The 72,089-nt window shown below is 41.7% G+C and overlaps 1 protein-coding gene across 16 annotated transcripts; it reads right to left on the bottom strand.

Annotated features, from left to right (window-relative positions):
* Positions 1-14,775: 14,775 nt before the first annotated feature.
* On the bottom strand, positions 14,776-62,843 carry Lpin (phosphatidate phosphatase LPIN). Of its 16 annotated transcripts, XM_076178302.1 has the most exons (20): positions 60,227-60,244; positions 59,682-59,812; positions 51,280-51,583; positions 49,816-49,922; positions 41,358-41,922; positions 40,716-40,912; positions 37,659-37,718; positions 37,369-37,541; positions 29,993-30,237; positions 28,508-28,699; positions 27,751-27,892; positions 27,097-27,331; positions 26,758-26,922; positions 25,198-25,443; positions 24,542-24,818; positions 23,770-23,996; positions 22,863-22,966; positions 20,073-20,252; positions 18,051-18,211; positions 14,776-17,902 (listed from the first exon to the last, which is right to left on the bottom strand). In XM_076178302.1, exons 2-19 carry the CDS (start codon positions 59,682-59,684, stop codon positions 18,055-18,057), a joined length of 3,579 nt encoding a protein of 1,192 aa, XP_076034417.1. In that variant the 5' UTR covers positions 59,685-59,812; positions 60,227-60,244; the 3' UTR covers positions 14,776-17,902; positions 18,051-18,054. The 16 variants fall into 16 exon arrangements, with proteins under 16 accessions (XP_076034417.1, XP_076034410.1, XP_076034416.1 ...); XM_076178295.1 differs by lacking the exons at positions 59,682-59,812; positions 60,227-60,244 and adding an exon at positions 62,781-62,843; XM_076178301.1 differs by lacking the exons at positions 59,682-59,812; positions 60,227-60,244 and adding an exon at positions 62,781-62,843 and having other exon boundaries at positions 37,369-37,499.
* Between the last annotated feature and the right edge of the window lie 9,246 nt (positions 62,844-72,089).

Below are 72,089 nucleotides of genomic sequence, written 5' to 3'. Positions count from 1 at the left end.
CAAAAAAGGAAATGAATATTCAGAGAAATTGCACAGGACAGTAACAAGGGGTTGGGAGATGCATAACGGAGGGACAGTCGTAGTATAAAAGTGTCATAATTTCTCTATGAACAGAGTTTTCCTCTATCACAGACAAAATGATGTGTGGCTCTGGTCCGTAGGGGCACCCCATATAGACCCTAAATTATCAACTGCATGCTATTTTGCCACAATAACATGCAGCCAATTTTTCTGGATATATGGGACATGAAAGAAGACTCTTTAGTAGAATTTTAGAATTAGACATATGAGAAATATGAACGATACATGGAGAAGAGAAACAAACGATATATGGGAAACAAATTATTTATGGAAAACAAATAATAACTTCAATAATGAAATGGGTGTCCTAAGGAAATTGAATAGTGAAATGAAGGGAGAAATTAGGGTACTAAAACAGGAACTGGCAGAACTGAAAGGTGAAAAAAGTACGAGACCATAAAGAGGTAGATGAAAAGATTAAAAAGTTGACTATGTAAGCAGGAAAAAGCATAGGAGAAAATTAATTACAACAGCATAGAAATGATTGGAAAAAAGATAAGGAAGAAGTAATTTCCAAAGAAATAGTTCAACAGATGCAGTTATTAAGGTAATCAAATAAAAAGAAAAATTAGTAAGAGACACAGTAGACAAGAAAAAATGTATAGTAATTTATGGTTTAAGGAAAAACATAACCGAAATTGGTTCCAGAGAGAAAAAGCGTACAAAGAATTGGCAAAAAGTGTTCTAAAAATACATGACAGTGACCAAGAAATAAACAAGGAAATAGAAGTGCACAGATTGAGTAAATATGTAGAAGGAAAAACTCGACCAATAAAAATTAAAATAAGGTCACAAGTGGCAGTAGAAGAAATTTTAATGAGAACAGGAAAACTGGCAAGAAGTGAACACTATGAAAATATATGGATAAAAAGAAACGGGAATGACAGAGGAAAAAGTATAGGACATTAGGAAACAAAGCTAAGGAAAAAAATGAGAAGAGAACAGAGATCGAGAAGACACAGTTCTATTGGAGTGTTAGATATGAGAATCCAAAAGTGGTATACTCAAAAAAAGAATACAACATGGAGGGTGTAAAAAGTTCAAGCTGGTGCATACAAATATAAATGGTTTAATTTCAGTTATATATAATATTATATATATATATATATATATATATATATATACAGTGTATATTTCAGTTATATATATATATATATATATATATATATGTATATATATATATATATATATATATATATATATAGATATATATACATATGTATATACATATATATATACATATACATATATATATGTATATGTATATATACATATATATATACATACATACATATACCAAGGCTTTTTTCCCCCTTACCAGGGGGGCAGCCAAAAAGGACAAGGCACAAAAACACTCCCAACCATTTCATCCCCGAAAACACTCCACACCCCTCCACCCTCCCTCCCATCTTAGCACCTCCTAGATGACGGGACATCCCTGCACCCTGTCCACTGCCCTGGGTCAGAAGCAGTGTCGCAGGACACAGCACATCCACAGCAAGGCCGCTTCATTAAATCGGCGACCCCCCCCCCTCCCCTTCCCCCCATATAAAGGAGAGGATGGGGAGAAATCCCTTCGGGCTGCATCAAAATTTTTGCTCACACACACTACCTCACCCCCATTCCCCCATCCAATCCACCTCATGCATCACAACATTTTCCATATACAACCATTCTCCATTCACCCCTGTCTTCTGTCCTCTCCCGTCCTTCCTCAACCAACATTCCCCTCTTCCCCAAAGCCCCCTTCACCCCATCCATCCATCTCATCCTAGGACGTCCCCTCATGTTCACTCCCTCCACATCTTCCTTCCACACCTCCTTTACTAGTCTTTCTTCACTCATTCTTTCCATGTGTCCAAACCATCCTAATACTCTTTCATCCACCCTATCTCCCAGCTCCCTTTCCACCCCTGTTCTCCTCCTCACTTCCTCACTTCTCACTCTATCTAGCCTAGTAACCCCCATCATACTTCTCAGACCCTTCATCTCAAACACATTCAAGTTCCTTCTCTCTTCCTCTCTCATGTTCCATGTTTCTGCTCCATACAGTGCTGTTGGCACAATCACTCCTTCATACAGTCTCCTCTTAGCATCCATTCCCAGATTCCTATTCCTCATTACACTTTTTAAACCACCAAGGCATTTACTTGCTTCTCTCAATCTACATTCTACCTCCACCTTCACTCCACCCTTTCCTGCCACATTTGCACCCAAATATCTAAAACTATCCACTTCCTCCAGTTGCTCTCCCTTAATGCTCACTTCCAGATTACTGCCACTTTCACCCCTTGTACATCTCATCACCTTACTTTTACCCACATTTATCTTCAGCTTTCTTCTATCACACACTCTCCCAAACTCTGTCACCAACTTCCTCAATCTCTCCTCCGATCCTGCCACAAGCGCAGTGTCGTCCGCAAACAACAGCTGGCTCACCATCTCACTTTTCTCCATTTTCCTTAACCATCTCCAATCCCTGACCCACCACCCTTGCATTCACCTCTCGCACCACCCCATCCATGTATAATTTGAACAGCCAGGGTGACATAACGCATCCCTGATGAAGTCCCACCTTTACCTCAAACCACTCACTCTCTCCATTTCTAATCCTGACACAAGCTCTACTACTCTCATAAAAACTCTTGACAGCTCCCAGAAGCTTTCCTCCTATTCCGTATATCCGCATAACCTCCCACAGTGCCTTTCTGTCTACCCTGTCGTAAGCTTTTTCCAGATCCATAAAGGCCTAGAAAACATCCTTCCCCTTACCTATAGCTTTCTCACATATCTGTCTTACCCCAAAAAAAAAAAAAAAAAAAAAAAAAAAAAAAAAAAAAAATATATATATATATATATATATATATATATATATATATATATATACATGTATACATGTACATGTATCTCCAACTGTAACATAGATCTGTTTGTTTCTTCTTCCTATGTACATGACTTCAGTTTTATTCCTATTTATTTTCATGCTTCTATCGTTCAAGATGTTATTCAATCTCATAGCATCCTGTAGTTGTTCCTTGGTACCGGTGACTACTGCTACGTCATCCGAATAAGCTAGTGTGATTTCATTGTCTCCATATTCTACACATATATCTTTCATGCATCTGTCCATGTAAATGATGAACAGCAATGGAGATATAACTCCACCCTGCCTCACACCAGCCCTCACCTCAAACCAATCACTATCTACTTCTTTACATTTCACCTTGTTTTTCATCCTCTCATGGATACTTTTGACAGCTCTAATCAATTTTGGTGGTATGTTATATTCTTCATGTTGCAATGCATTCATGTGTCCGACACGACGTCACGGTGCAAAGGAATCGAAATAGTTTTATTCTGGCTAAAGATAGACGATTTTATTCACCTATTTATCATATTCTTTCGATAAATGAAATATTAAAAAAGGCATTTATTCAAAGCTTAATGTGTGACGTCATGTCGCGGTGCTTTCTGAGCTCCTGACAGAACCTCACGAAAATAAGTAGATAAATAAATAGATAAATAAATAGATAAATAAACAGTATTCAAACGTCTATACAAGTTTAATTATAAATTACATGAAGATAATCAAACGTCTATAAATGTTTATTGTGACAAAAAGAAAGAGATTAGATATTTTGTGTTGATTTTCATTCCTCCTGTCGTTGTTCTGAACTAAAACTGCTACAAAGTGGTAACCCCGGTGAAGGACAACCAGGATTATGGAAAACACACAAGTGAAACTTCCCAGTTTCTCCCGTGACTTGGAGAGCTGGCTAGTTCACACAGAGGCCTATTTAGCCACTCAAGGTAACGTGCCGGACCTCCAAGCCTTCGGCGCGTACATCGCCGCTCTACCAACGGACGTCATCGCCCTTGTCCGTAACGTCGTCTCCTCCGCAAGAGGGCAAGTGTTCCGCCCTCAAGACTGCCTTACGGAAGCTTTACAGCAAGCCCGACGACCAGCTCTACCGAGATATCCAGCATAGTGAACTCGGCGACATCACCCCGTCACAATTATACACCCATATGGCCGCCCTCAACACCCGGGCAAAGGTGTCATTGCCCAAGGAACTCCTCCGCTCCATTCACCTCTCCAAGATGCCGGACGCCCTCCACTTACACCTGGAAGCTCTAGCCGGCGATAAGGACGACGAACAATACTGCGAAATAGCAGATAGATTGTTCCAACGTCATATCTCGGTACAAGTCCGGTCAGCCAGCAGCTTCCACCCCAGTGACAAACCAGTGCAAAGTGTTCAGTGTAGTGACGACCCAGGTGTTAGTGACAATAGTGCTGTAAGTGAAAACATTCCCGTGTCATATAGTGCCAGTGACCAAAGTGTGCAGCAGCTACGACAGGAAGTGGCCGACATGAAAACTTTGCTCAACCAGTTTTTAGCCGAGAAGGGAAGCCATCAACCACCACGTAGCCCAGCTCCACAACAGGATACTACCTCCTGCTGGTACCATACCCGCTTCGGAGCCAAGGCGCTCAGATGCACACAACCATGCAGCTGGTCGCAGGGAAACGCCAAACGCGGGGGTCGGTAACCACCCCTACCCCCGCTAACCATACCCACACCCTCCTCTCAGTGCATGATCGCCATTCTGGCCTATCCTTCCTGGTAGACACAGGTTCAGCCGTCAGCATCATACCCCCGACGGAAGAACCCAACCACGGTACACGTTGGCCATCCTACGACCTGCTTGCAGCCAACGGTACGCCCATCGCAACGTACGGCAGCCACCACAGCGTCCTGGAACTCCACGATGTCATTCGTCATAGCAGCGGTACAGCAACCCATTCTTGGCTACGACTTTCTCCAGCACTACAATATGGTAGTTAGCGCCAAGGATAACTGCTTGTACCACGGCACAACAAGCATACCAGGAACCACCACTAACGCAACTTCCCACCAGATATCGTCACTCCACCCTGATGGCGATTATGCACGCATCCTGCAGGAGTTTCCCCAGCTAACATCGCCAGACAAAACCAACACCACCACCACCCCTCACAACATCATGCACCACATCCAGACATCTGGACCGCCAGTATACAGCAAGCCTCCACGACTTTCCCCAGAAAAGTTGGCCGCTGCCAAACAGGAGTTCCAAGAACTCATAGACCAGGACATCATCCAACCATCGGAGAGTGCTTGGGCATCACCACTCCACATGGTTCCCAAGCCACCCCCACCGCCCAACCAATGGCGGGCTTGCGGTGACTACCGTCAGCTTAACAGCATCACGAAGCCCGACCGCTACCCAATCCCTCACGCTCAGGACTTCCACTTCAAGCTTCACGGGAAACAGGTCTTCTCTAAGATCGACCTGGTCAGGGCGTTTCATCAAATCCCTGTAGCGACGGAAGACGTCCAGAAGACAGCCATAGCCACTCCGTTCGGCCTCTTCGAATGGAAGATGATGGCCTTTGGTCTCCGGAATGCCGCCCAGACGTTCCAGAGGTTCATAGACCATGCCCTGAGAGACTTCGACTTCATCACCGTTTACATCGACGATATCCTCGTAGCCTCCGATACTCACGAACAGCACCGCCAACACCTCCGCCTCCTCTTCCGCCGCCTCCAAGATTATGGCCTCCGGGTACACCCGTCCAAGTGTCTCCTCGGAGTTTCATCTCTCGACTTCCTCGGACACCGTATCTCAACGGCAGGCCTGTATCCTCCCTCAAAAAATCGACACCATAAAAGACTTCCCACAGCCAACATCCATCAAAATGCTCCGACGATTCCTAGGAATCGTCAATTATTACCATAGATTCGTTCCCGACGCAGCTGCAAAACTCGCTCCCTTGAACGACCTCACCAAGAACCATTCCAAGCGGTCGGTCAAACCTGTGAAGTGGTCTTCCGAAGCGACCCAAGCATTCGGACAAGTCAAGGCGGCAATCGCTGAGGCCGCCCGCTTGTCCTACCCGGTAGCTCACGCCCCCACATTCCTTACCACCGATGCCTCCTCCTCAGCAATTGGCGCCGTCCTCCAACAGAAGATCAACGGCCAGCTCCAGCCTATCGCCTTTTTCTCCAAACGTCTCGACCCTCCTCATATTCGCTACAGCGCCTTTGACAGGGAACTGCTAGCCATAGTCTCGGCCGTCAAGCACTTCCTTTACTTCCTTGAAGGCCGGCCTTTCGTCATCCTTACAGACCACAAGCCACTCGCCCATGCCCTAGACAGGGTCTCCGACCATCACTCCCCAAGAGTCTCCCGGCAGCTGTCATTCCTCTCCCAATTTGATACTCGAATTGAGTATAGCAAGGGAGAGGATAACCAGGTGGCCGACGCCTTATCTAGAATCACCTCCAGCATCCTCCCTGACCACAACATAGACTACTCACGCATCGCCGCATCTCAGAATAACGACAGTGAACTCCGCCTCCTACATATGCACGACACCTCATCCTTACAGCTAAGACAGCTTCCTAACAACCCCGTACCATTGTGGTGTGACGTCTCCACAGGCAAACCCCGCCTGCCACCGTAAGGACGTCTTCTCCTCCTTCCATGACCACAGTCATCTGGGCATCCGCGCGACACAACGCCTCATCACGGATCGAGTCGTCTGGCCAGGCATCAACAAGGATGTCAGACAATGGACCCGGACCTGCCTCCCCTGCCAGACGGCCAAGGTTACGCGCCACGTCCACGCACCACTCCAGCGTTTTCCTACACCCACGGCACGTTTCCAGTCAGTCCATGTGGACATTGTGGGCCCCCTTCCGCCTTCTCGTGGCATGCGTTACCTCCTTACGTGTATCGACAGGTACACCAGGTGGCCAGAAGCGATCCCCCTTCCGGATATATCCGCCGAGACGACCGCCCGTGCTTTCCTTTCCGGTTGGGTATCCAGATTCGGCGCACCTCACATCATTGTCACCGATAGGGGCCCTCAGTTCGAATCTGACCTATGGTCCAGCCTCCTCAGGTTCCTTGGCACCAAACGCAACCGGACTACCGCTTACCACCCCCAAGCCAATGGACTCGTGGAACGGTTCCACCGCCAACTGAAGGAGTCGCTTAAGACACAACCCTCATACGACTGGGTCGACGCCCTTCCCCTGGTGCTTCTCACGATCCGCGTCACACCAAAGGTCGACAACGACATTTCCCCATCTCAGCTACTTTACGCTGAGAACCTTCGCCTCCCTGGGGAAATTGCCACGCCTGCCGTCGGCGATCCTGACCGTCACGCCCTCCTCCAACTTATCAAGGAGACATTCGCCAACACCCGTCCAACCCCCCCTCGCCCACCACAACCTCAACCGGAGCACTTTCCCCCGGCCCTGTCTACAAGTGACTACGTCTTCCTCAGGCGAGACTCCAAACGAACTCCTCTTCAACGCCCATACGATGGCCCCTTCCGAGTCCTCACCAGATCAACAAAACACTTCATGATCAACCGAGATGGCAAACCGGATCGCGTCTCCATCGACAGGCTCAAGCCAGCCCACCTCCCCACCACTCCCCCTACCAAACCTCCAGGGCCACTACAATACCTCTTACAACATGGTTCTAACCCCATCCTCACCACCGAACCAAGTCATTCCCCACCCCCCGAAAAACTCTCCCCTCCAAACCAATACTCCCCTCCTGCCCCTAACTCCCCACCACCACAGCACCTGCAGCAGCCCCCCCAAACTCACACAGATCACGCGTACGCGACGGCGAACCCTTATCCTTCTCCTATCCCACAACCACACCCTTCTACAACTGTTCCCGGCACCCCCCAAGATCCTCCCCACCCCACGCCCCCGCTCGACCATGCATTGCAACAATTCTCACCCAGCCTTATGTCTCCACAGCTCCATACTCAACCGACCTCCCATCACCAGGCCTCCGACCTCGACAACACCACCCTGCACTCGAGCCCCCCTCCATCAAGGCCCTCCTCGCCAGACATGCCCCCTGACGGCATGATCACTCGTTCGGGGCGATTGATCCGAAGGCCAGACCGGTTCAAGTACGTCGCGCGCGTCGCTCCCTATCCTCCTGAGTGGTGTAGTGACGTGATGTATCCTACGACCCGTCACACACTGATCTAAGAAATCTTCAAGTTCCTGTAGTTGGCAAGCGTAGTTCGCAAGGGTGTCCCTGCCAGCCAGCGGTCAGCCAATCAGGAACTTGGAAAGCTCCTCACATTCCCGCCAGCCTCCCTTAAAATGGCGTTTCGCCGAGATGGGCAGAACAGTATCGACCAGCGCACACAACAACATCTCGTCTAATCTTCTAGCCGTCCCATCGAGCCTCGCTGAAAATAAATAGGAATAAAACTGAAGTCATGTACATAGGAAGAAGAAACAAACAGATCTATGTCACAGTTGGAGATACAGAATTAAAACAGGGAAATAATTTTAGTTATCTCGGAGTGAAATTTGACAAGGAAAACTTGCAAGATACAGAGTTGAATAATACATACATATACCAAAGGCCCCTTTCCCCTTTATAAGGGAGGTAGCCAAAAAACAAAGGCATAAAAACCACTCCCACTCATTCCAACCCCCACCACACTCCACTCCCCTCCATCAGCAGGAGAGAAAATTGGTGAGCTTACATGGAAAATAGAAAATTTACAAGAAAATAAAAGTGTTGTATATAAAATTCCTTGTGCAGATTGTGAGAAAGCCTACATCAGTGAGACAGGATACATCTTGGACAAAAGACTTGAAGAACACAAGAGGGATGCGAGATACCACAGAACATCAAATGCACCAGTGGTTCACATTGATAAAGATCATCTGCTGAATTGGAAAGCGCACATATTGCATAGGAAACTGGGAAAAAAGAGAAGGAAAGCTTTTGAGGCGGCATATTTTGCCACCAAACACACTACTAATTCTCCTAGGCTCAAACACCCGCACAGGCGAGTGTGAGAAAAAGAGACCGGGGTGAGGTTTCGCAGGGTTGTCACATCACAATGAAAGCTGTTGACAAATTTTGATTCTTCTCCTGTTTTCAGTCTAAGAGGTTGAAACATCTGGTTCTGTGTAGAACTCCATACTCTAGCCTTAACTTTTCATTTTGCCACCTCACCTCCATATATACATGTGCATGTATATATATATATATATATATACATATATATATATATAACTGAAATATACACTGTATATACATATATATATATATATATATATATAACACTGAAATTGAACCATTTATATTTGTATACACCAGCTTGAACTTTTTACACCCTCCATGTTGTAATGTTGATCTTTAATTTTTTTTTTTTTTTTTTTTTTTTTAGTATACCACTTTTGGAGTCTCATATCTAACACTCCAATAGAACTGTGTTTTCTCGATCTCTGTTCTCTTCTCATTTTTTTTTTCCTTAGCTTCATTTCATGTCCTAAATTTTTTCCTCTTTGTCATTCCTGTTTCTTTTTATCCATATATTTTCATAGTGTTTACTTCTTGCCAGTTTTCCTGTTCTCATTAGAATTTCTTTTGCCACATGTGACCTTATTTTAATTTTTATTGGTCGATTTTTTCCTTTTACATATTTACTCAATCTGTGCACTTCTATTTCCTTGTTTATTTCTTGGTCACTGTCATGTATTTTTAGAACCCTTTTTGCCAATTCTTTGTACTCTTTTTCTCTCTGGAACCAATTTCGGTTATGTTTTTCCTTAAACCATAAATTACTATTCATTTTTTCTTGTCTACTGTGTCTCTTACTAAATTTTCTTTTTATTTGATTACCTTGATAACTGCATCTGTTGACGAACTATTTCTTTGGAAATTACTTCTTTCTTATCCTTTTTCCAATCATTTCTATGCTGTTGTAATTAATTTTCTCCTATGCTTTTTCCTGCTTACATAGTCAACTTTTTAATCTTTTCATCTACCTCTTTGTGGTCTCATACTTTTTCACCTTTCAGTTCTGCCAGTTCCTGTTTTAGTACCCTAATTTCTCCCTTCATTTCACTATTCAATTTCCTTAGGACACCCATTTCATTATTGAAGTTATTATTTGTTTTCCATAAATCATTTGTTTCCCATAAATTGTGTTTCTCTTCTTCATGTATCGTTCATATTTCTCATATGTCTAAATCTAAAATTCTACTAAAGAGTCTTCTTTCATGTCCCATAAATCCAGAAAAATTGGCTGCATGTTATTGTGGCAAAGTAGCATGCAGTTGATAATTTAGGGTCTATATGGGGTGACCCTACGGACCAGAGCCACACATCATTTTGTCTGTGATAGAGGGAAACTCTGTTCATAGAGAAATGATGACACTTTTATACTACGACTGTCCCTCCGTTATGCTGTCCCCCAACCCCTTGTTACTGTCCTGTACAATTTCTCTGAATATTCATTTCCTTTTTTGCCTACCTACCCTGTGGTGGGGCAAAGAATACTGCCACCAAGTATTTCCACTTGGATCGTAAGAGGCGAGAAAAAAGGGACAGGGATTGGGACCAGGCATCCTTCTCCCTGTAGCCCCTCAGGGGACATTCCTAAAAAATGTAAAGGGATAAGAGGGTCTAGGAGTTTTCTGACCACCCTAAGGTTTGGGTCTTTTAATGTGCATGGATGTGGTACAGATGAGAGTAAAAGGGAAGAGATAGGTAGTATGTTTGTGATGAGAAAGATGGATGTGTTGGCTTTGAGTGAAACTAAGTTGAAAGGGAAGGGTGAGTGTAAGTGGGAGGTTATCAGGAGTGAAGAGAGGGCAGGGGAGGGAAGGAGTGGCTATACTAGTAAGTGAGGAGATAGGTAAACGTGTAGTGGAGTGGAAGGAGGTTTCCTCAAGGATAATGTGGATGAAGGTGAAACTGGGAAAGGAGATGTGGGTTTTTGTAAGTGCATATGGACCTGGCAGTGAGAAGAGTGTAGAAGAAAGGGAGGCTTTTTGGATAGATTTAAATGAGTGCATAGAGGGATTAGGGAGAAATGTCAATGTAGTATTATTGGGAGACCTTAATGCTAGGGTAGGAAATAATCCAATTGATGGAGTGGTTGGGAAATGTGGAGTTCCAGGAAAGAATCGTAGTGGAGAGTTGATGGTGGTGGATGTGTCTAGAAAGAGAATTGATGATAGCACAGTGTTTCGGAAGAAAGTCAAGCATAAGTACACATGGGAGAGGGTGGTGGATGGAAGGGTGGTAGATAGAGCGTTAATGGACTATGTAGTGGTAGATAGGAGTGTAATAGGAAGAGTTAAGGATGTACATGTGCTAAGGGGAGAGGGTGGGGGGAATATCAGATAATTTTCTGGTGGAAGGTAAGTTGAGAGTGGAGGATAGATGGAAAAAGAGGAAAGGGACAAAAGGTAGGGAGGTGCTTCAATTGAACTCTTTAAATGAAAAGGAAAAGGAGAAGGAGTACAAGAAGAAGCTGAGGAATGAGTGGGAGGGAGTGAAGGATAGAGTAGAGCTAGGAGTGGAGGAGGAATGGGGATGGTTCAAGGAGGGAGTCACAAAGTGTGCAAAGATGGTGTGTGGAACAAGAAGGACAGGAGGAAATAGAAGGAAGGGTAGTGAATGGTGGGATGAGGAAACAAAGAAGGTTGTAGAAGAGAAGAAGCGAGCTTTCACAGATTGGTTACAAAGAAAAGAAAAGAGAAGTAAAGCAAAAGGTAAAGGAGGCAAAGAGGAGAGCAGATGTGAAATGGGGTAAGAGTATGACAGAAAATTTTGAAAGTAATAAAAAGATGTTTTGGAAAGAAATTAAGAGAGGAAGAGGAGGCGAATCAAGTAGAGAAGAAAAGGTAAAAGGTGCAGATGGAAAGATGATAATGGAAGAGAAGGCAGTAAGGGGAAGATGGGCAGAATATTTTAGGGAGTTGCTAAATGTGAAGGAGGATAGGGAGGGAAAGATAGCTGCAGTGGGAAATGCTAAGGAAATGACCGTGATGAGTGAGGAAAATGGAGGAGAAATAAGGAAGGATGAAGTGAAGGCAGTTGTTAAGATGATGAAAGCAGGTAAGGCACCTGGTCTGGATGGATGCCATGCAGAATGTCTAAAAAACGGAGGTACAGTGATGGTGGACTGGCTGGTGAGGTTATTTAATGTTTGCTGGAGAGAGGGTAGAGTGCTGGAGGACTGGAGGAGTGCCTGTATAGTTCCACTTTACAAGGGAAAAGAGGACAAGTGTGAATGTGGTAGTTTCAGAGGGATTAGCTTGTTAAGTAGTTGGGAAGGCTTATGGGAGGATCTCGATTGAGAGGATTAGGAGAGGAACAGAGGGAGTAATTGGTGAGGAACAGTGTGGATTTAGGACAGGTAGAGGTTGTGTAGATCAAATTTTTGTGGTAAGACAGATATGTGAGAAAGCTACTGTATAGGAAAGGGGAAGGATGTTTTTTTGGCTTTTATGGATCTGGAAAAGGCTTACGATAGGGTAGACGGAAAGGCACTGCGGGAGGTTATGCAGATATATGGTATAGGAGGAAAGCTTCTGGGAGCTGTCAAGAGTTTGTATGAGAGTAGTAGAGCTTGTGTCAGGATTGGAAATGGAGAGAGTGAGTGGTTGAAGGTAAAGGTGGGACTTCGTCAAGGATGCGTTGTGTCGCCCTGGCTGTTCAATTTATACATGGATGGGGTAGGGTGAGAGGTAAATGCAAGGGTAGTGGGTCAGGGATTGGAGATGGTTAAAGAAAATGGAGAAAAGTGGGAGATGAGCCAGCTGTTGTTTGCAGATGACACTGCGCTTGTGGCAGGATCGGAGGAGGGATTGAGGAAGTTGGTGACAGAGTTTGGGAGAGTGTGTGATAGAAGAAAGCTGAAGATAAATGTGGGTAAAACTAAGGTGATGAGATGTTCAAGGGGTGAAAGTGGCAGTAGACTGGAAGTGAGTATTAAGGGAGAGCGACTGGAGGAAGTGGATAGTTTTAGATACTTGGGTGCAAATGTGGCAGGAAAAGGTGGAGTGAAGGTGGAGGTAGAATGTAGATTGAGAGAAGCGAGTAAATGCCTTGGTGGATTAAAAAGTGTAATGAGGAATAGATATTTGGGAATGGATGCTAAGAAGAGACTGTATGAAGGAGTGATTGTGCCAACAGCACTGTATGGGGCAGAAACATGGAACATAAGAGAGGAAGAGAGAAGAAGTTTGAATGTGGTTGAGATGAGGTGTCTGAGAAGTATGATGGGGGTTACTAGGCTAGATAGAGTGAGAAATGAGGTGAGGAGGAGAACAGGGGTGGAAAGGGAGTTAGGAGATAGGGTTGATGAAAGAGTATTAGGATGGTTTGGACACATGGAAAGAATGAGTGAAGAAAGACTAGTAAAAGAAGTATGGAAGGCAGATGTGGAGGGAGTGAACATGAGGGGACATCCTAGGATGAGGTGGATGGATGGGGTGAAGGGGGCTTTGGGGAAGAGGGGAATGTCTGTTGAGGAAGGACAGGAGAGGACAGAAGACGGGGTGAATGGAAAATTATTGTATATGGATGATGTTGTAATGCATGAGGTGGAATGGGCGGAGGGATGGGGGTGAGGTAGTACGTGTGAGCAAAATTTGACGCAGCCCGAAGGGATTTCTCCCCATCTTCTCCTTTTATGCAATGGGGGGACGGAGACGAGGAGTCGCCGATTTAATGGAGCGGCCTTGCTGTGGATGTGCTGTATCTTGTGACACTGCTTCTGACCCAGGGTAGTGGACAAGGTGCAGGGATAACCCATCATCCAGGAGGTGCTAAGATAAGAGGGAGGGTGGAGGGGTGTGGAGTGTATTCCTTTTTGGCTACCTCCCTTGTAAGGGGGAAAAAGCCTTGGTATATGTATGTATGTATGTATATATATATATATATATATATATATATATATATATATATGCCTATGTTATATATGTTTATATATATATTTTTAGTCAAACTCTGAATCTAGTTTTTCAATATCTATGTGAATCTATTCTGGTATATGCCAGAGATTATCCAGGTGTAACATACATAATTATCAATAAGGTATTGTTTGATAATGTGGTATTTACCAAGGCTACATTAGGTGTCTGTATGTCTGTCTATATTTAGGCTTATGTACAAGATTTCTTCTATTGTGACTGAATATTGTGTAGCTAGTTGAAGCACAAATTAATTTGTTTGTGTTCTAATGCTTTTCATTTGTGTATGTTGGTGAATCTTTTTTTTTTTGCATATTACTGGAGTTTTAATTCTGTATTGAATTTTTTCAATATCTATGTAGTGAGCTATTCTAGCATATGCCAGAGATTATATCAAGAATGTATTCAGTTTAATTTTATTTTCTAGTAAGGAAACTAACATCCAATAATAAGAAATATTTGACAATGTCATTGAAGTTTATAATTATTTTTTAAAGTTTTCACCCATTACACTCTCCAAGGTACCTAAGCACGACAACTGAGCATAAGCTCAATACATCCAATCACCTCAGGCAGGTTCCAATCCTGATGACCTTGATACAAAGTATGAATAAGACAGCTCGATTTTCAAAAACAAAAGCTTGCAGCATCTTTCCCCATTTCCAAAGTCCACTGGGGACAGGACCCCACGACAATTGTGGCCTATCAAGGGTTGGAATACAAAGACAAGTCTCCCATCTTTATACAAGAGGTTAGTTAACCTGAGATAACCCAAGCTTGATTTCCTTGCATTAGCTGTCTCATATTTGTATTATGTAGAAAGATATATATTCGACTAATACGCTAGCATCAGGGAATCACAAGGGTCAAATCAAACAAAGTATGAATGTTTAAGGTATATTTAAGGAGCTGGATATATCACATGGAGCACAATGCAACAAAAGCCTCACAATATGGTGACTGATAACTAACATGTTAACAGGTAAACAAAAATACATAAATGCTAAATGCTTTCCATGGGTAAATGCAGGACATTTTCTTAGGTAAGAATGCAAACTTGTGTATGTCAGTATTAACTACAACAATGAGGCATAAGCTATTTCCATATTCAAAGTTTCATTGAAGGTTTATACCTTTATATTTTCTTTCTTTTGTTCTCAAGAAAGTTGGCTGCAGGAGAGATCAAAGCAAACTAGTGCTGGGTAAGTGTTGGCCAAGTACATAAATTGGCCAGAGTCAGGGTCCCAGGTACTTATTAGGCCAGAATGTCCACAATGCTGACCTACATCCATATACTCATGGCAGCATAACATTATGTTGCCATGACTACATGTGGTGTGTAAATACTGAAATGATTTGGTTGGTTGTTTGATTCCCACAAACTTGGGTTTCAGACTATTGATGGTAATGGACATTCCAAAGTAACCATTAGCACACAACTTCCTCCATAGCCATGAAAGTTACTTAGACTATTGACATGCACATTTTTTTGTTTTTTTTTTGGTAGAGAAAAAAATGGTATTGATTAATGTGAGGAAACATATCCTTACTTCAATTTGAGCATTTGCCTCTGAATAAGTTAAGTGCCAATAGGAGCATAATCTAAACCAAGGCATCATGAGAATCTTGACTTGGTTTGCATCAAACAAGAACTACATTTCACATCCTGGTGTAGCAAACTAAAGTGGGAGGGCTAAGTTTCATCCCTTACAATCACACAAGTTAAAGGCAAATCCTTTTTCATCATACTACAGTATCATGTTAGAGAAGAAAAGCAATGTCTTAATTAAAATCTGATTAACAGCAGTGCTTTTCCCCCACTCCATGTGTAGATATACAACTCAGCTGCTCAACCCATTCTCATGAGCACCAATTCATAGTCAGGCTTAAGCTCCACCCAATCACAGCAGATAAGTAATAGCAATAGGACTGTTGAACCAAAGTCCGGTAAAAATTCCTGTGCTGTCTTTATATAGGCTTGGTATCTGTACACACAAACACTGGGCCATATTTGACCCTCCTTCTTATGGCAGATAGGCTGATCATGACACAGGAAGTTTCCGCACTATGTTCAATTCAAAGTGCACCAATATGAACTTTAAGAAATAGGGAAGGTGTTATCACATATTGTACCCTGGATGCCCTGTGTGCCTTATATATTTGAGTGGGGAATAGTCTTGGTGTCCTGACCAAGTTTTATGCTTTTGTGCTCATTGTGATGATTCTAAATGAGCATAAATTTAGCTAAGTATTCCAAGCTGGCAACAATGACCCTGCATGGAAATGGATGTCCAGTAGTTTCTAAATGGGTTTCACTTAAGGTGTGTCAACACTTAGGGCCTCTATAGAAACTTTTTTATCACAGGACTACATGATGTAAATAGGATATCGACTTTAGGTTCAAATGGCTGCCTCCACACATTTAATATAACAAAATCATGATCTAGTTCCTCCATCACAGGTTTCCCTGTGTATTCAGCAATTCTAATCATCCCTCCAACAATAACAAATCACTAAGTATAGGGTTTAACTTGACTATACCAACCAGCAAGTCAGCACCAAAGGTCTGTCCATCTATCCACATTTGCCTTACCCCTAAAAGGTGGTGGTAGCAGGGAGGGGGGGGGGGGTTCCATAACAGTTAAATGCAATTAAAGTTATTAATTCAGAAATTACTTTTGGGAAAAAAGCTTAGTTTCAAGTAATTATTACTCAATTTCCAAATGTTCAATTCTATGACAATACACAAAACCTTGTTGATATGGTTGCATGGCTCTAGACATAAATACCATTTTCATCTGGTTTGTTATATATTATAAATTAGGTTAAGGAAAAATGCCTGGTAACTTAAGCAGACAAACGAGGCCATGTTGAACCTAGTCATTGCTGACAAAATGTCAGACAAAGAAAAAGAACGAGGAAAAAAAAAATTACACATGGCTTCAAAGATAATTTCCAATACAATGGAAAAACAAAACATTGGCAGCTGAACTCCCTAAACAATATTTCCTTTGAACACAAGCACAAAACATTAAATAATTGTTATATATGAAAGATGTGTACCTACAAAGATGAAAAAAAAAATAAAATAAAAAAATCATAATAATAATAATGTAACGTTTTCCCTGAATGTGGATTTACAACTAAATGATATGTAAATTCAATCTAATTCCTACAATAAAAAAAATACAATAAATGATACAACTGAATTATATATACAATGCCATGGTCTGGAAGTCAACTACCACACACTTTAATATAAAGTTGTGATTAGTGCCACCTAGAATACTACAAAATATAAACATCCTCAGGGACATTTATTATGTGACTTAGGATTCATATTTTCACCAACTCACATCTTGAAATTTGTGATGGTTCATCAATGTACACATGATAAGAGGCTTATATACAGTTTACACCAAAAGCCCTACCCTCCTGAATATGTGTATATACCCCTTATAAGGGGTTGGTTTTGTCAAAAGCAAGCCATGACTTTACAGGAGAAAAATTAAGATAAGAATCCTCATTCCTCTAACTCCACTCCCATCTTTTCTTGTGAAACATATACAAGTCCTCTTCATTTTACCAATACACCATTAGTAAATTCAGAAAGGGCACTAGAATTTTGGTGGTGAATGTACCTCTTACCTCAGCATATTCATGAGCCCATTAAGTAAAAGCAAGTGGTAAAAATATTAAAAACGAAAAGTAGAATCAATAAATAATTACTGAGCCAATAGTTGCCATGAGCAACTACTCCATCACAACAAAATTCTAGACTGGGACTAACACCCTCTCATGGGCCTACCATCCACCATACTAGAATCACAATTATTCCTCTATTACACTGACCAGGACCAATGTAACAGTGCTCAATGCCTTTACATTAGCTGCAAACTAGCCAAACTGATAAATTTTCCCTAAAGTAAAGATCATGGAATGTGTTTGGGCTGGACACATTACGAAGGAGCTATATGGAGGCTAATGACCCTGTCCATACGTCACAAGTCCTGTCAAAAGAAAAGATGCATTATCCTCAATAGCCTCAAACTATTTATGCAATTATAACAAAACAATGCCACCAATGGGAAAATGCACAAAACTGATAGAAGGGGAACAAAATCTTCAGTCTTAAAGCAAACATTATAGAAATCTTACCCATTTATTTACTCCTTTCAGATGCCAATAGAGCCTCTATTTCCAAAGAGACGTCCGGCATGGGTGGTCGCCAATACTGCAGTGATGAAAATTCGCCCAAAGTTTCTTGGTAGGGCAGTGATGGGAACATATGGTGTGCAATGTCACTTAGGCTTGAGTATCTGCAATAATATTGTAGAATCAAGTATTTCAGATAGCACATAGCAATGTATAGATGTGCATGAATGTATAATATTATACTGGACAAGTATTGTGTCTATGATAACAAATTAAAATATATCACTGAATGAATTTACATCCTTGTTCAGGAGTTCACATTATATTCACAACACTTCATTCATTATACCTTAATTTTCTAAATTTTAAATGAAAAAAATATGTATATAATGGTAATAGATGTTATGAGTCATTCCTGCAAATTATTAGTAATCAATCCATTTTAATTCAAAGCAGTTATGGGAAACCTATGAAATCCTCAAGAGGCACCAAAAACTGTCATAATGAAGAGCATATCAGCAATGCAATCTGACAAATACATTAACAATGCAGCCTGCCAAACACATTAAAAATGCAACCTGCCAAACACATTAACAATGCAACAATGCAAAAATGCAACCTGCCAAACGAGTCAGCCACCTGTGCGATCATGAAGTTAACCAGTAACCTTTGGATATTGGGCCCTTCTACTGTTATGGGCAGTAACAGCAATCACACCACCTGGTTAGTAGTTAGTCATTTGGGAGTATGTAATTGGTCTTAGTACAGTTAGGAAGGAGGATCCACATAATGATATAAAGGATATACCCATTAACTAAAATCCATGCAACAAGTGGTTTCCACCATGTATATGGATGGGATTACAAGTAGGGGACTGAGGTTGGAAAAAAAAATTGGGGATGGGGAGCAAGAATAGATAATAGCCTAATACTGTATACATATGAATAACACTGTTCTGATAAGAGAGAGAGCAGGGTTTTCAAAGGTTGGTGAGGGAATTTGGCATGATTTGGAGTAAAATGAGTATAATGGTGGTCTCCATGAAAGGTGGTCACAAGGTTGATAAACAGTTTAATGAAAAAAAAAAAAAGGAGGTGTAAAATTATAGATATCTAGGAATTTAGATACAAGGACGTGGAAAACTACTGAAAGTGGTGTGGAGGAAGAAGAGGCTGTCAGTGGAAGCAATGAAAGGAATGCATAAAGCACCAACTGTGCCGATTCCTTGGCTGGCTGCCTCCCTTATAATGAGGATGAAGCCTATTGGTGTACAGATAGATAGGTAGATAGGAAGTGAAAGGTATATACAGACTAAGGCATGTTTTCTAAGAGAGGGGTGCACTGAATGAACTGGATATTGTTGGGAAAGACAAACTGCTTTCTTCACATTATTTATGCAGGAGGGGATCAAAGGGATAAGTGTGATGGGAATGAAAGGGGTAAAGATGTTGCTCCCCAGTGCCTTGCCACTTCATTTTGCAGGTTGGGGGATGTGGGTTATTTCTAATTTCTCTCAAATTGCTTAAGATCCTTTTCTTCTTCTTTATTTTCTTTATACCATTTGAAACTTAAATTTTTTGTATTCTCCTTCCTTCCTGACTACTGTTACCAGCTCCCAGGTATAAGATTGTTAAGAGACAAAAGGATGTTGAAGTGTCTTTGGGTGGGTGATATGGGCTGCTTACCCTGGCAATCTGTTAAGCCCATGGGCAGAGGGCCTCTAGCTCTCACTTCAGCTCACTTTCACTCCAAGACTGTAAGATGGTCCCTATCATGGGGATGGGGAAAGGGGAAATAGGGAAGGGGAGGTCTTGGTTTCCTTCCCATATCCCTCATGCTAATTAAGGAAGCCTTAATGGTCTGATTACAGAGGAGTCTCACCAAATTGGATCACGGGACTAGAAAGGTCTGGCCAAGTTGATATAAATTTCACTCATTATCACATGGGTTACAGTTCAACTAAAAACCAGCTTTCCCATTCTTATGGGGTCTTAAGTTTATGAGCCTAACTTTGTGAGATCATACCCTGTGGGAAAGCCATCAATGTCACTTTCAGCTGAGAAACCATCCTCACTATCAGAATCACACTCATCATCACCATCCCCTTCACTATCACTGTACATGTACAGCAAAAGATTTCGGGGCACCATCTTACAGTCTATGGGTGGGAAAGTGTCATCGACCACTTTACTTTGTCGAATGTAACTGAAAAGACATGAAAGTGACATATTTAAAGATGCCACAGAGAAACAAAAAATAAATAAATAAATAAATAAAGTAAATAAAAAAATAAAATAAAATAAGAAATAAAAAAATAAATCTTAAAAGAACATCATAAAGAAAGAGAACTACTTTTTCCTGTTCTATGTAACAATGGACCTCAAGTTAAAACTTTGTACTTGGAAATATATACAACCCTTAAGGAGGGACTCAACACCTTAACAAAAAAAATTCATATAAAAAAAGTTTCTAGTCTTTCAACTTTAAAATTTCAGGTTTTGTTTAAAATATGGGTACAAGTATATTATCAATCCGAGAACTTGCTACATCTTGACGTCATAACTTTTTTTGACATAATCGAATACGTACGTCGTATTTTTTGTACTACAGACTTCTGCTTTTTCATAGTAATATTCAAAGATCCTATAAACACTTTCACGCCTGCTTTTTTAAAAATTTGCTATACGACGTGAGATATAGGTGTCGTAAGTATGGTCACTTACATCACCCCTGTTTTCCGTGTTTTTTTTTCCCACTTAGATGGAACCCGTCGCTCTGTTTTTCAAGATATAGGAAAAAAAAACAGGCATGGAAATGAAGATATACCTATCATACACTGCCAGAAGCATTTTCAGGCTACTACAATTGATGAAAAGTTTTTGGCATATTTTTAATTGCAAATATTTGTGGTTTTGAGATATGAGCATTTAAAGTTTTCAGCATTGTATATCTCTGTTATTTATTGTGTGATTTTTATGATATTCACACGTTATTATATATTGTATATATACTATACATATTACATTAATGTATTTGTTACTCGCCAAACGGTCCTTTTCATAATTGAAGATTTTGCGCTTTTACTGATTTAAAACCTCACTGCTGGGGTGTCTTCATTTTGTCAAATCATTGCAGAGTGGTGTATTTTTATCAGCAATGCCTTTCCTCTGCTTAATGACAAAGATTACCAAAAAGGTGTTTGATCCTACACAGGCGCGATCCCAGCTCAGTATGTTTCTCCTTCGCCAGCTATTTTCTCTTCCTCCTGAATTTCCCTCACCTTCTTCTCTTCATTTGGAAGAAAGCACTTTGTCAGCTGTGTTGTCAGGTGTGGTAGTATTTGGTGGTAGTGGTGACGTGTGGGGCAGTGGCATCCATCCTCCAATCCTCTGCCTTGCCCTCCTTCTAGCACAACTTTCATTCCACTTTTGGCTAATTTTTTTCATCTTTTCCTTGGTTTTCCTCTTCATTGTGATGCAGTTGATGATTGGACATCTTGTAAGTATAGTAATGTCCAGGAAATAAGGCAAACAGCGGCACAGGAACACAATATCGCCACAGTCAGTGAGGTGTTTATGCATCAAACTCTGATGTTTGATGAGTAACTTAGGCTTGAAGTGTGCTGTGCACACCACATGGAGGAGGAAGTCATGCTGATGCCAGACATACAAAAATATAGCCATTTCATGGAATTAGACAAGCAAAAACAAGACATAGATATTTAGGGCCTATTCTTGCGTGAGCCATTTAAACTGACACGCCTCCCGGGCCTTTTAAACTCCCTCCATTACGCTGGGGAGGAAAAAGTCGTTCATATTTCGCTAATAGGATGTTTATATTGTTTAAATATGCCCATATCTAAAATTTTATTTTTGGATGAAAATTTCATGATTCAAGGTGTTCAGTCCCCCCTTAAGCTACACCACAATGCACTCTCCTCCTCCCTCAAAAAACATTCACTGAACAAACCCTGACAGATATCTTTATTAGATACCATGATGAATTATGCCCTCAAATATGCATTACAAGCAACTAAGCTGCAGTCCTTAATGCAGCCTTATATTACATATGGCCATTAAGCAGGGCCCCCAAAGTGCATATAAAGGTGTAAAAAGTACCAAATGTCAAACGAATGCAAAAGAAATTACAATTCTTTTTTAAGCAACTTCAACCTAGTACTACCTGCCTTGTGATAACCTATTGTGCCATTAATTCCCTTCAGATTTACCAATACAGCACTTAATGTAACTTTCCTTTATATCCCAACATCTACAGAACCTGAATATTCTCAAAGAATTGCGAAAACTGTCTTTCCAAAGTACCCCAAGACCTGAGCTTAGTTTGGAAGAAAGACTTCACTCAAACAACAACTTCAATAATGGTATATGTTATAAATTTTCTTCAGGCTAATGTCAGACTATTCTATTTATCAAGTAATAAACCACAGACTGGCAGCACCTTTCAACCATGGGCTATGGGCTCCTATGGGCTACCTCTTGGCTAAATAAAATTGTTGAGTAATAACCAGAATAGAATATATAAAATATACCAATGAGTTGAAGAGAATCTCAAACCTGAATTTTTTTTTTCTTTTCCAACCTCTGGATCACTAAGGCCCTTAGTTACTTCAATATTAAAGAACCAAAAGTTGTGAAACGTCGAGTCACCACATTTTGCAGAGGTTAACCCACTTGACTTAAGAAGTCCAGAAATAAAGAACTATTTCATACCAGGCTGGCTATGAAGAATGTTCTACATGTAGCGAAGAGCTTATCTACAAGAAAGTAAGTTTTTAAGAAAACTCAGCCTACTTACGAGGATTGGAATGTCTGTGTGAGCTCATGCTTAAGTTCACCACGGTGATTGATGGTGAATATTCTAGAAATGGGGATACCAACTGCTCTGTAGGCCCATACATCCTGTAAATGCACAAATTATATTACACACAAAATTATAAAAAGTTTGTTTAAATCCTTACACATATTTCAAATAAATCTTGAATCTAGTCTTTAATATTTTGACACTACCTATATTTATATACCAAGGCCTTCTTCCTCCTTACAAGGGAGGTAGCCAGTCAAAGACCACACCCATTCCACTCCCATCCACCACCCTTGTTTCCCTCTCATCTTAGCTCCTTGTCCTTGAAAGGTCACACTTGTCTCCAGCACATTGCACAGGTGGGCAATGCAAGAATAGATGGTACAGAAGGCCACTTCACTTGCATGGCAACCCTACCTCCTCAAGCAAACATTTAGAGGACAGCAAATCACTTTGGGTCGAGTATATATAGTTTTGTGTAATGAGTATTTAAAAAGGGTATATATATATACATACACATACATATGCCAAAAGGCATTTTTGCCTTACAAGGAAGGTGACCCAAATGAAGCATAACCTGACATCCATCCAAAAACCTATTCACTAACCCTTTGTCTCAGCACCTCATGAATAATCCCTGTCCTTCACCACAGTACTCAGGTCATAGGTAATGCAGCAAAATGTCCATATTTATATACATACACTAAGAGACTCTTTATCCTTATAAGGGGGTGGCCTAGTCAAGGCATGCACACATCTTTGCCCATCCCATGTCCATCTAACTCAAGACAAAATTTTTGCTTAAAACTATTACTTTTCCAAAAAGGTAAGCCTCATTCACATATTAATTTACCATTCTTTTTTTTCTTTTTATTCAAAGCTCAAGTTATGGAGCACTTACATTAATCCTATTGCCGTACCCTGCATAAAAGGGGTTTCTGTCAGAGGGGAAGAGTGCCTGGATATCCCGTAGACAAGATATCTTGAATTCCTCTGGTTTCCTCTCAATGACCTCCCGATGGAAAGCCTGAACAAGTGAGGTGGGATTGAGCAGCAAAGGTCCATCAGGCAATGACAAGTCACCCTGTTTTATGGATTTGAGGTAATCCCTAGTGATACGGGCTTGACCTGAAATGCAAATGGAACACATGTGTTATGTACATACATGCATATCAAGTCTCCTTCCCATTTATAAGGAGGTTGAGCAAGTCAAAGCATCATCTACCCTACACCCATTCCATTCCACACTCATTTATTGCCTCTCTCATCTTAGCACCTTGCTGCCCTGACCCACAGTGTGGTAAGGGGCAGGACAACCCTTTATCTGTACAGTGCTGAGATGATAAGAAAGGGTGAGTAGGTGGGTTTTTTGAAATGGGTGTATGTTCTGACTCAGTCACTCCCCTTATAAGGAGAAGAAAACCTTGGACAAAGTTTATGAAGTAATCTTCAAGAGTGAAGAGCAACTTTACTTAAATACCATGCTACAAACCACATCCATATATGCAACTGTGGTATAAATGAAATACAATATCATCTTCATGCCACTTGCCAAAAGTAAATGGGGGAGAAGTGAAATGAGTCACTTCATTTTCTGAATCATAAATAGGCACATTTTCAAAGTACTTATAAAACATTTCACACTATTAATGTATCACTTTACTTTCACTTACCAATGGCCCTGGCTGACAAGTATAAGAAGTGGTAACCATTGTTCTTGATTTTGGTAAAGAGTTGTGCCACACCACCTTGGGCCCAATCCTTCCCAATGATTGGCAGGATGTGACCTAGCACATCAGACTTGGTGATGGTGCCATCAATGTCAGAAACCACAATTTTGTCATCATAATTCCATAGGAAAATGTGGCACTTGCAACGTGTTGTACCTTGATAGGCAGTTGTCACAGAAAAGACAACCTCATTGCTTCCATCACGAAGGTTTAACTTTGCCTAAAATCATACATAAATTTCTTTAGGTTAGTATTTGAAACTTTCAAAAATATATATGCAATTTTACAAAAAGAATTTGTTTCCACTAATTTTGTTAATAACTAAATGTATTACACATACACAGACCCTGGGAAGGATTAGGGGGATGAATTCTCCCTCCCCCAAATGATTGGATTTGGGGTGGGGTGCTTGCTTTACCCATAAAATAATAACAAATTAAGTATAGGGGTGGGGTGGGGATAATTACACTGAAGATCTCCCCTAACATAACAGCTGGGAGATTCATCCCCCAAGGATATATGCCTAGGTGCATAATACAGTCAAGCTCCAGAAAGAATGGGTATATTAATATATACAAGAGTATCTGATACAAACTTACAATTTGGTCTGACGTTAAACGTAGACTCTTCTTGTATCGGTCCCCAGACCCTTGTCCCTCTTTGGTTTTTTCTTCATCTGTTCCATCTTCAGACTCAGATGAATCTATTCCCCGGTGTACTGAGTTCTCCTTAGATTGTTTCTTTGGTGTTCCAGGAGGACTTGTTTGAGTCTCAGCCACAGTCATCTCCACTAAATTGCTGTCCTCTGGTGAGCCTCCTACTCTTTCAATTTTCTCATCTTTGTTCTGCAATTAAAGATGTACAAATTAACACACTTTGACTAACTATAAATTAATTTTACTGGATGAAGAGTGGGGGTTACCATACAATGAAATATACGTTGTGGCAGTGAGTGGGGTGTTGCATAAACTAGTTCCATCTGTCAGTCCCTGTTGTTGTTGTTGTTCCCTAGATTGTCTGGCTAAGCAGTCCTATGTCAGCTCTCATAATTTTCAAAATTCCTTTTACTTTGTCTATTATTATCCCTCTTCCATTTTCCACTCCCATTACCATTATTTTCTTAGCATCTCCCACTGCCACAATCAATCAATCCCTATCCTCCTGTGCTTTGCTGTAGATGTGTCTTGCTGCATTGCTTCTGATCCAGGGCAGTTGGTGAGATACAGGGATGACCCGTCATCCAGGAGGAGCCAAGAAAAAAGAGAGGGAAGGGTGGTGAATGGGAGTGGAGTATATGGGGATGAAATGGGTGGGAGTGGATTTATACATGTAAGGGGAAAGAGCCTTTGGTATATGTATGCACTAGGTTGGATAGAGTGAGAAACAAGGAGGTGAGGAAGAGAGTGGGAGAGGAAAAGGAGATGACACATAGGGCTGATGAAAGATTATTGGCATGGTTTGGACACATGGAAAGAATGAGTGATGAAAGATTAGTAAAAGGGGTGTGGAAGCAGAGGTGGAGGGAGTGAACTTGAAGGGATGACTGAGGATGAGATGGATGAATGGGGTGAAGGGGGCATTTAGCAAGGGGGGAATGTCTGTTGAGTAAGGAAGGGAGAAGGCAGGAGATAGGGATGAGTGGTGTATAGATGATACTGTTGTGCAAGTAAGGGAGGGACAGGATACTGGGGAAGCGGGGTGCTTATGTGTGAATGATATTTTGATGCAGCACAAAGGGATTTCTCCCCATCTTCTCTTTTTCTATCTGAGGGGATGGAGGGGGGGGGGGTCACTGATTAAATGAAGTGGCCTTGCTGTGGATGTACTGTGTCTTCCTACACTGCTTCTGACCCTGGGCAGTGGGCGGGATAAAGGGATGACCAGCCATCTGTGAGGAGCTAAGATGAGAGAGGGGAAAGAGTGGGAGTAGGTACATGCCTTTGATTGGTTACCTCTCTTACAAGGGGGCAAAAGCTCTTGTATATAGATAAATAGATCTCACATTTTGCTTCCCATGTCCTACTTTGCAACCAGTCTGTAAATGCTTGCTTCTTCTCTTCTACCATCTTCCTCCTCTCACCACCCTGCCCCTGAATTATGTGGGGTTCCACATCCCAGGGAATAATATTTTAGCTAAAATGAGCACAATCTCTACTTACCTCCACTTTTGGTTCTTCTGCATCACCCTTAACTTCTTCTTTGGTTGCTTCTTCCTGTGCCTGGTTGTTCCTTCTCCAAGAGAACCATGAATAACCTTTGGATTCTGTGCGCTTGCGTATTTCTTTTTTGGGCATGTGTTCCTTGGACAGATCCTCCACCAGTTTCTGTTAACAAATTAGTTCTGATTTAGCTCAGCTTGGCTACCTCCGTTACAAGGGTATATGATAGATAGTAGAAAATTTATGATTTCTTGGTTTTCTGGGCAATCTCATCCTGTCTTTAAATCTGGTAAATTGAGAGTCAACTATGGAAAGGACCTATAAATATTTCTTAATTACCTGTGGTAAAGGACGCTGGAACAATACAAGAGACATGATGACTGGTCCTGCTGTTGCCCAGTTGTAATACTTGTTATTTAGCCTAACCACTAAATCTGGATTGTCAATCAGCTGTGGGTTTTCACAGAAGTCATCATATGTAATGAGACTCTGAAGGAAGAGGCTTTCTGGAAAATCACAGTCAAGGTGCTCGTGTAGACGACCACAAAGTGAGAAGGCAATGTCGTGGTATCCTCTGCAAAGAAAAGTTATTCTTTAGCCCTGTTAGAAGTTACAACTGTTGAAGAATGTCACTTTCTAGTCTGGAGACTATGTCAGTCCTTTAATGTGGGGTGTTGACTGGTTTTGAAGATGGGTGGCAGAGAGATTACTAACATCCATCACAGATGACCTGCACTTGTAAGTACCCATTGCACAATTGATTCTAAATTGGCTGATGTATGATCATTCTTGAAATTTCCTTGGAATTCTTTATGACATCAAGTTCAAATGTCTTAATTGAGAATTTCAAAGAAAACTTGAGAAAGGTCATACTTCAGCCAATGGAATCAATCACATAGGCTTACTATTAGACAATAAAATCTAACTCAGCAAAGAGTAAATTGTAAAAAAAAAATTCATAGCACAATAAAACCAATGAAATTAATAACCTACTTGTAGTCAAAGATGGGATGCCTTGAATCTTCATAGTCTGAGTCAGACAGTTTGGGTCCTCCAATGGCCCCCTCCACACTGTGTGGAGAGTGTGGAAGTGATGGGCCATTGCCTGATTCCACATCTTCATCTTTGGCTCCACCTGTAGAAATCAGTAAATGTGGAGTAGTTAAAAAGAAAAAGAAAAAAAAAAATTGAGAAGAAAAGAAGAAGAAAAAGAAGAAAGGGGTTTTGTGGGGTGCTGTGATAATTTAGATTCTCAGCAAATTTACAAACAAAAAGTCAGGCAATTTTTGGATGTCTCTATTTTAACACTAAAGGGTCATCTTTTGTACAGCCATTTAATGAAAATGAAGTATTCACCCAATTCTTATCAAATCTGTTCAAATATATAAAACCTTAGCATTAAATTAATAGCAACCACATCAGTACAGCAGAATTAGCATAAGCTCCCTTTAGAATGATGGTACCCTTCAAAGTTTCTGTTCCAGCTTTATATATAAAAGCTAAATTTACCAATTATATACACAATGAGAATGCATCTGTCAAAGCTTGAATAAAAACACATCTCTAGCTAATACTAAGTGCTTTTATTCAGCTGAGAGTAACTTTAAGCAATAAAAGGTTTAATATTATATGACATTCCCATAACATTCCTTACATTCTCTCAAGTTCTGGTCAAAACCAGTGACAAATTCTCCCTCTGAATATATTTATAGCATACCTGGAAACTACTAGCATAAGACCATTTTCTAACCTGGGTATGATGAATAGGAAGACTTCTCTGGGACCTTAAAATTCCTTGGGAAGTATAGGGCAGCAACCTCAGGATCAAGCTCCTCCAGATTGAGGTCATCTAGGTAGATGCCCTCTGATTCTGGGTTGTGTCGAGCTTTCTTGGTAGCCCTCATAAAGCTAAACATACCACCCAACATGGAACGCTGATCTTCTATTTGGGACAAGGACAACATAATGTATAAATACCCAACATTCATTCACATTGTTGAGAATATCTCTGAGAAAGAAATTCCCCTTTTATTCTACACTACTACATAGTACTATGAACAAAATCTACTTTAATTCTGCAGTTACACTACCTTGGATATACTAAAAGCCCCCCAGAAGTCAACTGTTGTACAAAATATGTACCCACATATAAGAAATAATCACATACAAATGAATATGAATGACACACCACCTATGAATATCAAGGCAAGTAATAGCAGCACAAATATGCATTAGAAGCATGTTGTAATGAAAACTTCTGGGGGACAACACTTTGTTAAATATTGCAATAAATAATAATGACTCCATGGGTAGAAGTGACATCTCCAGCAAGATTGGCCTTGCTGCTTACCAAAGAACACATTACTGATTTGTTAAAATATGTATGCCCCATAGGAAAAAAGTGATCAAGTAGTGGTTATTTTTCTTCTCATCTGGTCTGTAGATTTTTGAGTGGATGAAAAGGGGAGCTGCTAAAATGAAGAAGTGGGGGTAAACCAGCTTTGGCTGTCGGTCCCTGCTGTGGAGGCAATGTGTCCTGCACTACCTATGACTTTAGCAGTGTGATGGGGTCACAAACAACTTCATCCATAAGGTGCCAAGAAGGGCAGGGCATTAAATGTGATTTAATGTGTATGTAGTGAGTGTAGCTTGGACTCGGCCAGCCTTCTTATGAGGGGGGGAACATACTTCGTATGGAGAAAAATATACTGATACCAAAAGGTCCTTTCAACTGATTGGAAATCACAGCCCCACATGTTGGAAATGGTGGTTGGGCCCTTTCATCTACTCAAAGAAGAAACACTGGACTTTTGTCTGAATCAATTTAGTATGGGCCAACTTTCTATGGCACCAACTAATAGGAGGATGGGAGTGGTCAACAGTTGTCAGCTCTCCCTATGTGAAAAGGTGGAGGAAAAACAGGGATTTTGGGTCTGGTCCTGAGACCATGTAACACCCCCTTGGGGCTACAACTTCAGATCGAGGTTGAGTGTTGATGGGTTTTGAAGAACGGCAGCAAGAGGATTCTCTCTGAGGTTCATCTCACAGAACCAATTCTCTAACAATATAACTCCTTCCACACACAAACTAAATTCTTCTTGTTTAATTTAAAAACAAATACACCCAATAACCCAAACAATCTGAGCCATACATGTTTAATCTACAGCTACATATATACCACAGTGATCCATCCACTTCTTTATTTACATGACCAGCCAGAAATTATAGTACTTACCCTCATTTTTGGAACCATTATGGCTGTCTCTGATGCTGTTGGTACTCTCATTCATATCTGCAGTTTTGCTCTGAGTGGTGCGTGTTGGCGTCTTTGGTGGAGGAGTTGGAAGTTCACCCCAAGTCCAAGACCACTTGTTTTCCAAGTCAGTCTGAGAGGACACATCAGCAAACTCAGATCTCTGGCGCTCCACTTCATATTCTGTGTCGGACTTTATGGGTGTTGGGGGCCGAGAGGTTGAAGGACTGCAGGGAAAAATTAACACAAGACATACTAACTTGCATATACTCCTTGAGTACAAGCACGAGATGCATGTGTTTATCCAGTTTGTATATTTCTAAACTCCTACAATATTATATGTATTCTGTTCAAACTTGGTTGAAATATTCCACCTATGGCGAAAGGAAAAATAAAACATTTTGTATCTGTGACATTACTTTCTAAAGGAACTTACAGGGCAGTGATCCTACCCATTCAAAAACACCATCACCATTTTTACTATGTATCAATTACTTGGTGGGGTTTCTGCATGAGAAGACAGAGAGGGGGGTTGACAATTAAATGAAGCAGCATTGCTGTGGATGTGCTGTGTCTTGCTGCATTCCTTCTGACCCAGGGTGATGGGCAAGATGCAGGGATGACCTATCATCCATGAGGTGTCAAGATGAGAGGGAGGAAAGGAGGGAGGGATGGTGAATTAGAGTGGAATGGGTAGGAATGAAATGGGTGGGAATGGAATTATGCTTTTTGGCTTTGTCTACCTCCCGTGTAAGGGGAAAAAGCCCTTGGTATATATGTACCAATTACTTGAAATATTTGAAATTATGGGGATGCTAAAAATTTGGGAAGCATTACATGATTACCCAAAATGGCTCCATCAAACCTCAAACTCCCCCTAAATTAGTTTGATTTTTGTCAGAATTTGGAATAAGTATTTCTGTGGGGTCACTCTCCAAATGGAAACCTCAAATGATGCATCCCACTCTTAAACACCATCATTAAACCTTTGAAACATAGAACATAATAAAGGAAGAGTTTAAATGTGTTTGAGATGAAATTCCTGAGAAGTATGGTAGAGGCTACTAGGCTGGATAGAGTGAGAAATGAGAAGGTGAGGAGGAGAGCAGAGGTGGATGATGTGATACATGGAAGGAAGTGGGTGGGTGGGATCAGTTGAGTATGTTTGAATAATATTTTGATGCAACCCGAAGGGATTTCTCCCTGTCTTCTCTTTTTTGCATGAGTGGACAGAGAGGTCACTGATTAAATGAGACAGCCTTGCTGTGGATGTGTTGTGTCTTGCTGCATTGCTTCTGATCCAGGACAGTGGGCAAGATGCAGGGATGACCCATCATCCAGGAGGAGTCAAGAAAAGAGAGATGGAGGGGTGGTGAATGGGAGTGGAATATGTGGGGATGAAGTGGATGGGAGTGGATTTATACCTTTGACTTTGGCTCCCTCCACTGTAAGGGGGAAAAAGACCTTGGTAGTATGTATCAACTGAAACAGTGATGGAAATGGGATATGGGAACTAGGTATATGCTATGACTGTCTTGGGGGACCCATATAAGGACATAAATACAATACATACATCAGCACAGTGTGGTGATATTGTACTCAACCACTAATTCAGCAATCTGAGTTTGACTCCCACCCAAAGGTTGAAAATTTTAGCACTGATACAGTGTGACCTGGCAAGGAGTTGTGTGTGTGTGTGTGTGTATTTTACCTAGTTGTATTTACCTAGTTGTATTTTGCGGGAAGGGGAGCTATGCTCGTGATGTCCCGCCTTTGTATCTCGCAGTGTCTAGTTTGTTTTTAAACTCATGAATGGTTTTTGCGCATACTATTTCATTGTCCAGTTTGTTCCAAGTGTCCAAAACTCTATGAGGAAAACTGTTTTTCTTCAGTTCTCTTCTATAGCTATGTTTTTTGATTTTCTTTCCATGTCCCCTTGTGTTTCTTTTGTCCCAGTTAAGTAAGTTCTCTCTATCAAGTACCTCTGTGCCTCTCATGATTCTGTAGATGGTCAATAGGTCACCTCTCTCTCTTCTTTGCTCCAGTGTCGGTAACTCCAGTTTAGCCAATCTCTCCTCGTATGATAGGTTTGCAAATGCAGGTGTCATTTTTGTAGCTGCTCTTTGGATTCTTTCTATTTTCTTTATATTCTTTTTGATACTGGGGGACCACAATGTCGCCGCATACTCTAATCTAGGCCTTATCAATGTAACCAATATTTTTTTTATCATGTCTTCGTCCAAGTATGTAAACGGCACTTTTATTGATCTTAGCAAGTTGTAAGTCTCCCCGACAATTTTGTTAATCTGTATATCATAGGACAAGTCGTTCGTGATAATTACTCCCAAATCTTTTTCGGATCCTACTTTCTTTACTTCTTTGGTTCCAATTGTATATTTTCCTGATGTTCTGTTTTTGCTTTTTCCAAACTCCATTATGCTACACTTCTTAGTATTAAAGTCCACTTCCCATTTCTGACTCCAGTTCCATACCCTATTTAGGTCTTCTTGCAGTGCTTCACAGTCCTCATCAGTTTCTATTTTCCTTAGCAGTTTGGCGTCATCAGCAAAGAAGCTCATGTAGCAGTTCACGTCCTCGTCCATGTCATTCATATAGATAGCAAACATTATTGGTGCCAGCACAGATCCTTGCGGTACTCCACTGATCACCTCTTTCCAATCTGAATATTTTTCTCTGAGCATTACTCTCATCTTTCTACCAGTCAGAAAGTCCTCTATCCATTTTAGTAGGTTTCCTTGTATTCCTCCTATGTGTTCCAGTTTTTTTAGTAGTTTTCTGTGTGGTACTTTGTCAAAGGTTTTTTGCAAGTCTAGGAATGCACAATCAGCCCATCCATTTCTTTCTTGCACTATGTCTATTAGTCTTGAGTAAAAGCATATTAAGTTTGTGGAGCATGATCTTCCTTGTCTGAATCCGAATTGTCTTGGGTTTAATATGTCATTGTCTTCCAGATGTTTTACCCATCTATTCTTGATTATTTTCTCACAAATTTTGGCTATGGTGCTTGTTAGTGATACTGGCCTATAGTTGGTGGGTTCTTCCTTGTTTCCTCCTTTGTATATTGGTACAATGTTAGCGTTTTTCCAGTCCTCGGATATCTTTCCTTCTTTGAGTGAGCTGTTTATTAAGATGTGTATTTTGTCTGTTAGTTCTTCTTTGCACTCCTTTAGAATCCAATTTGCAATACCATCCGGGCCATGTGATTTTCTGACATCCAGCCTTGATAGATGTTCTGATATTTCCTTTAGTGATGCTGTAAACTCATTCATGAGGGGAGATTTCTTGTTTTTATCTATGTCACAATTTGGTATTTTCTCTCTGGTGAAAACAGATTTAAAGTGATTGTTCATGACTTCGGCCATCTCTAAATCTTCTGTGTATTCTATGTTTCCTTGGCATAGTTTCACCATTTCCTGTTTGTTTTTAAGTTTACCATTCACACACCGATAGAATATTTTGGGTTGCTCTTTGCATTTGTCTATAATATCCTTCTCATGGTTCCTTTTTTCCTCTCTTCTCACATTAACATACTCATTTCTACAGTTAACATAAATTTGCCATTTGCTTTGTTTTTTGTCTTTTCTCCACTTTTTCCAAGCTTTGTCCCTTCTGTCTTTTGCCTCACTGCATCTTTTGTTGAACCAACATTTAATGTACTCTCTCTCTCGCTTTTGTCTTGGTACATGCCTGTTTACACCTTCATTGTAGTTTTCCATCAATATATTCCATTTCTCTTCCACTGTTGTCTCTTCCCTGTAAAATTTTTCCCAGTTTGCATTCCGGAAGAATGTCTTTAGTTTTGTAAAGTCTGTTTTGTTGTACATCAGTCTTCCTTTCCTATGCTTTTTGTTCCTCTCTATGTCTATTTCTTCCTTTAGTACAGTTTCGATGAGTACATGGTCACTCTTTCCAATTGGTGTCTCGTACTGGACTTTATGCACTATTTCAGGTTCTGTTGTAAATATTAGATCTAGTTTCGATGGCTCTTCATTATTTCTGTACCTTGTGTTTTCACGGACCCATTGGGTCATTGTGTACTCCATGGTCATATCTAGCAGTACATTGCCCCACGAGTCATCTCCTTGCACTGTCATGCTGTCCCAACAAATTTCTTTGCAATTGAAGTCCCCCATAATTACCAGATTACCCTTACCCATTAGTATCTCATTTAGTGATTTTCTTGTATCATCTAGCATTTTTGTATGTTCGTTTTCTTTCCAAGCGCTTGTTTTTGGAGGCACATAAGTCACCACAAACTTTCTACTTTTCATATTCTTGCCTTCGACTTTTATCATGATCAATTCAACATTACCTTTGCCCTCTGCAATTTTTGTCACCTTCAGGTCTTTCTTGGCCAAGAACATGATTCCCCCTCCCTGTTTCTTGTCCCTGTTTTTTATCCAGTAGTTGTATAAACCTTGTCCGATAACAGTGGATGGTATTTCACCTCTTAGTTTAGTCTCTACAATTCCCATTATGTCTGGTTTTGCTTCTAACGGATAATCATTGAGTTTGTTCAGTCCCGAGATTAGTCCGTCAATGTTGGTATAGGCCACTTTTAATTTTCTTCCTTCTCCCTGGTTTCTTCTTCCCCTGGTTTTTTCGTTTTGAAGCGCCATTGTCTTAATCTCAAGTCTATTACTCTCCACTGGAATTCTTTGCATTCTGTCTCCGATCTCTTCAAGTTTTTTTCCTTTGCTTCTTCTCTTAGTGCCCTTTCTTTTTCTAATTCCTGTGTGTGTGTGTGTGTGTGTGTGTGTGTGTGTGTGTGTGTGTGTGTGTGTGTGTGTGTGTGTGTGTGTGTGTGCATGTGTGTAAGGTCACAACATTAGCCATCAATCTGGGCGCACATGAGCTATGAGCTCTTATGCAGGAGGGTAATAGCTCTTGATCACGAGTCCAATATGTGATCCACGAATGTGGTAATCACACATACTCACACAATTATATATATATATATATATATATATATATATATATATATATATATATATATATATATACAGGTAAACGTCGACTTACGATGGCATTAGGTTTCGATAGAGCCATCGTAAGACGATCTCATCGTAAGTCGATCCCCACTCTGTTCCGTGGTCACTGTACCTAGCCTACCTGTATATTCACCACCAGAGATACTGAATATAGCCTATTAAACATGTACAGTAGTTTATTTAATTATTTTTATCCTTTTTACCATATTCAAACACTATAATATGTATTTTCAGTACGGAACTTAAATCTCGCGGGCAGCAGCCAATGCCAGCCGTACGACGTGACGTAATAATACTCGCATCATAAAATATAGTCACCGCTTATATCGATCGTTCTCTCTTTCACCCGCGAATTTTGAAAACCACAGAGAATGGGATTTAGGGCACATTTGAGAGAATGTAAAAACACAGGGGCGACTACAATAAATATAATCAAGACGCCGATATGGCAGCGTCGCGAATCTACTTGCTCCTCATGACGCCTATGTGTGCGGCACCGTATGGAAGGGGTTAAATTATCATATCGTCGTCGTCGTCGTCATCGTAAAGTCGAACAATCGTAAGTCGCGGCCATCGTAAGTCGACGTTTACCTGTATATATATATATATATACAGGGGTCCCTCAAATATCGCAGATTCGAATAACACGGATTCAATCATACGCGGATTTTATTTCAAAACCATCTCAAATGTAGAGAACCGTTTTAAAATTTGCGCCGAGTCGGGAATGCATACACACACACGCGGCAACATCGCAAACAATTTTACCGCCCTAACCTGTTGAAGTGTAATGTTTCTTTCGTTTGGAACACAACTAATAAGTCTGATAATGACTGCGCTTGTCGTGTCTTAATTTCTCTTATGAGGTTCTTGTTACTGGCGGTGCTGGTTTGGGAGATCAAAAACAGACATATACACGCTTACACACGTGGCGCTGTGGTTAGAGCTCTGGCCTGCCACTACGGAGGTCCGGGTTCGACTCTCGCCCGGGGCTGAAATAATATCAGTATCGCAGCGCTGAGGGGTGTTACTCCAACTCTCGTGGGCGGGGAGTTGGGGGTGTGTGTGTGTGCAAGGTCATAGCATTACCCATAGATCGGACCTACGAGCTCTGAGCTCTCTTCCAGGAGGGAAATAGCTGTCGATCACGAGTCTAACACGTGATCCAAAGACCAAAGACCAAGTGAATACACATAGACACGTGTTAGACAACCAGTGTATGTTGTGAATGTGCATGCGTGTACACACAAATACGAACACAGACACACGCACGTACATGCTTACTTGTACATGTTAACACAGACGCATACACACACTCACACACACACACAATGTGTATACGCCACATACACACACATGTATATACGCCACATACACATATGCATATACGCCACATACACATGTATATACGCACAAACACATACATACGCCACAAATGCCACATACATACACCACATACACGCGCACACACACACACACACGTACACATACATACGGTTCTCGGTATTTAATATGGAAAGTCAGCATACGCGGATTTGGTCATACGCGGTAATTTCAGGAACCTAACCCCCGCGTTATTTGAGGGACTCCTGTATATATATATATATATATATATATATATATATATATATATATATATATATATATACACACATACATATGAAGACTATAGAGGATTCACTGTTGATTATTTTATTATGTCATGTCTACAAGAAAATAAACTACCTGCCTACAGATATATATATATATATATATATATATATATATATATATACATACATATACCAAGGGCTCTTTCTTATATATATATATATATATATACATACACATACATACATATGAAGACTATAGAGGATTCACTGTTGATTAATTTATTATGTCATGTCTACAAGAAAATAAACTACCTGCCTACAGATATATATGTTACAGTAAGAACACGTACCTAGGGATTACGCGTAATCCCTGAATGTTTATTCAGTGAATACGCGTAATCCCCGTTTCACTAACCTAACCTAACCTAACCTAACCTAACCTTAGGTTAGGTTAGGTTAGGTTAGGTTAGGTTAGGTTCGGTTAGATTCGGTTAGGTTCGGTTAGATTCGGTTAGGTTCGGTTAGGTTAGTGAAACGGGGATTACGCGTATTCACTGAATAAACATTCAGGGATTACGCGTAATCCCTAGGTACGTGTTCTTACTGTAACATATATATATATATATATATATATATATATATATATATATATATATACATACATACATATACCAAGGGCTCTTTCTTCCTTACATGAAAAGGCCCTTCCCCCCCATATGAGGTGGGTGGCCTAATCAATCTGGTAAAACCTTACCTAGGTGGTGGACTGATGTCAGTGTCACTAAAAGGATGAGAGTCCGGCCCCATAGACCTGGACATGGCACCACTCCACTCATTGATGATGTCCTCACGAGACTTCTCACGTAACAGCGGCATTGATGAGGACTGTGCCAAATGAGAATGCACAGTTGAAGCGTTGGGAAAATCCTGAGCAGCACGGGTTATAACAAGATAGAAATGAAGAGAAAATATGAAGTTAACCAATACGTGTGCATGAATCACAATTTTAAATAAAACAATAATAGAAAAAATAAACATCCTCACCATGGGTTCAGATGCTGAGTGTGGCAAATTTGAAATCATGCTGCAATCACTGGCATGCATCTGCACATAAACACAATACACATTAATTTCTAAAAAAATCTGTCTTCTGTTCCAATAACTAAAGATAAATAAAAGAAATGCATGTGTAAAAATTCCTTACATTAGCCTGAATAGACACATAAAGCAGAATAAATATTCCATTTCATCTCCTAAATAAAACCAAAGCAGCATTGCACTCACACTGAAGTGAAATTTTTGAAGTTACCATTTGATTGCTTAAGCCAAACACACACTTCTAACATTAATGTGCTACAATCCTTGAAACACTTAAGCCCATTAGGAACAAATTTCTCTCAAAATCTCCACACCGTACAAAATATAACACATTCATACCTATCAAAACTGCAAATTCCTACTTAAATTATAACCCCCCTCCACTGCAATGCTGTGTACATGTCTATCATAATAATCAGTACAAGTTGTACACATACCATGATATCTTCACCTATATGGATCTTATAGCCCTGCTTTCTATGTATGACCCCAATATTTTAGGGATTCTAGTGACATCCCTCTGTACCATGACTCTCACAGCACTCCCTCATGACTACAGATTAATTTTCCACTAAGGAAAGAATGCTGATCACAACTTTTAATGTCCCTCCTACTATCCTCCTTAAACCACTCCTTCACCATCTCATCTCTTCAGCACATTAATATCAGCCAATGACAGAAATTCTGGTTATCACAAATGAAATACTACATACTCCATATATGGCTAATGATTTTCGCATGCACTCAATGAAGTGAAATTATCACTTTTTCAAAACTTCAAGCAGAGTAAATAAAAAAGCATTGCTGATCATTCCCATGAAATATTTTTGCTGTTAAACTTGAATTTAGGCAACAAAAACACTATTCTTTAACTCTGAATAAATCATCTACACTTCAAAAATAGCTTCGGCTGTCATCAGGAAACTTTGGAAGTATGATGTATGAGTAGTCAAACATTGCTATTCACACATCATTGTTAAACATTGAATCTATTGAATGGCTGTGAATTTTTTTTAGACCATAACCTATTCAATTTTACTCTGCTTGGAGTTTTGAAAAAGCGTCTCCCATTGTGCATTCTGATCTTTAAAGTGGTCTGCTCATGTAAGCTAAGGCATCCTTCACTACCATCTATCCTTCTCATTCTTGGTTTTCCATCTGCTTTCGTTTTTGACTCTTTGCCAGTCTTCTTTCACTAGTTCTTTCCACAAGCTCATACCAGCTCAGCATACTTATCTACCCTAACTAACAGTTCTCTTCCCATCCATTCTCTGCTTCAGTTCCTTGTTTTTCATTATTCATTCTTGTAATACCTAACACATTTCTCAAGCACTTTAATTGGACTCCTTTCAGCCTCTATGTATTACAAGACTTTCATTCAGTGCCATGACTGCAATCCTTACTTCATACAACCTTGCCTTTGCAATTATTCCCACATACCTATTTCTTATTACAATTTCCATTCAACTCATAAAAAAGTGTCACCTTATTTAATTTATACTAGAGAAATGCAAGATCAACTGTTCCATGACTTTACATGGCTTAAACATAAATAACAATTATAACAAGTAGCTCAGCAAACACCTATCAGTGCATGCTCTTAGCAGAAATGTGCAATAGCAGACATAGAAAATTGCTGTACTTCCACTGTGCATTTACCTAATTGTAGTACTCTGGAAAGGAGTAACACTCAGTGGGTCCCATCTCTTTCTCTTCAATTTTATCATACCTTGCCTTAAATTCATGTCCAATTCCAACTTAATCTATATCCTTGATTTCCAATTATCACATTCAGACTTCAATTCATGCATTATGCCAGCTTGGGGTATATCATCTTCTAATCAATTTGGTATTTATGCATCTATAAGGAAATTTGTTTTTCTTCACATCCTTTAGAAATGTAATCTCCCTTAATTTATTATTATGACCTCTTAAAGCCCTCCTAGGATGATAGGTAGTAATGGACATGGAACTGCCTAGTGTGGGCCATGGGTCTCATGCAGTCTTCTTTCATATGTTCTTATCCTTAATGAAGAAATCTCTTCTGTTAATGTAATGTTTCCCCTTTAGTGATCTGAATACTGTAATCATTATCACATTTTTCTCTTCAATCTTTCAAAGTTGGCATACCCAGTGCTTTTAATCTTGTATGGTTCATCTGCCTGGCTGGGGGCTAGTCTGTTTGCTGTCCTTTATATTCTTTCCATCTTGCTTATATCCTTCACTCTGCGTGGGGCATTCCACAGATTCATATTCAAGTCTTGGGCAGATTAGTTTCAATGAGCTTTTCATCATCTCTTCATCCATACAGTGAAAAGTAAATTTAATATTCTGCAGCAGCCCATGTCTCCCCCACAATCCTACTGATTTTTTCATCAGGTGACAGGTTGTCTTTTATTGACACTTTCAAACCTTTCTCCTCTTTTGCTTTCATAACGAGTTCATTATTAACCATTTCTGGTACTTTGCATTTTTTTTCATATTGAGATTAATTTTCCATTTCTGGCTCTATACAAAAATAGTCTAGATCTTTTTACAACAGCCTACAGTCCTCCTAATTTTTACTTCTCAAAATTTTTGCATCAGTAGCAAACACGATACCATGGCATGTTGTACCTTCCATCACATCATTGACAGACAAGAAACATTATTGGTGCAAGCACTGAACATTGTGGAACTCCACTCGTTACTCCTCTCCATTTTTACATCTTATCTTTTACTAGTGTACTCATGAAAAAAGGGAAGATGTGTGTGTGTGTTTGCATGCATGTGTGGACTGTTGTCATAGCATGTGTGAAAATGAAGTTGTCCCTGTATGCCACACAAATAGCTTGTATAGTATGATTTATGAAAATAATATATGGTAATTGCATTGTATCTGAAGTTGCATATCAACACTTTATGAAAATTTTGAATCTTACCACCTAATTCATCTACCTTATTAACTCTCCACCCAATTTCCATTTAGAAAAAACAAACAAACATATGATCTCTTATGTCTACCTTTTCTGGAGTCTCCAGATCTTCCATGATAAAGATACCATCCTGAGGGTTATCCTTAGAACTGCTTAGCAACAGATGAGGGTCTGGCACCTCACTGGTTGTTGAGGTGTCACTGGACTGACTGCCCGTGCTCTTGGGACGATTCTTCTTGCCATTGCCACGCTTCTTACGCTTGCGGCGCAGGTTCTTGCTGCCTGCTGATTAAAAGATATATACATATGTAAACAATTTTTCACAAAAATCTTCATCTACTCTGTAATCCTATCAGTGTGATAGACATGGAGTTGCTTCACTTTTGTACAGCATTCCTACTCAACATTGGCCACCACACATAATGGACCAAGCTACAAATAGCTATGAAAATTGTATATAAGAATGCTATTAGAGAAGGAGATAATGAGAGTCAGAAGAGCAAAAGTGAGAGGAGAAAGTGAAAGAAAAGGCAAGAGAAAAAATAGAAATATAGGGAAATAGAAATAAAGAAAAGGAAAAAGAGAAAGAAAAAGAGAAAAAGAAAGTGAGAAAGAGAGACAGTCAAAGAAAGACAAAGCAACTTACACAAACATAGCGGCAGAGAAAGTACAATAGTGTGCCCCCCCCCACCCCATGGAGAATAAATTTTAAGTTGAAACTTATCCTTACCTTTGACATTTTCTTCACCATCTGTTTTGCTTCCCTGGCCTTCAAGAGCAGTGCCACTATTCCTTTTCAGGGTGCCTACATCACCATTAAGAGATTTAGACATGGACTGAGGATCTTCCTTCCCATTGATGGCACAAGCAGGATTTGAGAGCAAGTATTGCATATCATACTCAGGGAATTCTGTTTGAGTCTCACTATCTTTCTTCTCCTGTGGCTTCCTAATTACTTTCTGGATCAGTCTTTGATCCTCAGTTGTCTTGTTTTCATTATTTGTAACATGGACAACTATATTTTTGTTCTGTTCCAAATTGGTACTTCCAGGCCCATCCTCTCCTTTCATGGACAAGATCACAGTAGGTAGGGAGTCTTCAGCCTCGACCCCAGAGTCTTGTGATTTGTGGTCCTCCTCCTTGAGATGTGTCAAGAAGGACTCTGGGAGAGGTGAAGTCCCAATGATAGAGTTGAAATCATCACCTTCCTGAACTTCTTCAACAAAAAAGGCCTCTCCTGTTTCTCCAAGTTTCATATGAATGTCAACAGGTTCTCCATTGATTTCTATGTCAACCTGAAAACAAATATAGTATTATTAAAGAAGGAAAACCTTAAATTCATTAACTTTACTACTTTATCAACAACTTCATAATTAGACTAAGGGTTCCTCTCAGATAACGAAATACAACTGTCATGGAGACAATCAAAGGGTCAGGCTTAACCTTTCACTTAGCAGAGGATCCCTACCTTCTCTAGCTGAATAAAATCATATGGTAACCAAATTCATGTCAATCAAAAGGTTTAGATAAGTTTACAGAAAATTTTTATTATTCAACTTCATGCCTCATACTTAAATTACTGGATCTGCCTTACTACATTGATGTTCAATGTACACCTATTAAAATCTATATCAGCACTCCTTTATGATGAATTAACCAAAATCTTGTGCATGGGTTTCCTCCCTCACCAGCTATAAAAAAAAAAGTCAGCAACAGTCTTTAAAAGTCTGACAACTGTTGTCCATAACAATCACCATTATTTGAAGGTTGATTAACCTGTAGCTTGAGGTTATTTACATGAATAATATGAATAATTCAGCATCTACAAGCCCAGAGATGACCATTACTTCGACCTGTATATTTTAGTCTAACATTCTAAGGCTAGTCTTCTTGGCACAAAGTGTATACAGTAAATAGTTATGCTGTTATATTGGTCTGCAGGTATCCATTTTTTCCCCTAAAGGTTTGGAAGAAACTACCCCTCCCCTTCCAATCAAAACCTACTGCAATTATGTTCTATTCCAATATCACACGTACACATTTTTCACCTCTTTTTTCCATTAGTTTTTTTTTTTCTATGGAATGGTTAGGTTTGGAGCTATGAAACAACCCAAATCTTATGTTAAAGATCCTTACTTCTGGAATTTCACCGTATCTCCTAACATCGTCTCTTAGGGAGTGTTTTTTTTTAGTTCCCTCACCTAGATATTCAAAGCTTCTCCCCCTTACTTCGTCATGTCCAGATGTACAATCAGGTCTTAGTAAGATCAGACAGGCAAGTAAACCGGTTCCAGTGGGCGTGTTAACACGCCTTCGACCATTTGGAATTTTTTTTTATATTAGGCTTCATGAATAAGCTAAAATGGCACCCAAGCATTGTATACTCCCCCTATTGTCATTAAGATTCTACTAAAAGCGAAAAATGCGAGCGCAAATAGTCCCGAAACAAAAGGGACCGGGGTGAAAAGGCAGTGGCGAGGGTCAATGCAAAGGCGATGGAGGCTTTGTCGAGCTGAACAGTGAAGGCGGTGAGTCATGCTTGCAAGCACGCCGTTCGTTGAGAGGCTGATGACCTATAGAATGCAGGAGAATGGCGATGCTAGCACATATGCCACCAACGCGATGAAAAAAAAACAGCGAAAAAAAAGCAAGGGTGCTTTAAGATCACTCGCACATCTCTATAGATGCCACCCAGGATTTGCGACGTCTTCATGTTGTCGTCTTTAAGTAGATGCTATCCTAAGGAAACCAACAAATCTTGCAGCAACTGGTACAAATAATGACTGAGAAAATTTTCTCAAAGAATGCCGCGTAGGGCCAGCGCTGGTGGACAGCCGAGGAGTGAAGTATTGTTTGTTGGAGTGGGGGACCGAGTGGTGCCGTTGAGGTGGAGGAAGGGAGGGGAAGTGGTTACTGTAAGGGAAGATGTAGCCTCTGGTGATGGACTGACGCAGTGCGGGATAGAATGGTCGAAAAATAGTCATGAGACGTGACTGGATATATCGATGACGGAAGAAGACAGTACATTGTGGGGGGGGGGGGGGGTAACGGCAGTAGCAGTGGATGTGGTTGCAGTTCCGGCAGTGGCAAGCACAAATCTTCTAACATTTCAAGACAGCTCCCCCCCCCCCAACTACCTGCTTCGGCAGTCCATATACACGGCAAATTACTGCACACCTTCGGCTCCTACCTTTTCCTTCTCGAAATCCACGGTGGAATATTATGCCAGCCGAGTTGCGCCAAGACTTGAACGGACTAGACTACCTAACTGACCTTCGCTTCCCACAAGACCTTCCACCGGCGTGAAAGGATTCCATCGCACGCCACCTTGCAAAGACTAGTCTTTTCTCTGGCAACCTCTCGATGGTAAAGGGAACCTATTTTGAACAGCATCTTCCGTCGCAACAGGTGCTACCTATCCTCATTTCCCTCTGCCCGACGCCAAGCTAATTCCCCCACTCCCCTACGTGGCCCTACATCGGCAGCGATAGTGGTAATGTGAAAACAAACTAAAACGTTGTGCCAACAACACTTCATGCAGGGGGTGTCTACAACCAAGGAATCTTTTAAAATACTTTTTCCTCTATCGTTACCTCCACATGCGCTAATGCGAAGGCACATGACACGCAAGTAGCTATTTACACCCACTACCGCGCAGGTGTCTCCTCTCACATCACATCCAACCCCTCTCCTTCTAAAACACTTTTTTTCACACGCGAAAATTAACAGTGAACCCACACGACTGAGTACATTCACACAACTGTGACAACACTCCTAAAAATAAAACTGTCTCTGTTGCCCTAGGACAACACATATAAAGATATTAATTCTTGCATAAAAAAACACTCGTATAGAAGAATGTACACCAAAGGTATGAATTTCCTCCTTATGAGTACGTAGTATCCAATGGTGAACCACAAACCCCTCCAAGGACAATGCTGTCCAACTCCAACTCCCCCTCCCCGAACTCGTTCCGAGTGCCCTTGCCAACCAAAGCATATGCGATCTCTGCTGGCAACGGTCCCCGTGGTCAGGCCTTGTGGTTAGTCCGCTTCTCCCTCTCACCTCATGTCGTCGTCGCGCAAAATGACTAGGGACACTCTCCGTCCAAAATTTCAACCCCTGCAGAAGTCTCTTGATTAAGGCTACACGACAATGAACTTAGCAGACACACAAACTATTCCTCCAGGAGTCGACCCTCCACTCATCCTCCCAAGACTTGGAACCGCCGTCGTGTTACTGTGACCGGTACTGTCATCGAAATAGCACATGAAGAAACTACTGCCAGCTTCATCTGTGAGGTACGAGTCAAGAAACATCAAAACACTCCACGCCAAAGGCGCAATCCCTCTATCGACAATATCACATTCACTTTACCGTTACCATTTAACTATTAATGACTGAATGCATTGTCATTTCTTGCATCACCGAACTGGATGGCACTTTTCCCTTTCACTAGAGTATGTACTGCTAGGCTATCCTATTCACCTCCATTGTACCCCCACCCTCCCACGTTTGCTTACAATAAAACCTATCTTTATTCCTTTAGCACCAATTTCCACTTTCTCCCGTGCTGTACTCTACGACAGGCTCTTCGTTCCTTCAGTGACTTCGGATAGTGCTAATTGTTATGCGGTAAAAGTCACTGTGAATAAGTGATATACCTTGGGAGCAGTCAGCATTCTTTTATGATTGAAAAACCTCCACTCGCAAAAAGAATGCAGACCACTTTTCACTTCTGCTACCCGATACCCTTCTTACATATCTTCTTTCACAAATCTGACTACATTTCTTATTTAACGATATCCCACGTCAATAGACGCGCTGGTCAACAAAATAAAAACAACCTCTCTTCAGCAAAAACCAACGACGCGTTGATCTGTCAGCGTCTGTCCCTTGTTTTCCTACCTGGCGCTTTACCAGTATCATCTCGCTCAGCCCCATGTGCCGGCGATTAAAATGGGACTTCGGGTCCACAGTACTGCGCAGCATCACTAGTTCTCGAATGACGGAGATGTTCTATTAAAAGCATCACCCTAAATCTATCCAGGAGCAGGAAGTCCGCAGCAGGGGACCACCAATGACTCACACGAAGGCAGCGTGGGTGCAGTGTGACGTCATAGACCAACGGATCTCGCAAGCGCGGGAAGAACAGAACAGCCGAGGGTCGAAATTACGGTTGCGAAGTGTGCACCTTCACGCACTAAGAAACTGGCCATGAATATCTGTTCCACTTTCAATCGGATGTGCTTCCTATGCACTTCAAGAGTAAACGAAAGATATCCACACACTCAGTGTGGTTAGGGAGCGGTACAGTGGGTTGGTGACCAGGCCCCCTTCATCTTAGGTGTGCCCAGCCCGGAGCAACCGGCCTCACAATGGACATGAGGTCGACTTCATTCACTGCGGCAGCTACACCATGGAGGAGACGGCAGGTGGTGCTGCGTGACCGCCCCCCGCCCCCAGCGTCCTACAGTACTCGTGCTGCTGAGTCACGCCCCTCCCTCATTGCAGACACTCTAACCTAGCCCGAAGTGATGCATCAAATTTGCATTAACATATTTCGTTGTTATACTGATGAAAGTCCATTCGCAACATTTCCTTTCGTACTGGGAGCAATGTAGTCAGAAATGATCTGGAACTACGAGAGGCCAAGATTGTCCTTCATGGTGCAGACGCCATCATGGTCGAAAGCTTAGCCGGCAGAGTGAGTGTAGGTAGAGGTGGGGGAGGTGGTGGTGGTGGTGAGAGAGGGGGAGGCAGCGTGGAGGCGAAAATTTGGTGCTGGAGGAGGGGCAAGGTGAGGACAGAGGTGAGAGAAAGATTGGGGAGGGAGGGAAGGAGGGCGACGAGTACAGTGAAAGGAGGGGGGCCAGCAATGTGAAGAAGAAAGGAGTGAAGAGCAACTATGAGAAGCGAGTGAAGAGAGTGTACGAGGGGGATAGGTGATGGTGACTTACGAGAGAAAGTTAGAGGGAGAAAATGAGAGTAAGCCTTCCTAAAAGAAGAAGGAACGGGGTAGCGATGGGGGCGGGAACGTGAGGCCTGAGTGGTTGTGAAACTATCATCACTCATTCGAAAATGACAAATGGAAGTTGCAACGACTCTGCGCAGGTGTGCCGCCGTCACCGCAAAAGGAGAACCACACGCAGACTCAAACGTTGTCCTCCGGGCTCCAGCCAAGAGGCACCTTTCCGGTCCCCTTCGGTTCCTCCTGTTGCGACGGAGGAAGACCTTGGGGGGCGGAAGCCATTTCGTAACGAGCATCTGGGAAGGCCCGACCTCCCTCTCCAATAACAAGATAAAAATACTTCCACCCTCTGGGAAGAAGACATCCGGCCTTCCGGAATCAATGACAGATGGTACTGGCACTTCCCCTTTCCTCTCCTCCCCCCATGTAGTTAATGAAATTTGCCCTCCCTCTTTCCCCTACGCCTCTCCTCCACGACAAGCCTCAGACATGGGCCCCTGACGATCAATGCCACACACAGTTCACGGGTCACCAGGAGAGGTGGAGGAGGAGGAGGAGGAGTCCATTGGCGCACAGTGAATGGCCTTGGGGAGGCTCTCTCATCCGATGCTCTGTGTCCGGGTGAACTCAGAATGCAGCTTCCTATGCCCATCGTACTCTGGACGAGGGGGGTGGGAGGTAGGGGGCAACAACCCCAGGTCTCGACCCACTAAAGAGTGAAGATGGAAGACGTTGAGAACAGGGAGAGGGGCGGCAAGGTGTAAAGATGACATGATTAGGTAGAAGACAAATCAGAAAACTGGAAAGTAGAAAACATGAAAAGGTCAAGGGTGGATGGGTATGTGGGTGTGGTGTGGTGTAACTGTGTGGAAGAGAGAGTTAAATTTGATACAACTGTAGCACCTGCTTCCTACCCCTCCACTTCCACAGCGAATGTATATACTGGACTATTCGTCAACCGAAAGAGGACCAAGATCACCTAAATTGCATATAAATGCACTAGACTTGCATCATGGCCTTATTACTTCTCGCGAGGTGTCATTCTCCTCTACACGCCTCGTTGACACCATGATCTATATAGACCTTGGTTGACACGGGGCTAGTTTAGTAGCCGCTTAGTGCTGGCGACTTGTAAACTACCACTCAACTTGCCCAATGTCAATGGAGATTTAGTAAACTTGTCTCCAAACTATCCTAGTGTCATCACTAACTTGCCAGGAAATTAACTTGCAGCTAGCACTAGCGGTTACTAAAATAGCCCAGTGGTAACGAGGCTTAACTGGTAAGAGATCTCCAAGTTGAAATCTACCGTCTTGACGACCTTCCCAGAGGCCCAAAGGTTTATGAAAGTATCAAGATCACAAATTATCTGCCCCGGTTTTCTCAGCACGCAATCGAAAATCATGGGCTTGTTGGACGCATGATATAGCAATTCCCCTGATCCCACATATTCGACTTCCCCAATCTTTTATTTGTCTACCATATAATATTAGATTGGGTTACAAATGCAAACCATGCCGTCTAGAGACTTTAGTCTATTAAGTGCCCGGATGAAATAAAGGAAGACCCAAACAGCTAAATAAATCAAGGAAAGTAGCCTATTGACACATTTGAGGCCATTATTTCTCATCTGGTTTTTACTTACTGTGGAAAATTATAGTTCTGACGTTATCAAATCCCTTTTATATTAAAACCTTGCAGGCCTAAAGTCCCCCATTCTTGGAGGCTTTAGTTTGATTTGTTCTTCCTGATGTCTGGCATCAGTTTTGTAGATCAGAGCTGACCTCTTTGTCTCTCTTGCCTTTAAAGAGATTTTGGGACCACATGGAAACAATATGTCCCAAATATGTCTGACTTTGTGAAAAGATCCTGCTATCAGTCCCAGAGCCTTATTTACTTTCTGCTAGGAAGAGATAGCACGGTTAGATTACTGAAGGTCGTTACTGGCAATCATACCATGATCACTTTCACTTTCCAGGTCCTCTACAGTTGTTTGGTTTTTGGCTAGAACACGTTCCCTCCAAAGACAACAAACTGGAAACGAGACCAACGAAAAGAAAACTAACCAAGTTTAGAGTTATGGAGGAGGAGGAGGAACGTGGAGAAGGAACGCGAGGACGAGGAACGTGAGATGAAGGAACGCGAGGACGAGGAACGTGAGAAGGAAAATGAGGAGGAACGTGAAGAGGAGGAGGAACATGAGAGCGAATTCTCTAGTAAGGTTCTCCATGTTGTTGCCAGGCTCGAGTCTCGTGCCGTCGTGTCCCCAGAACTCGTTCGGGGAACAATACTAACCGGAAACCTGTCCCCCGCCCTTCCCCCACTCCCCTCCTGTTAGTGTGTGACTGACAGGGTCATAGTGACGACAAAAAGGGTGGCTGAACAGCGTGCCTGCCGCAAACAGTCCAAGTTTCATAGTTTACACACACACACTATGAAGGCAACAGTGGTTTTGTTAATAAAGGGCTACCCTTGCCAAATCACCATTATCGCCATTATGTTTATTTTTTCCTGCTGCTAGTACATCTTTCCCGGCGTTTTCCAGCCCACAGCAAAACCTTTTCTTTCTCCAGAGATCCTCCCTGGAAGCATCAAGAGACGCTGCCGACTACCTCGAGGTGTTCAAGGATTCCACAAAATACCCCCAAGTTGGACCAATTCTTTACATTGGGGTGTTCGCTCGAATGGCTTCTGGATGCGGGACCACATCACCCCTTCACTATACCATGGGTCAGATTTTTTTTTTCACAGAAGGCCAGTTAACCGAGAGAATGACGAGTGTGGGCCGCATGCACAATAATATATATATATATATATATATATATATATATATATATATATATATATACACACACACACACACACATATGTGTGTGTCAGAGGGGGACTATGTCGTGACACATAGGTAAGATGAAAGAATCCCACTGTCGGAGAAAGAGGTTGAAGTACTACAGTGGTTGAAATATACAGTTAATTCTATTCTTCGTCCGTTTACTTTCTCCGACAGTGGGATTTTTTCATATATATATATATATATATATATATATATATATATATATATATATATATATATATATATATATATAGAGAGAGAGAGAGAGAGAGAGAGAGAGAGAGACATGTTTTATCTGCGGCGGGCCGGATGATCTGACCTCGCATCCCGGATTCGGCCCTGCACTATACCGAGAGAACCAAAGCGGCCAGCACCAGTACTTACCACCTTCTCTCTCGACCGGAGGACGCCCATCTTGCCGAAGCGGACGTGGAAAGGCGACGACGTGTACGTGGCATCTTCTTGGCGCACCACCACCACATCAATCGCTCCTGCAACGACAAACACATTTGGGACGTAAATAAACGTGGTTCAGACACGTTACCGTAAAATGTGGCTATTATGAATACTGACGTACTCCGGGAAGTGGCAGACTACTCTATCCATAAGAACATAAGAATGGAGGAGACTGCAAGAGACTATAAGGCCTACACTTGGCAGTTTCATGTCCCTCATCACCTTCCATCCCTATCCATAAAGTTATCTTCTCTTAAAACAACCAATTGTTCCATTCGTTAACCTCTCAGTTGGTAATCCAGTTCTTGTCTATTTCTTTCTTAAAGCCTAAAGGAAGGTTTACACGCTACGATAAATTGTAGCGATTCATTGTAATGAAAAGGTTGTTACAATTTGTCATTACATGTAAACAGGAGATCATAGCGATTTAGCACCAGAAAAATATGACTTCATCAGTCCTCCTCCAGGAGGACTGATGACGTCATATTTTTCTGGTGCTAAATCGCTCCGATCTCCTATTTACACGTAATGACAAATTGTAACAACCTTTTATTACAATAAATCGCTACAATTTATCGTAGCGTGTAAACCTTGCTTAAGCTTGTCCTACACCTGACGGGATGTGGCGCAGAGGAAGAATTCGGGACTAACCGAGGTGTCAATCGATCGAGAATAGCTTTGCCCACCCACCCCTACTTCGGGGGAGTACAACTGTCTGGGAGTTTTCTGCACAACTATACAACACGGTACATTACCCCTGTACTGACAAAGTTACCCATCCCGTCTTCATCGTTTGCATGCTGTTAAACTTAAAAGAGTAACAATAAATAAGTAAATAAATAATATATATAAACGATGTTCCTCCATGCACTAAACTCCGTCACCTAGACTTTTACTGCCCCCCATGAAATTATTCAGTTTTGAGGACGGTCTTCCGCTGTAGACTGAAATAGAATGTGCTCGAAACACATTTATGAAATGTAACTATTAAAAGTGTCAAAACCGACAAGACCCTACAGAGCCATGTAAACCCAAGAAAACTGTCAAATACCAATATTAACAATAATAATAACAATAATTGCATTACTAAAGAACCACGTCTGGTGGACGAAGAGAAACAGGAATCCAATCAGATAAATGCGATTAGGTAAGCGCGCGCGCACACACGCATACATGCGCGCACACATACACACACACACGCAAGCAAACACCCAGATATTAATCATCCATATACGATGTCAGTGTTAGGTCTAAACAGGTCGGGTGACCAGAGAGCGTGACAGACGGTTTTGGGCCGTGCCTCCCGTCACAATGAAAAATACCCAAAGCCCTTACACTCGCAAAATAAAGTAAACGAAACAAATTTTCTAAAATAAAACATCTTCAACTCACCAGTCAATGTTGCGGCGTTTATCTCATTGTAGAAGTCTTTGAAGTTGGAGATGAACTTGCCGATATAGTTCATCGTCCTCCGAGCTTCCTCGTCTTCCGGTTGCTCGCGTCTCCTCCGATATGGTGGAGCTCCTATCTCAGGTGCTGGTCTCCCTCCTTCCCCTCCTCCTCCTCCCCTAAGGGCGGTGGGCTCCTCCTTGCCTGCCGCAGGACGCGACTCGAGGACTCTTGTAGGCGCACACGGACACACAAGGGGTGCTTTCGTTGCCAGAGTTCCCGCCACCACCACCTCGGCGACCGCCTGCTGCAAGTAGGAAGGGCGGAGCGGGGCGGGGCGGGGTGCACCAACGGACGGACGGACGGAGGGAGAGAAAGAGAACGAGAACGGGTTAGCACGGCAGGCAATACACAGCTTCCGGGGGTTACGACATCGCGGGCATAAATAACAACTAAATACACCAGTAAACAAGAATGTAATAATAATATCACCCCCTCCCCCTACTACACGTAAGCTGCACTGACACATATGCGACACAATGTCCATCTACAGACCCTTGTAAACCTTGAAAATTAAAAAATTGTCATTCTGAAAAACAAAAAACAAAAAAAAAACGAGACGGGACATTGCTTCTAAGAGTCAGACTTGTTCACCCCAGGGGGGTCTCAATCTACCCCCCACCCACACACAAACACATTTAACCCCTCCGTACCAGGTGGCACACTTCCGTAACAACCGCCAGACCATTCTATTCGTTTCAGCGGCATCATATCGGTAGCAAAGGGCTTAAGTTACGTTTTGCTTGGTGCGATTATCGCTCAACGATGATCATTCATGGCTCTGATGATCGTCAAACGATTGTCTAGAGCACCAAATCTTTGTTTTTTAATGGATTTTTTTTTTCGCTTCGAGTTGCAAAGTACGAGGTTAATAATCTAACCGAACCTACCAATGTGTTAACCCAAATATGATGCCCTATTTGCTGCGCATTGGCTGTGGTAAGATAATTATCGCAGCGAGCAAAACGTACCTTAAAAATGTACTTTCTCGATTAACACGCTCAGTACATCGGATAAACCTGCCGTTTCGCTGCAACATATCTACACAATGCGACGCGGTCCGCAATGAGTCCACAGCGGCCGAGAGTGATATGAATGCGTATGTGACATCGAGACTGCACCTGCAAGGGCATTGTAGGGTTCCAAGGCTGCACGGCGAGAAGTAGGGGGAAGGTGAGGGGAGGGGAGGGGGTGAAGGTATTGGGTGTTCTGAGCACGAAGCCAAGGGCAACGAGCACGCACAAACACCCGTCAAATCTACGACAAACGCCGGACATTCCGTCCTGCCGGTCAGGAATCATGACATGCAATTTCATTCAGTACACAATTCACCTACACGCAGAGCCTCAACACGTCCACTCGCATAATTCTTATTAACTGCACGAACGTATTAGCAGACAATTATACACACATATGGTTTGAACTCTAGACTATTGTTCATGCATGTATCCGACATCAATAGCCCAAGCCAGCCTGACCTATGGCCGCTGGTCAATGGTTGCCATAGATCTCAAGACGACGAAAGAACATACACACACACAGTGGCTGGGTACCACGCAGGTGGAAGTTTAACCTATTCGTACTAAATCATCTACCACTATGTGAAGGAGGAGGAGGAGGAGGAGAGGGACAGTTATTGGTGTTCAAGGGCAAAGGCACTTGGCTGTCCACAACACACAAGCTGGCCTGTTTGTTTGATTGAACGCATTTGCTTCATGCTCCTGGTCCTGGGGGAGGGAGAGGGAAAGGGAAGGAGGGCAAGAAATGGTGGTAGAAATGGAGAGAGGTAGACCGAGTGCAGATATATACAGACCGTGTGTGTGTGTGTGTGTATTCACCTCGGATCTGCTGCAGCCTCTTTTCGAGACAGCCAGACACCACCCTACGGCAGTGAGCTCAGAGCTCATTATTAGCAGATCTCTGGGTAGGTCTGAGACCACTCACACTCCACACACCGGGAATGCAAGGACACAACTCCTTGACTAACGTCCCGTACCTACTCGCTGCTAGGTGAACAGGGGCTACACGTGAAAGGAGATAAACCCAACTTGTCTCCGCCCGGCCGGGGAATCGAACCCCGGTTCTCCGGCTTGTGAGGCCAGTGCCTTACCAATCCGTGTGTGTGTGTGTGTGTGTGTGTGTGTGTGTGTGTGTGCGCGCGCGCCAAAAAGGGATACCGGATATGGGGCATACGACAAAAGATATGGTGGAAGGGATGGTGGCAGTCATCTGGTCGAGTCAAAGTTGTTCTTTGATGAGAACAGTTCCCGACAAATCCTCAATACTGGCGGAACTGAATGGGGGAGGGGGGTCATTCCAAGCAGCTACGCTGGCGTGGCGAATGGCAAGTTGAGGTCTCGAGAGCGCTCGTTTCCGAAGCCGACTGGTAGATTCAGCCAGCCCTCGTCTACCACCGGTGTCGTCAACCCTGCTAAATTCAACGGCACTGATGCAACTTTTGTCAACTGTATTGAAGGTGCTTCAGACTTGATGCCGGGAACTAGGCCAGCTTTAGGGTGAAGAGGAAAGAAATTTGGACCAACGGAAGCAGACGAAAAGAAAAAGAAAATTTTGGCGGGTTCTGACGTGGCACATGGCGACGCCATAAGAGAGGAAGCGGTCGTCGGGGTAGAACTCACGACTCGGGGGGGGGGGGGGGGCGCGGGCGGAGCGACACTGGTCGCGTGGGGGGGATGACGATACACTCCTGCCAGGTCCAGCCGCGCTCCCGTAAGGGGCACATCTTCCCATTCAATTCTTCCACAGTGAAGTCTTCCATAAAACTGGATTCAGAACAGAGAACAAGAAAGGATAAAGGAGAGCATCGTGTTAACACTGGGAAGGGGGGTTTTGTGTTGGTGTGAGTGTGACTGAGATGGCGATGGTACGCAGGGACATTTGCCACAGGAATTCAACTCGAGACATTTAGATCCTATCCCTACATCAACACCTGCAAAACCCATATATGATAACTTATTTGGTAGTGCAGTGGTTGCACAATCCGAAGCGTGCTGGCCTCATCTTCCTAGTCACGGGTTCGTGTCCCGCACTCTTCTCAGATTCCCATTAGATGATTAGTGACCGTTACCTGCCCCGGCAGTCCCTAAAGCACACTGGGCAAAGGTGACGGCTTAGGTTGCTGCTATTCAGCGCCTCCTGGCGTATGCTCCTCAGCTTTATATTTTGTGGTAGCGGTGATATGATAATAGCAGTGATGGTGATAGTGGTAATATTATGATAATCGGTGATAGTTACTATGGTAACAGTGGTTGTAATGTTAAAAATGGTGATAGTAATGTCATGATGATAGTATGACGACAATGGTAGTGGTACTATTAATGGCAATAATGGTAGTAGTGATAGTGATAGTTACAGTTGTAGTAGTGATAGCAATGGCAGTGGTGGTAATAGTTGTTATGTTTGTAGTTATAGAACTGATAATAGTAACGACAGTAATCGTATTAGCAGTAGAACCGGTGGTGGTAGTGATAATAGTGGTAATAGAGTGGTAGTGGTAGTGATAATGGTGACAGTGATGGTGGTAGTGGTAAGTAGTAGTAGTGGTGGTAATGGTGGTGACTGTTGTAGTAATATCGAGATGAAGAAAGGAGAAAATGGGAGTCCTGGTATGGAGATAAGAAAATCCTCCTCCCCCATTACAAGGGGGAGGACGAGGCATTTTTAAGAGAGGGAGTACTAAACTAGAAAAAAACTAAAACTAATTGAGGTTGTTGTTGAAGTATGCGTCAAATTAAGGTGTAATATGGAATGAAGATGTAAAGTTTTCTTCAACCTGTGCCCTTCTCCCCCCACCCACTCTCAGGAATGAAGAACCTGTCTTCACGTGCGGATGAATCGTGGAATTACGTACACCCCCCTATACGCAAACGTACACACTGCGCACACACACACACACACGTGAACATGAGGCACGTGCGGGAATGAAACCGTGTCTCCTTGCCTAATGCGACACCCATCGTGGGATGGGTGTCGTGTGGGTGTCCTCTGTTCAAGAGGCACGCCACACCGCCGGTCAAGAAACTCCATGGGCAGAGGGGGCGTCTAAAGATATTTATTTATTAAGGGACCGGTTTTAACAGGAATGGTGTACGTGGACCAGACTGTGTGGGGTGGCGGGAGGGGGAGGGGTGTAAAGTGGCATAACTTTTCATTCTCCTCGCGAGTAGCCAGATATGGCAAGCCAGACACTCGCTGATAAGGGTTTAGGGTCGTCACTGTTTGACAATTCCTCAGATACGGCTATTCTTGTGAGTTATCACGAGTGTCACGTAACAGCCCCCCCCCCACCCCATCCCTCACCTTACATAACTTATCGTGCCTAAAGTGAACAAATTGTTAATGTGATGGAGAGCAACTGCAGCCCGCCCTGTCTTCCCTCTCCCACACCACTGCGGACTGCCATCAACATATGAACCTTACATCATCCACGCACATTTCTGTATCTACTTGTACTATAGCGACAGTTCTCGCTAATTCGTCCTCTCGCCAACCCCTGCTTCAAGGTCACACTCGCGACTCAATATTCAAAGGCAAGTACGTATGAGGACCAACGTATTCGCAGCGTCCGTTACAACGGATTCACTACCAGATAGGAGAGAAGGGATAACAGTGGGGCAGGGAAAGAGACGGATAAGAAAACGGGGAAAGAAAGAGGTAGATAGGGGGCGTGTGTGTGATAGAGAGAGAGAGAGAGAGAGAGAGAGAGAGAGAGAGAGAGAGAGAGAGAGAGAGAGAGAGAGAGAGAGAGAGAGAGAGAGAGAGAGGGGGGAGGGAGGGAGAGAGAGGAGAGAGAGGAGAGGGAGGGAGGGAGGGAGAGAGAGAGAGAGAGATATGAGAGTAGAGGGTGCCCCGCGATGACCCTCATCTTTGGCTGTTTCTGAACTAAACAAATCCACCTCTGCAAGATAAAGGATTACGCCACGACCGAAATTAACTTTTATTGCTATGCTCACATACTTTCCAGGTTAAATTCAGCCCAATGAGAGACTATTTCAGTCAGCTCAAAACGTCCGCAATACTTAGCTAAGATGACACTTTCTACAAGTCTAAGCCGTCGCCAGAGGATTCTATTCGGCGTAGGGGATGCGGCCGTACAGAGTAGTTGTCCCTGATCCCTCTTCAAAGGCGTCCCTAACCCGAATAGGTCGACTTGTCGTTAACCAGAATGAAATATGTCAAGTGGGGAGGTAATGAATTCTGGCATGCTGGTTCTACTACCGTGCAAAAAAGAACAAAGGGATTTTTTTCCTGCCAGCAACCTATTCCCGACACCTGACCGACAAATACTTGGGAACCCTACAGCCAGGCTCGAGTCACTGAACTCAATATCTGTCTGATTCAACTGAAATCGGCCAAGGTCCGTGTTATTGCCCAGACAGTAACAAGTGTCACAAATTATCGCAGCTGCAATAGTCACATAATGTGATGATTCAACGATATCATCGTGGGAAGATGGGGCAGGGGGAGGGATAACCTTTTCTTTTGTAATTTTCGTACGTTATTTCACACACACACACACACACACACACTATATATATATATATATATATATATATATATATATATATATATATATATATATGATTAGTACAAGTGTATGAGCATTTATGATATTTTTCCTGCTGTAAAGAATAAACCTCCCGCTAGGTGCTAGCCCCCTTCCCCCCCTCGATCCTATGCCAAGGCTTGGGAAACCTTTCGTGACGGGGCCTGCATGGACCTTACAGGCAGCCACAGAATCTCAGGAACCTGGAGTTTGAGTCTCTCCTCCGAAACACCCGCCACTGTGATAAGCAGGCTATCCCCCCCCCTTCACACACACACACTTTCTGAACATTTGGAACAGCCCCCTTTCATGTTCGATATAAAATTCAGGGAGGGAAATGACAATGTATCTAAACAGGAATGTTAATCTACGCCAGACACACCTGGCCTCGGTAACCTTGAAAGACCCTAGCAACGCCTTCCGTTTGATCCTCAACCCACTCCGACGTAGAGCTTACTAAACTCAGCTAAAACAACAACCCCGTTTACCCAAAACAACACACAAAGCGCGATACAACCTTGCAAGTGATATGGTTACAGCCAAACCAAACCTTGAAACTGGACCGTAATTCCTTTTTGACCTTGTAATCGGCTTACTGCTACATTTGGCTTCCTCTCAAGGCAAAGGGTGATCGACAACACATATTTGTATCTGACCTTTCGCTCCCCACACAGTGACATAAAGGGTATGTAAAAATCCTACTTCAGTAGTATGGTACATTTTGCTAAGTTCTTCTCCCGCCCTTGATAATACGAGTGTCACTTGCCGATAAAAATAATTCTTACACGTATTACTTTTCTTTGCAATAAATCATTACACCTGGTTAATGGCCAAGAGTAAATTCCACCATTAAAAAAGGTTAAGACTAGTTAAAATATGCGACATCTTACTGGGGTGAAAGGTACGATTTTACAGACATCTACCATATCAGAACTTCACTTCATAATAAAGAACGCGGTTACTCAATCCCAGATGTAGCTTAAAGACGACCACTGTTTGTTAAACACGGAAATCCATTATCAACATTACCTTGGAATTGATATCCATGCAACTACAAGTTAATATTCTTGACAGGTAAACACGACTGGTTTATATCCTTGCAAGGAAAACAGCCCTAGATGATATCCTTGCGCACAGAAACAGTCTCCTATCCTTCGAGAAGCCGAGACGTGACTAACCGTCTTGTAAGCGTTTCGCAAAAATGCAGCAATATCGATTCACCCCACCCGTAGCACCGGGGACGGTAAAATTCCAGGATCACGCATACACAAATATTTAACATAAAAACTTACGTTACCCCGTTACTCCTAACCTAATATAACCTATCCTAACCACTCCACGGGAAAAAATAGACCTTTCTTATGTCAAAAAGAAAGGAGTGAAAATGTGTTTGCGTGATACTGGAATTGAACCGCGGGGGCAGGGCACATTCGATAATTTTTAGTTTCAAGTTAATCAAAACTGACTTCAACTACTTCAACGCTACATGCAGCCAACATACCAACACTGGCGTCACATCTCAAGGTTAACGATCAGATCTAATCACAGGTAGATAAAGATAACAACAAATATTGTGCAACAACAGGCATGCCCATCAACAACGGGTAAGTTTATTTCGGACGATAATTAGTTTTTTGTTTTGTTTTTAGTAGACCTGTATATTCCATTTTTCAACACTTAATCATTGGAAACCAAAAATAACAGCATTATCCTTAGGGCAGTACATAACGAGTGATTTTTCACTATGTGTATAGTTAATAAAAACTTAAGAGAAAATACTGAGTCACTTTTGGTAATTGTTACATTATTACTTCGTGGCAAGCGCAGCATCGAATAATGGGTACTGGCAAAGATCTCTATTGTAGCAACGCACATTATTTTGATTTTCACCTAAAGTGCCAAGGAAAAAGCTTTTCTTGAAATCTTGGGTTATGAACTTGAGCACACCTTTTATTCAACACACTCTAGAATTTACCGTGCACAGTCCCAAGACTTTCACTGCTAAGGGATTATCATCACAGTAAATCTCGAATTAAAAAAAAAATCAGACAATTCTTACACATTGTCAACGTCCAAACAAGAGAACACTTCTGTTATGACATTTCAAACAAATTATTTTATCCAATTATGAATTATCCTGATAATGATAGATCAGCATACTGCAACGTGCACATACATGCCAATGTGACGACTTTTGGACCATATTCAAAGCTGATTTCTGAATTTCACACGAAAGCAAAATGAGAACACCAGTCTTATCTAGCAGACCAAGTCCTACAAAACCTGCTCGACTTACTGGTCAACATGCAGTGAGCAATAGTTGTCTGCTAATAATTTGCAGCAGGACTAGAAACTTCGTGAACAGACGAAATAAAGTGCATAGAATCAGTTCAAATCTAGTTATCTAACACGCATGCAACAAACAACTGGGCACATTCTTGATGATCTGTGAACATGTACGCTAACGTTTATTCCTGTTTTGCGGGAACAACTGCTACGGGTAACATCCTCAGTGCACCGCGATCAGATACTGTTTGGTACGTCTGCCGCCATCCAGTGCATTTTGACAAGTGAGATATGTGCAGTAGTAACGTACTCAAGGAAGTATATAACATCGTGTAGCCTTTCGGCTGTGCAACACTTCAGGTTCAGATAGGAACCTGATTGGTTTCTCGGGCAATGGCAGACTATGCAACTGCAGACGAAACTGGTTTGTCTAGGACAAGCAACGAATTCGCGCTAAGCGGCTTGCAGCAGCGCAACGAGACGGGTTACTTACCATAGAAGTAAACTTACGGGGCCGTGAAAGCCTCCTTCACTTCAAACAAGATAGTATCTTTTTTTTTTGTGGCCACACTACCACATGCGTCTACCACCACGACCACACCTTAAATCCCAGGGAAATGCCGGCTGGATACGTTCAGTATAGAGAAATCAATACAATACAAACAGCTGATAGTCCGGTACAGGGAAGGAGAATTGCAACATAGGGGGGGAGACTTCAGTAAAATAATTAATCTCACTTTTGAAAACTGAATGTGGAAAAGATTCTTGTTATGAAAGCTTTTGGAACACAATTAGCTTATCTGGCAATAGTAAACAATAGGGTCTGCTTTGAGCCTTTGATACGAAACTGCAAACGTCGAAGCACCGTTTTCTGGTCAACACATTTATGTCACAACTTGCTCCAGAACGAAACAAAGGTTTGGTTTCTGTGAAATTTCCACAATACTGAGCACTCAAAACATAACGATATCCACACACTAGGACGACTAAAGGTTAAACTTTACTCGTCTTGATCAGCTGATCTGTGATGTCACTTACAAAAATTATCAAACAAATTTGCTAGTAGAGCGGTCTACTACCAAGTGTTTCCTCTCCCTCGTCTTTTGACGCACTGCGCCGTCGCTGCATGGTGCTGTAGTCTGTGTGAATCCGATAGTTGCCAACTAGTTTTTTTTTGTATTTTTACCCGTGCTGGGCATTCTTGAATCTTATCTTACTTCGTATTTACCTCACACACCATTACATAAAAAAGTGTCAATCACTAATGTATTTTTATAAGACAAATACCAATATTCAGCTTCAAGAATATTACTATGCTTAAAGCCCCCGAAGTTCAACTAAGAAATTACAAGTTTTTTCTTTATGAAACTTTACCTATTAACACATGACAGACACTATACAACCACTGCTATCTGATAGGTTGTACTTGTTTTTTAATTCGTAAACCTCGTGTTAATTCGCTTGTGAATTGGTTTTAATTGAACCGTTATAGAAAATTTTCTAGCATATTGGTTCCGATGGAAGCATTAAATTAATTATTTTCAGGTACATTTTACCGAAAAAAATTCTCTAACGATAGGGTACCACGCAACTGAATGAATGTGTCTGGCGTGAGCCAATATATAACTTAGTATATACCTCTTTATACAGAAAGTATAATGAATGGCTTAACTTTCGTCAGCATAGGGGTAGCAAGCTACTGAATAAAATCAACCGGTGTTACACAGAAAAATAAAAATGCCCTTTCATACGTAGGAATCCACATTTTCCCCGACTTAAATTCTCTAAGAGTACATTTATAACCAATTACAAGAAAGTCAGCCAATGAAATGCATTTCATGTAATGAATATTAACAGTGATATGCAATTGCAAGTTATAATTAAAATCACTTTCATCAGGGAAAAAATAAACTTCTTTGAACTAGACAATTGAATGCTGCAATTACGGGAAGTCTATGTATGAAAAGCTATAATATAATGCGTGTTGCAAAAAGTAATCTATAATTGGATTAACTTTGACCTAAAACTGAAAATAAAGAATGAATATTGCGCCTTGTCAGGGGAAATAACCAAACTGGCATCTCTTTATCAGGTGAGGCTGAGACCACTACAGCGTCAGCTGCTAGAGTTGCCATGTCATATATATATTTAGTTTTTCTCATTTTACTACTTCTATTCCACCAGTGTAGTTGCCTATAATCATGCTAGAAAATTTATCTTAATTATTATTTGTATATATATATATGATAATTTTGTATTCATAGAAACACGAGATTCCATAAATATTTTGCTGACTGAAGCCGAGTTGGAATCAGGATTTGGGTTTGTTCGTCAAGAATTACCCGAGGCAGACTGAGCGTGGTGTAGTTGTAGGTCGGATGTGAGTCACTTTCATTCCATTTTACAGGAGCTAGTAATCTGGCTTCCATCTCCTTGGTGCAAGAAATATTAGCTTGGCAAACACGAAAATGTAATGCTCTCTCCCTACTCCTTTTCCAGGAATAGTGAGTAGGAATATGACACAGGATTACATGACCCCTTCCTCCTCTTCTCTTTTTTCCCCTCTTCCTTCTCTTCTTCCCTCTCTTTCTTCTCTTCTTCCTCCTTTTCCTTTTCTCCTTCTCCCTCTTCCCTCTCCACTCTTCCACATCTTCCACTTGCTCCTCCACCTTCTCTTCTCTCTCAACTCTTCCACCTCTTCTGCTTGTTTTTCCTTCTCCTGTTCCACTTCCTCTTGCTCTTCCTCTTCATCTCTTCAAAGGCCCTTTCTTGAGCCCCGTGTCATTTTAATTCATTTGTGCTTTGACGTGCGTTGGTAATGACGTTCAGGGCATTTCGTCAAAAAACTTTGATCCTCCTAGGTGACTGACAAGCAGAAAATCAGTTCCACTATGATTCTACAAGAATAATCTGGGAATTTAACACACCATGAGCATACACTGGGTTCTCTTGTGTTTAACTTCGGTCCACCACACAGAAATATTTACGTTTTTCAGTTTCATATATACAACTTGCGCAGTGTCTGCAACAACATATACTTTATAATGCTTGATAATTGAGAAAATTGGGTATTTATATTCAATGTAATTGCATCAGTTTAGGTATAGGTTAGGTTTAGCTACTGAAAATTATTTCAGATATGAAAAAAGAAACGTTTGCTGGCAATCTGCTACAGTACCACGCACGCCTACACGCCGTCGTCTGGAGAGTTCAAATTCCCACGCGCGGCAAAGTGGGGCATCGGTAAGCTACTGTGTCAGACTTTCCTGACGGGAATATTAGATAATTTCAGTGACAATTCAAACCGGACATTAGAGTTTTGGTCTCAGCTATATATACACATTAGTATGAAGTGGAATACGGAAGAAATATTGACATGTTGACCAATTAACGATAATAAAATTCATATAAGATACAAGTAGTATGGTAATAGATTTTAGAATAGTTTAGGGCTTAAATAAGAGAACAGAAGGTTTGCAGGTAGGTTTGCACCACACCATCGAAACACGACACAGAGTCAAGACAGAATTAGTGCCTCAATCACACAGGAAGAAACTCAAAGAGATCTGGGGCAAGCAAGACCTATACACACCGTTCTTGGGCCAACAGTGTCCGTCATCACACGTCTACCGTCGAGCATCGACTCCGCACTACGGTCTACAGCAGCAGCAGCAGCAGTTCTTTTTATATTTTTTCAGTCTCGATACTACATAGTCCAACTTCAAGTTAGTCTGATGTCTTTAACCTTCTTTCATTTTCCATTCCCTGCAAAAGAAAAATACAAATGCTAACAAAGAGCGGAATAATTCCTTCCGTTTACTTTTGTTCTCAACAAAATATAACCCCGATAACCCACCTTGATACCCATGGACGTTATTGGGATCGTTTAAAAACGCCTAACCTTATGCAAGGAAGTTCAAGGCCTTTGTCTAGACTTGCAGAGCGTAGAGCACACGATCCTACTGCATGTGCACAGGTTAATATATCCACGACGCCGGGGGTGGGGTGGGGTGGGGGGGTGATGGGGGTATTTGCACTCTTCCAAGTGGTACAAGATGGTCTGCGAGAATGACCACAAGCCACAACTTCAGGGGCCGTATACACAAAACTTTTTTGTTAGCCTTAACAATCTCTGCTAGCTAACAGAAAACCACTAAAAGTTATACACCAATGCTTAACTAACAACTGTTAGCTAGCAAACAGTTGTTTGTCAAGTACCGCTAAACAGCGCTGAAGTTAGCAGCTTATGAACATGTAAATGGACGTATTATCAAAAATTGCACACATAAAACAGTGTTATTAATGCAGTTGTTCAGAATTTATTAATAAAGTATCATGATAGCATATAGATATCGTATGTATGGGTTTTTAGAAGTACTTATTAACCAACGACAGATATTTTTGGACGAAGGCGCATTGTACAGGCGGCCGTGCCACAGACAAATCTTCCGACAGAAGACTCAACAATAATTTCAGAGGACATAGACATGGCAGAAGAAACACAGAAAAAGAAAAGGAAGCCAAACTGGTCACAAGAGGAAACACTCCTCTTGATCAACGTGATTATGGAGAAAAAATAATAATAAATGGGCGATTCAAGCCAAGTTTAAACCACAAGGATAAGAGGGAGGCATGGCAAAGCACGTTGATGCTATGGTATTGTTTTCTGTTTACATATAAATGTTCATCGACACTTGGAGCCCCAATTCTAATGTTTGTGCCATCTATGGTACCCACAACACCGGGAAACCTACAGTTTTCCATGAACTCTGCTTGTTTTACTTGCACTTCTTGGCGAGTCAATAGGAATTTTACAAACCGAGTTACAATATCTGGTTCTGATAGTGCATCAATTGTTTGAGTAATGACACGGCTGATTGATGCTTGCGAGGTCCCAAATTCGTCACTGCTGCATTTTACCTGTGGCTAAATATCATAGGGTAATTGCCACCTTCGTCTCAGGACTCAGTGGTCGATTCCGTTCTGTTCGGGATTGAAGTTTGTCCCTCACTAAATCAGCCATTTTTATTATACCAGCACGGTTCATTCTGAAGCGTTTGATGAGTTCGTCGTCATTGTACTCGTTAGATATGTCCCGTCGCTGTCGATAAACTCGCAGTCATCTTTTTAGTTGTTGTTGCTCCGCCATCTTCTCTACTAACAGGAACTTGTTAAGAGCTTAATAGTCCTCCTCAGCACTTTTATCTTAACAGTACTTTTAAGGCCCTAACAAGTTTTCTGTATCACTGTTAGTGCTTAACAGCTAAATGTTAGCCTTAACAGGAATTTGTTACCCTTAACAGCTATTTGTTAGTGCTAACAAGTTTTGTGTATACGGCCCCAGGTTATTAGTCACATCAAGATATTTTGTCTCACTGAACTCAGTTTATTGATGCTATCAATACTAAAGTCCTCATGCTATCTATACATCCAGATTTAATAGAAAATGAAATTGAAATACTTATATAGATTTTTTCATCCTTAATTCTTAGGTACACGAGGACATATCAGAACGCCAAAAGGGACTACGGAACGAAAAGGTAAGACTTGTTGCGTGTAAATGCTTATTCACCTAGTGGTCTGCAACACCTGCGCCGAACCGCCTAACTGCCCTACATGTAAGCATAAATTAATAGAGAAAATTAAATAGATAAATAGAGACCAATCGCTTCACCCAACGCCACTAAAAAAAATATATATATATATATATATATATATATATATATATATATATATATATATATATATATATATATATATATATATATATATAGTACTTTTCAGCCAAAGCCATGATGAAAAATTTGTATGGTGATATAATTTTTCATTTTATATGCAAGTGTCAATCATATTTACCATTTCATATGAAATGATGAAGATATTTTAAACGAATCCTATTAGTGTTTCAGACGAATCAGTAAATCCGGGAGCAGGTCCATTAACCCATTCAACTCCGATGGCAAGATTCCTTGTCATTTGGTCAAATAAAACAAAAAATCATAAAACACCAAAATGTTTGATCAAACACCAGAAAAATATGACGTCAATCCTCGCTTCGCTCGCAGCGAAGCGAGGACTGACGTCATATTTTTCTGGTGTTTGATCAAACATTTTGGTGTTTTATGATTTTTTGTTTTATTTGACCAAATGACAAGACATCTTGTCATCGGAGTTGAATGGGTTAAGTTTCTAACGACACGTCTTCGGCCATCTATAGTAAAAATTCCATCAGCATAGAAAGAACTCTAAATATGAACCTATTTCGGAATATAATTAAATTTTTCTTAACCAATGGGCTATATCTTTAAAAATCGTTTATACTTACATATTTTGTGGAGAAACAAACAGGTTGTTTTAAGAAAAGATTAGATAACTTCATGGATAGGGATGAAAGGTGGTAATGGACATGGAACTGCCTAGTATAGGCATTATGGTCTCTTGCAGTCTCCTTTATTCTTGTGTTCTTATCCATGTAGTGAGCGCTGAAACAATTGGTTGTTTTAAGAGAAAATGAAATGACGTTAATTAAGGATAGGGATGAAAGGAGGTAATGGACATTGAAGTGCTTAGTGTAGGCCTTATGGTCTCTTGCAGTCTCCTTCGTTCTTATGTTCTCATAGACAAAGGTGGTCAGACCAAAAAGAATGAGGGCGTGTTTGTTGTGTTCAGGAAAGGAGTGGACGAGAGTGTAGAAGGAGGTCACGGAAAGAGACTGGAAAAGATGAAGCGCTTGAAGGATTTCAAAAAAATACTTTTCCATGCAGTTGCGTCCACTTATGGGACAATCTAGACGAGGACGTACATACTTTGACCGATGGAGACAAGAGACGGGACCTCAGCAGCATAATTCGAGGGAGGGTATTGGGATGATCAGGCGAGATCTCCGACACCCTCAAATCCGCAGTGAAGAAATCCGGAATTAAAAAGAAATTTGTTGGAGATTAACTGACCCATTCCAGAAGTGAACTGGTGTATGGACGAGTCTAATGAAAACTGTAGGTGGAAAAGGAAAATAGAGTAGTGAAAGGAAGCAGTGTTCTACAGAGAAGAAGCTGAAGTACAGAACATAAATTCTGCAAAAGTTTGAAGGAGGAACACAGAGGGGCAAACAATGACAATGCATGAAGAGTGAACACAACTCATGGCATCACTGCGGAGTAGATGGCGCCACGGGTAGATTTTACGAGAATAAACTAAGCGTAATTCAAACTTTGCAATAAATAAATAAATAGAAAATAAAGAATTTTTGTGTAATTCATTTAACTGTTATTGACTTACGTAAGTACTAAAACATTCCGGTAAAATTAGACATCTTTAATTTTCAAAGTGCACTTGAAGGCAGTACCCTTCATGGCGTGCAGAGGGAATCGGTGACATCACGGAAGAGGGATAGAGTGAGCGAGAGAGTGAGAGAGGGAGGGAGGGAAGACAGTGAGCCCCGGCATAACGCACACTCTCCTCGCACCTCATTCCCATATAAGTACCTACCATGCCTGCAGTGGTGAACGATCATCTTCTTCAATGACATTACGGTCAATCAACGTGAGGAAAATCGAAAACAAACCACATATCATGTTCTTCACTTTTACGGTATCACTCAAGTTTTTGAGTGTGTAGGGTGTGCACCACCGTCTTAGAGAGAGAGATAGATAGATAGAGAGAAGAGAGAGGTGGGTGAGTACGCTCACAGCTGCAACATGGAAGTGCTCTCGACGTACATACGAATAATCGTAGGCAACCATTCCCGTGACTCATGAGTTTGTGCGATTCACAATGGTGTTGGATCATGTGTGGACCCGTGTCGACAGCAATTACCTACCCGGATGAGAACTTAGAGCTCAAAAATAGACCATATTTGTGCATATGCATGTGTGTTTTGTGTGCGCGCGTGTGTGTATGTGTGTTTGTATGTTTTTGTATTTGCAAGTCTTTGTGATAGTGCATGTGCTTTATTTGATTACATGTGGTCCTTAGCCTCTCTCTCTGGAGGCTCCTACCCCTCTCCCCCCAGCCCTATGGGACCCCGATCTCTCTACCACGGGGTCCCCGACCCCTCTTTTACCTCGAGGGTTCCGACCCCCCCCCCACCTTTCCCACAGGGTTGTGGGGGTTGTCTGTCGGTCATTTGACTGACCCATCCAGGCAGCAATGCGTGTGAGGTATGCAGGTCAGATTTGGTCTATTATGAAGAATTCGTTGACCCGTTGGATCAATATTGCAAACCATCTTACCACCTCCAGTACTTTACAACCAAACCGTTCTTTTGAAAATAAAGAAACCTTTACAGTAATTTTTTTTATCTGAATAAATAAATATGTAAGGCATTTACAAACAAAAATCCACATATACAGGGGACGTTGAATCTTTTCCTCACCCGTTTCTGCATCTTCTCTACGTGTCTCATTCAATTCTACTGCCAGGGCAGTCGACTCGATCCTACCGCCAGTACTGTATATTTGGCAGATCTATTTTTTCTATATATTATTTCATAGTTTAATTTAGAATCCCAATATAATATCATCAGGCCATCCATTAGTTTACATGTTTATTATTCAATTAATCATTTATAGTTTAAATCAAAACCTGAATATCAGAGACTGCTCAGTGATTCTCTGACAACTAATGAATGATGAATGACCGACTGATGCAACATCAACGACGTGACGTCACAACTCTGGAGAAATGACATCACCAGAGGTTCGGTTATAAATAAATGTATCAAAGTATAGTGTGTGGTGGATGTATGTGTGTGCATACGTGTTTCGTACATATGTGTGTACGTGCGTGCGCCAGAAACGCACGCACGCACACGCGCGCGCATAAATGAGATGACATCATGTCGACCGTTGAGATCGAAGTCACTATTGCTACAACCCTCCCTCCCTCCCTCTCTCCTTCCTTCTTTCCTGGTAACGACATGAGTCATGGGGACTTTGCAACGACAGAGCAACGCTGGAAGTAATGACTAATATTTTCTTCATTCTTTCTCCGATAAAGATTCGGCAGGAGGTGCTCTCATTACGATATCTCATCATTATCTAATCACAGTCTTTGAATTCTTAAGGTCTCTCTTCCCTCATCTCTCTCTCTATCTCTTTCCTTTTCTCTCTTACCTCTCTTCTCTCTCTCCATTACAAAAAGGAAATGAGAAATACAAAAGCATACACCAAAATGGTCTCTAGCCTGACAAATTATCCATCTGTCCAGATGGATAATACATACATACATACATACATACATACATATATATGGAGAAGAAAGAGATGACTGTGTTCAGAGCTTTGAAAGGAGTGGACAAAATCGACTTAAAAACATTCTATTCCGGGACGGAAGAGCATCGAGGGGATATCGTAAGGAACCAAAGAAGTCGAGATGCTTGAAGGAAATCAAGAAATACAGTTTCCCGTTCTGGAGAGATGCATCAATTTGTGTCTCGTTTGAGGTATTGAATGCATAAATCTTAGGGACTTCTGTGACACCCCTATGAATCAGAGTTACGATCGGTTTTATGCAACTGGCTGCGTCGGTGTACGAATTGCCTTACCTGCATAAAAAATCATATATATTTTTTAACTTTCTGTCACTCCTTTTTGCTGCTTCTTGAATCTCTCCTTCAATCTTTACGATTCCACCTCTTCAGGGTGATACTGTTCCCAAGGACAGAAGCGATGGTCTTCGGAGAGCAAACACAAAGCATCGATTTACGGTATAGCCGAGATGAAGAAGCAGAGACAGAAATTAATTGAAAATAAAATTTTACCCATGGAAATACAGCGACTGAATCCCACGAGCGTATTTTTTCTGTAGTATTCCAATTAAGAAAGAAGCTAATAATTGCTGGCCGAGCGGGTTAGAGCGTCGCTACTTGCAGCGGAGGTCGAGATGACGGCAATTCGAACCCTGCCGCCAGCGAATTGGACCAAGGGTATGGTTCATTACAATCCACGCTACACAAGTCTTTTGTAAGGGGCACCGTCCTAGCCTACTGATAGGGGTAGTTCACGACGTTAAACCAAATCATCAAGAAGGTAAGTTCACACGGGAGAAGTGACAGCTTTGGCTGCAGTTGAAACGCCCTCTATCCTCAGGTCCTCATTATTGAAATGTGACTTTGCAATGTTGTGCTGTGGAAACCACATTCCTGAGGTCAGGCAGGACCCTCTGCGTGCTCGCTCTTCCGGAGAGAAGAGCTGGTAAAGTACAGTTTATAATAAGAGCCCTTCCAGAGACGAGCCGCCGCACAACGGGCGTGTCTTCAGCAGCTGTCTCACAGGTGGATGACTAGCACAACTCTGCCACGAGTGAAAGTAGTAATGCAGGTATTATGGTGACGCAATGGACGAAATTTACGCTGACGGTGCTTGAAGGAGCTTACTTCAGAGAAGGCGCCACTTTGCCCTGTGTGCTTGGACACCTAACGGGTTAAAGGGCAGTCTCTGGGAACGCGCCCAGACACGAGGCAATATTGATGGTTAACGTGCAACGGCGGTGACTTTATTAATAACGTCAACTATGAGTGATTCTACGCTGTCTGCTAAAAAATGTTGTACTATGTTAAGGCTTCCATGACTTTGGATACTGAGCATTCAGTACTGTCTTCTTCACATTATTTACCTCCATAATTACCTTTATCACATTATTTACCTTCCAGTTCAATGTACTTTCTAGCGTGAAATATTGTCACTTGTCAGCAAGAAGACAGCATCGACGACCGTGGCGACCAGACCGCGCCTCGGAATGCAATTCACTCGTTCCGATGTTGGATGTAACTGGTCTCACTTTTCACTCTTCAACGAGCCCGAGAGATATTCATTCACTTCGTCGGCAGATTCGATTGACACAATAGAGCCCCTCAAATCGATCTCAAAAGAAACGCGAGCGATCTGCCGACGAACAAGAACGGAATTTCGAAAGCATCTGCGTCTTTTGAAGTCTCTATAGTTTACCATATCATAACGGTGATCTCATGAACATTCATAAATTTAGGCTTGAGAAGAAACGAGGCAAAAACTTGTTTACCAAAAGAGTGGTTGACGAATGGAATAGATTTAGAAACAACGCAGTGAGTGCTGAAACAATTGATTAGATAATTGATTAGATAATTTCATGGATTGAGATGACAAGTGGTAAGGGACAAGGAACTGCCTAGTATAGGCATTATGGTCTTTTGCAGTCTTATGTTCAGAAAACAGACCGAATAGTTGGGGTTAACTATCTGCCGTAGACCGCGGGGGGTTATTCTTATATATTTTTTTCATTTTAACCCATTCAACTCCGATGACAAGATGTCTTGTCATTTGGTCAAATAAAACAAAAAATCATAAAACACCAAAATGTTTGATCAAACACCAGAAAAGTATGACGTCAGTCCTCCTCGCTTCGCTCGCGAGCGAGCGAAGCGAGGACTACTGACGTCATACTTTTCTGGTGTTTGATCAAACATTTTTGTGTTTTATGATTTTTTGTTTTATTTGACCAAATGACAAGACATCTTGTCATCGGAGTTTAATGGGTTAATCAGCTGAAGAAAACTGCCCGCCGTTAGAGGGTTATAGACTATTTTGATTAACCAGCAAACTGCGACAAACGTTCTTATATATTTTTTTCTGGATGACACCAAACAATTTTATCTAGTTGGCTGTCAGACAACAGAGAAGACAGATCATTAGTCTAGCGTCCTTTGGGAAATAAACGTACTTTGAGCAAACAAGAAGAGCCAGAGACGGTGGTCACTCACGTGACAGAGAGTCGCCCTCCCTTGGGATGGGGGCGAAAATGGAGGAGATTGCAAGAGACCATAAGGCCTACACTAGACAGTTCGATACCCCTTACCACCTTTCATCCCGATATTATATAAGTTATCTAATCTCTAGGCTACCTCCCTAGTAATGGGGAAAAAGCCTTGGTATATGTATGTATGTATGTATGTAATCTCTTAAATCAACCAATTGTTTCAGCGCTCACTACATGGTTACTAAGTTTATTCTATTCGTTAACCACCCTATTGGTAAACGAGTTTTTGCCACCACGAAAAGTGAGAGGAGCTTCGGTGGAGGAGAGAAACATTCTGTCTGCACAGGGAGACAGCACAGAAGCACAATTCTTGGAGTGATCGGGCAGATGCTATCAGGACCGGAAGACCTTCCTTTTGTGCTCACAAAAATGAGAAAAGCATCCTCCGAAGAGGAGGAGAGCAGTTGTCGCAAAGATATACTTACGTACATATATACACAAGAGAGAGCGCGGGAGGAAGATTAGGCGTCATGATCGTCCGCGGTGGGAATTCTGGGCAAAATTTTAGGCAGAGGTTTAAGACAGGAGGCGTTAAATCTTCTTGCTGTTAGAATAAAATAGAGGAGATTCAGGAAAGTAATATGAAAAAAAGATTCTTACATCCCTCCATGTTATATAACACGTTGGAAAATATATTTTGCACAATTCTGACGAGTCTGAAGAAAATGGTACCTCGCTGTGTAATGCTGACATCACTTTACGACACTCGGCGACATTTTCTAGACGTCCTACGCAATATTCCAAGCTACTAGAAAGATAACTGCGTAGTATCTGGTTTCAGACCCGTCAAGTACATCTAACTGGGAAATAGAAAATCTGCCTCCTTGCAATGTTATCTGGGTTCAGTCTTTACGCAATAGGATTTTCCACAAAATTATCTTCGCATTTTCAGTAGCACACTACTTCTTCTAAAGCTTCATCTCTCTAAGCCAGGGGTCACCAAGTACGGCGTCTCAGTGTGCATGTCAAATATATATATATATATATATATATATATATATATATATATATATATATTATATTGGTCAACGGCTCGTGGGCGTGTGTAGATATACAATCGCATGTACACGTACGTATATGTACACAATTATGTATACATCTTTATTAC

The sequence above is a fragment of the Oratosquilla oratoria genome, chromosome 41, assembly GCF_046742065.1.
Source record: "Oratosquilla oratoria isolate Oo_2021 chromosome 41, ASM4674206v1, whole genome shotgun sequence".
NCBI lineage: Eukaryota > Metazoa > Arthropoda > Malacostraca > Stomatopoda > Squillidae > Oratosquilla > Oratosquilla oratoria.
The sequence above is the reverse complement of the archived record's forward strand: the minus strand, read 5'-3'. Positions and strand labels throughout refer to the sequence as shown.

Excerpts from the sequence above, each read along its gene's own strand:
- Lpin (XM_076178295.1), bottom strand. The coding sequence starts at position 62,828 with ATGCTCGACGGTAGACGTGTGATGACGGACACTGTTGGCCCAAGAACG. Across the intron at positions 51,584-62,780 it reads ACACTGTTGGCCCAAGAACG|CAGGCGGTCGCCGAGGTGGT; the intron begins GTGTGTATAGGT and ends TCCTACTTGCAG. Across the intron at positions 41,923-49,815 it reads TCCGGTCGAGAGAGAAGGTG|GTTGACATAGAAATCAATGG; the intron begins GTAAGTACTGGT and ends ATTTGTTTTCAG.